The 72,089-nt window shown below is 38.2% G+C and overlaps 2 protein-coding genes and 1 long non-coding RNA gene across 4 annotated transcripts; 1 reads left to right on the forward strand and 2 right to left on the reverse strand.

Moving 5' to 3' along the window:
• Window positions 1-6,309: 6,309 nt before the first annotated feature.
• Window positions 6,310-19,622, forward strand: fbxl4 (F-box and leucine-rich repeat protein 4). 2 transcript variants are annotated; one of them, XM_084088407.1, is made up of 8 exons: window positions 6,310-9,214; window positions 10,643-11,259; window positions 11,779-12,115; window positions 12,722-12,966; window positions 13,065-13,278; window positions 16,379-16,450; window positions 17,024-17,336; window positions 18,297-19,622. In XM_084088407.1, the coding sequence occupies exons 2-8, from the start codon at window positions 10,754-10,756 to the stop codon at window positions 18,458-18,460; spliced, it is 1,851 nt and encodes a 616-aa protein (XP_083944533.1). In that variant the 5' UTR covers window positions 6,310-9,214; window positions 10,643-10,753; the 3' UTR covers window positions 18,461-19,622. The 2 variants fall into 2 exon arrangements, with proteins under 2 accessions (XP_083944533.1, XP_083944532.1); XM_084088406.1 differs by having other exon boundaries at window positions 6,311-9,205.
• Window positions 19,623-22,098: 2,476 nt separating this feature from the next.
• pou3f2b (POU class 3 homeobox 2b) lies at window positions 22,099-29,116 on the reverse strand. The gene has a single exon (XM_084088408.1). The coding sequence runs from the start codon at window positions 25,174-25,176 to the stop codon at window positions 23,899-23,901; it is 1,278 nt and encodes a 425-aa protein (XP_083944534.1). The 5' UTR covers window positions 25,177-29,116; the 3' UTR covers window positions 22,099-23,898.
• Window positions 29,117-29,409: 293 nt separating this feature from the next.
• On the reverse strand, window positions 29,410-46,002 carry LOC311066932. The gene is made up of 5 exons (XR_014603150.1): window positions 45,645-46,002; window positions 44,334-44,410; window positions 39,375-39,471; window positions 36,663-36,787; window positions 29,410-32,018 (listed from the first exon to the last, which is right to left on the reverse strand). It is a non-coding gene; the product is annotated as an uncharacterized lncRNA (long non-coding RNA).
• Between the last annotated feature and the right edge of the window lie 26,087 nt (window positions 46,003-72,089).

Below are 72,089 nucleotides of genomic sequence, written 5' to 3' on the forward strand. Positions count from 1 at the left end.
GTTTAATGAAATGAAATTGTAATACTTTACAATAAGACCCTTATTTATTAACATTATCTAACTTTGAGCAGTATATTTTTTACAGCATTTATTATTAACCTTTGTTAGTACAATTGTATATATTAATGTAGTAAACTACTGTTAAAAAATGAAACCTTATTATGAAGTGTTACCAAAAATATATAACGGGTAAGATGATTCTTACCCAGGGGACAGCTTACCCCTCTTTTAATATTTGACATTTTTTGCTATAACAACAAATTAGCAGATGTTTCTATTTATTTTCTATAATCACACACTGACAGATGCATCATCATCATCATCATTATCATGCAGATGCTAAAAATATAGAGTTTAAAAGTAAATCCACATTCTTCTTCCCCCATCTTATCCTATGTTGTTTAATTGATCATTAGTTATCAACTCTCTTTTGACAAATTTTCTGTCTTTCCCTGTGAAAGATATGTACATTGCTGCCATATAATCTGGCCAAAACAAACCATCTTAGGAGGCATGCACCCTTCATGTCTATGATGACTCAAAGTGCTGTCTACATAGGCAGCTTACTAGGTTTTGGAACAGAGCAGTTATGATGTTTGCGCCTAAGAAACTAACACAGAGATTCATGCCTTTTCATAGCAGTAAACTGCATCCTCCTTTGATTGATGACAGCTTTCAGACTCGATGGGCTTGTTTTTTTATCACGCTGGCGCAAAATGACCGGGGACAGACACAGGCAGGAGTACCGCTTCAGTGGCTAATGAGAGGCATTATTCAAACTCCTGCTCTGGTGTCAACATCGCATGTCCTGCGTCTCTCACTGCCTCTGCGTTAGTACAGACAAGCAGCCCAGTGACTGTGACAATTAAAGGTATTCCTCCATGCTTCATTTTTACTAGTGAAAAACACATCTAAATAACATGGCTAAATTAGGCACAAAACGGTGCCAACTGTCATATAGACATGTCATTGTGGCATCCGTTCGTCTTCTTGATCAGTTTCCTTTACTGATAGTAATTGGACACTTAGTAAGACAGGCAACACTACTGTGGAAACCGCTGTCGAACTTTACATCATTTAGCTTTGTGTTCAGGCCACCTCCGTCACAAGCCATTGGCACTGGCTGTGTAAGTGTTCTCGGACCATCAGACCAGAACGGCTCGAGGTAACAGCAACATGTTCTTGTCTCAACTTTTTGATGGAGTCTCCCTTTTGTGTGTTTATCACTGAGGGAGGATGCACCTGGGGCAGCTGTGGAAAGAGACAGGCCACCACACATGACAGGCGAGAGAGAGAGAGAGAGAGAATCAGAGAAGGAATGAACGGAGGAGAGCACACTGAGGAGGAGAGAGGTGCCCGTGGTTTTGGAGGAGCTCATCAGACAGAGCCCTTCTCCATCTGTCACAAATCATTTCTGCTCTGGAAGTAAGGAAAGGCAAAATGTCAAAATATTTGAATACATTCCATGGGAGTGTGTCACACTCGCAGAGGGAGATGCTTGGCAGCTGTGGGGTGGAAAGGAAAAGGGTCGTCTACTGGATGAAATGGGATTTTATAGCGTTGTATAAACTTCAATTAAAAATATGTGTATATGCACACTAAATATGAATGGCTAGATAGATCATGAATAGATAACAACAATAATGACTAAAATTACTTTTAAATTACCTTGAGTGTCTGGGATGCAACGCTGCAAGGGTTCGATAGCAGTTCTTTTTTGGACTCCTGTGTTCATTTTAATACAGTTTTCACAGAAGTAACAATTTATTGAAACGTTAATTAACTATCAACTTGTATATTCACTCCAGAGTGTGTTGATTTTTACTCTCAGAATTACAATAAGTTGATCAAAAATTTTATATTTCAAATAAATGCTGTTCTTTTGAACTTTATTCATCAAATTATCCCGAAAATTATTATGGTTTCTAGAAAAATATTAAGCACTATTTTCAACATTAATAATAAGAAATGTCAAATGAGAATGATTTCTGAAGGATCACATGACATTGGAGACTGGAGTAATGGCATTTTAAAATATATGAAAAATAGTTATTTTGAATTGTAAAAAATATTTAGCAATATTACTGTTTTTACTGTATTTTTTATCAAATAAATGCAGCCTTGGTGAGCATAAAAGACTTCTTTCAAAATATGAAAGAAATCCCAATTTTTTTTACGGTAGTGTATTAATGTCAGTGATTTTGACAATGCTTTTACAGCATTGTAATGAAATGGAAGCATTTAATACTGTAGATTAAAAGGACAAGGACTAACGCTATTAATACAGCATTAAAGTTGATTTCTTCTAAATCATATATACAACAACAAAACCCTTTGGATTTCATTAGCTCTCTTTAGCTTTCATTTTTAAGCTTCACAGGCATTACAAAAATATCATTTATTGCCATTTTTATTTCCATTGTCTTCTATTGATTTTTCTTTCTTCTTTTTTTGTTAAAGATTGTTTTTCTCAGAGAAAGTGGGAAAACGGGTATGTGAGTTTCGCAAGTGTCCATTATTTCTATACTTTCTCCTGGACTGCTCTTTTTGAAAATTGTAACTTTTAAAGCTTTTCTCAAGAGTGAGTTCTACTTCGTATTGACTAGAAAAGAAAAGAGAGGCAGGTGTGAAGGACGCAGGGATTTGATCTCTGTACCTTTGAGGAATAGTGAGATAAGTGCTCTCAGAAAAGGTTTTACGTGCCAAGACTGCAGAATGAAATAGCTATTCAGTGTGTAACCTGTCCACTGTTTATTCACTTACTCTGCAGCTTATTGAAAAACAAATTCTGTATCCTTGTTTGTTTTTTGGATCTATAAAATACAAATTAAAATACTGTACATAACCCCATAACCCCTTTAAAAATAGTCCTAGGTTGTGATGTGTTAGTGGTGGTTGTAAAAATTTACTTTATTGTAATTACTACTTAAAATGCTACGATGAAATCTGTAATTGGTTAACAGTAACTCTTTAACAGATCTAACCGGACATGTAATTTTACAGTAAAATTCTGTTAAATGTACAGATTTGTCCCAAGTGATAATCTTATAATTTACAATAAAAAAACATAAATTTGCTAGCTCAGGGGGAAACTTCTGATGAACTTTGATTCATCTCTTTACCACCTGTGCTTTTATGGTGGTTGTCAGGATATTATAAAGGTACAAAACTGATTTTTATTTGGGTTGAATGAAAGTAACACTGCTGAATGATATGAAATTTAGGGTACGTTCGCACAACAACAACATTGTATTAAAAATGGAAACGTTTTTCCTTGTGTTTTTGAAAAGTTTCACGTATCCCTGTTCACACGGATCCGCAAAAACGACTAAAAACGCTGTATTATCTGCCAGACCAGTAGTTGGCGATGTCACTTTGTAAAGAAACACTACGCATCTATAGACTGAAAATGTAATATGACACAAATCTACAATGGTATCATTTTCAAAAAGTTTGCGTTTTCAGGCCCCCAAAATGCTATTGTTAGTAAATGAACGGCCAAAACGCATAAAAGGTTTTCCGTTTTTAGTTGAATTGGTGTCGTGTAAATGCCCCCTCAATCTCTATAGCCTGAAACAGTGCCACTTACAGCCATAAAACTTATTTAATTCCTATTATATGTATACAAGCCACTATGTAGCCATTTCTGATCATTATAGATGGAGGAGCTAGAGTAGATCAACACATTTGTGCATGTCAGTCTCTGCCACTAGATCAGTGCACCTCTTGTCTCTGGGCCACTAAAACACTGTGATTAATTATTTCTCTTTAATCAGAATCACAAAGGAATAAAATAATGTTTGTCTGTTTACAATTCTCCCAGGCTGAGCCTGAAATTTGCATGTATTTGATGGCGAAAAAAGAGAAATCTCTTATCCGGGGGAAGATCAAGGTTATGACTTCCTCAAAGCAGAGTTCCTGAAACCAATTAAACTCTGTGTAGTGAAGTTCAGCTGGAGGACACAGTGCCATAACAATAGGAGAACGTGATGACAGCCAACACCACTATCTCCTTGCATTTCCACCAGTGCTAATTATATTTGCAGATTCTGTCATTTAGACAAAAGGCGAATAACTTTGGTAATCATCATGAACCATTTAAATCACTCCCTGGCCTGTGCAAATAGTCGACCTTTCCAAATGAAGTCAATTGCAAGATATGTGTAATCAAATATCATTTCGATAAGCGGAATATGGATATGAAATGTGAATAATTATAAGCAGTGTTTACAGTTACAATTAGCAGCAGGTATGATCTTCATGAAAAGCAATGAGCAACATTTTTTACAAATACACCTTTTGAATGGCACTAGGGATTAAAAAAACAAAACAGGTGCGTATCATTTTGGACAAGAGGGATCAAAAAACAGAAAGTGTTAAAAATGAATAATTCATATGTGCTCTTATGTTCTGAAGTTAAAATGTTCATGTTCACACATGTGTGAGCGCTACATGTTAGTTTAACTCAAAGGAAAGCCATTGCGCTACGTTGAGTCATACCCAGTTTTGAGGCACTGGATTTACAAAAGCTCTTTATTTCAAGTGTTTCGCCGTCCATTGTTAGTGATCAAAGCCATTCTAATTCAGATAATGTTGTTATAGCCACAGGTTCCTCCCCCTACTCTTGCTCCTGTTCAAAAGACTATCATGCCAAAGAGAGCTGGAGTAACTGCTTTTGATTTGAATGTGAAGTGTCATTCAGTTGCGCGACTGCCGAGCGATTTGCCATGGTGATAGGCTTGCGTTTGAGAACACCTGGCAAGGTGGCAAATTTATTCAAATCTATGTGAATTGTAATGCTCTCACCTGGAGCCAATGGGCCGTGATGTGTGTGTGTGTGTGTGTGTGTGTCTGCAAACACAAGTGTGTATGGAAATAATCAAGCCTCATTACTAAAAACAAGGGGGGTTAAATCAGAGCGAGATGCATAGAGAAGGTGCAATGGTGAAATTAAGCTAATAATATAAGGTCAGGTTTTGACCTTGAAAAGCAAGTTTCAAATAATGATAATGGATCACACTGACTTTAGTAGCCCTTTAGTAATCCAACCAGTTCAGTTATACAGCCACGCATGTTTAAAGACTTGTCGTGCATCAAATGTTTGAATTTTACATTATTAGGAAGGCTTGAGTGGGAACCGGAACATTTTAGCGGGTTTCAATTTTGATTGCTTCGATCCTGAAAATGGTTGCTGTTAAGTGAATGGGTCTCTAAAGGGAATGAGAGGATGAGATAAGAAAATTCACAGCATGGTCTGAAAATGGTTGCATTAAATGGCTGGTCCTCCTAGCATGGAAATGCTGAGAGCGATTTATGTTTTAACCTTGTACATGCAGCCATGTCAATGGCATTCAGCAACCATAAAGGTCTGTTATAGAAAATATCTAGAGTTATTATGTGGATGTCTGGATGGAATACATAGTTCTGATTGTTCAGTAATGGCAGTCAGATATTTCAGAATAATGCTGTCTGGAAATAGTGTTGCAGCAAGTAAGCTTATAAAAATCTGTTTCATGTGCATTTTATTTGTTAAGTATATGGCCATGTAATTAGCAGGAATGTTTATTTATTTATTTAGTTTAGTGTTATTCACCATCTCACTATACACTATCCCTTACTTAGATTACTTCAAATATGGATGTCTGGCTCTTTGTAAAAAAAAATCTTTTTTAAATTGAGGTTAACTACTGTTTAAAAAAAGACAGTTACTGAGTCATTATTAAAGTCATTATTTCCAACAATATTTTTATTGATTTTCCACAAAATACAAATCACAAATAAAATTTAAAAAGCTCAGAAAATATAAAGTTCAATTTTATCATGCTGTCATAATAGTTGGTGTAGAGCAGTTCTTATCACTTAAATCCTCAAACAACTTAAAGGGATACTCCACTTTAAAATGAAAATTCTGTCATCATTTACTCACCCTCATGTTGTTTCAAACCTGTATGAATTTCTTTCTTCTGCTGAACAGAAAGGAAGATATTTAGAAGAATGTCAGTAACCAGACAGTTTCTGGTCTCATTGACTTCCATAGTATATTTTTTTCCTACTATGGAAGTCAATGAGACCAGAAACTGTCTGGTTACTGACATTCTTCTAAATATCTTCCTTTCTGTTCAGCAGAAGAAATAAATTCATACAGGTTTGAAACAACACGAGGGTGAGTATATGATGACAGAATTTTCATTTTAAAGTGGAGTATCCCTTTAATGTTTGCAACCACAGGGTGCAGATAATTTACAAGTGGTTCCCATTGTAAAAAAAAAAGAAAGAGTGAATTATATAAGTAAGATATTCCAGTGGAATTAGCTCCATTAACACTTTTCCAGCCCTTCACAGAAGGGTTTTTATCAGTGGTCCACTTTAAAAGAATGTTTTTGGTGCTGCAGAGGTCATAATATTAAAGAGCCTTCTATCATTATTCATTTAAAATGACAGTACATTAACGTAGAAATTGGGCGCCTAATGCTTGATCAACATTGTGTCTCTGAGGGGTCTATAAAAGGAGCTTGGTTTGTTTTCCTCCTCCTCCTTCCCTGTGTGTGTATGGTCTTTGATCGACAGAGAGAGGATAATGTCATAGCAAGTCTTATTTATGACAGCTGATGGAAAGATAGCCGAATTTTTGTTGATGCTGTTGTCTTGTTCCTCTGTGGCTGTGAAGAGAGGGATTAAATGGACTGAGGTTTGTTTTTGGTTTTCCCTCGAGGATCCTCAAACTCTTCTCTTTCTCTCTCTCTCTCCCCGCTTCCCCTCCCCTCTGCCTTTCCTTCAAGGAATATGGCCAGATTCATTATTTAGCTGTGCTCTTTTTGACAGCTGGGTCGGAGGGAGAATAGGGCTTTGGCGTGCGAGTGTGTGTGTGTGTTTGCAGTGTGTATGGAACAGCAGGCTGGAACTGAGGCCTGACAGAAGACAGGAGGCCTGTCGGTGATGCCTGCAGGAGCTGACAGCTGATCACACTGTCAGTCAAGGGAGCCGTCCACGCTGGAGGCTAACAGACTCAACACCGTCAACCTTCTCTTTGTCGTTCAGGCCGTTCTTCCTGTCAATCCTTCCACAACCCCCTTTTTTTCTTTATAAATTATCCACTGCTTCTCTGTATCCTCTGAATCATCCAAGCTAAATGCATCCAACTTCTCCTCTCATCAAACCATCAGCCTCCTCCTCTAACTCGTTTTCTCATTGGCCATCAGATTTGGTCTTGTGTATTTGGGCCTGAATGAACTAGATCATTTTTTCACCATTTTTTAATTGTCATCAGTCCATTTGCAAATAAAAACTGGCACATTTTTTACTGTTTTTTTTTTTTTTATATACATTTTTTTCAATTCATGAAAATCAAGCTTATAAAAATCTCTATTTTATGTCTATGTGTATTTTAAGTAGCCATGTAATAAGAAGGATAATGTACAGTCAGATGCTGATTTTTATTCTTTTCTAATTTATTTCTTTATTTAAACTGACAGATTTTTGACAGTTTTCATTAGTCTAAAACTTTCAGGCAGACCTCAAAAATTGATAAGGCAATTATGAAAATCAGACATTCATAATGCACAAAAAGCGTCTTTTTCAGAGTAAAATAAAGCGGCAATTGGAGAGAAACCTGTTATTCAAAATCAATTGTCTTTTCTTATCTGCCATACAGCTCCAGTCCAAATGAGAGTTTGGCCTGTGATTGCCTGTGACGCTTCCAGAGACTCAGTGCTCTTTGTGGTGACAATGGGGCTTCAATTCACCCATGAGACAAACTGACTGGACAAGTCATTCATCGATGCAAATGCCAGCCAAGACGTGGTCGTATGCATCTGTTTCCCTCTGTGAGCCCACCGCTTGCATGATGGACAGCCAGCGGCACGTATTCTTTGGAGCCAAGCCTGCGCGGCGCCTTCTATCCACCAGAGAGGCCAGCAGGACAGGTCACGAGGGAATGTGGCCATTTACGATGAAATAAATGTCACAATCGCCACATTCTCAGTCAATTCTAACAGACAAATGTATTATTCAGAACATCAAAACAATGTCTTTCTTCTCAATGGCTTGTTACATGAGAGAGGGAGTGAGCAACAGAGTGATTGGCCAAAAATGATTTTAGACAATATAAAAGACACAAATATCTCCAGTATACTTCTCTGTTGTAAAGTAAAGTTTGAAGTTAAAGACACATCCGTGGCCTTTTCTGATCATTTTTTATAAACCCTATGGGGACAAAATGAAATGCGTCCTTTTTTTGGTCCCATGAGGAAAACAACTGAGTTTGTATAAAAATCATTATCTCTATGGAAAGTCCCCATAAAACATGAAAACACAACTTGTGTGTGCGTGATTCACGTCATCACTGTTTTTAGTAATATTTTAAGTTAATTATGACAAGCCAGACTAATCAAACCAACATTCTTTAGATTGATGGCAATTCCAGCTCAACTCATTAGGGTTCCCATAACTTTTTACAGTCATCATTATTCAAATGCCACATTAAATGATTTTGTTTCACACCATAGTATAATAATGAGAGAACTGAATGAGACCATTTATTACCAAATTACAATAACTTTCAATAATAAACAGAAATAAAAAAAAGCATTTAACAAAGATTAATAATAAATAGCCTGACAACCCAAATATACTGCATATACAGTTTTAACTAGATGTTTTTCCATTTACTGTCTAATTCTTTCTCAGAGAATGCTGTTAATTATTTCCCTTCCTGGTTTCATCTGCACCTTATGTGTTTATAATATGTCTCTTTCTGAGATTGAAATATACATTAGGCTACTATAAAATAGCTATAAAAAGGTATACCACACATTTGTTTAAAAAAAAAAAATCTGACAAACATGTTTTGTTGCAATACCAGTGTAATATTTTCTATTTGTATAGTCTATTTAATAAAGTAGCCTATATTTGTCTCTACGCGTTAAAATCGTGCCTCATGCCTGATCTATCAACTTCTCAGTCATAACTGTGGTTCTTCAAAATATAAAGTAGCGTAGTTATTCAAATCAGCCGAGCTGCAGAAAGGATTTCGTTAATTCAATAATGATGTGTGGTAGAACTCCACTTCCCACAATGCATTGTGCGGAGGTGAAGCGGATGTTTATATTCCGCGTGAACAGTGAAGAATGTGCGAGCAATGACAGCTGAAGTGAGAGATGGATCGAGAACGCAGAACACACTCAGCGCAACACTCCAACACACCATTGCATCGTCTGTAAGTTGCCATTGTTTTAAGTCTGTCAGTGCGGTGTGGCATGACAGCCTGCGTTATTGTTTAGCCGCTTCATAACCTACTGAACTAATAGCTCAGCTCGCTAACAGTTCCTCTTTTCGGATTACATTTTAAACAGTTCGATCATATAAAAAGCTACATATGGATAGAATTTAAAGTAACGACAGAGCTAGTAGCAATCAGTAAAAGCTTTCAGGCTAACATTAAAGGAATAGTTCACGGTTCGCCCCCAAAATGGAACATTTGTCATCCTCTCCTTTTGTGTTCAACAGAAGAAAGTCATAGGCTACAGGTTTAAAACAACGTGAAGGTGATTTAAGTAATGATTTTTTTTTTTGTTGTTTTTGTTTTGGTGTGTGAAAAATAAATACAGGTTTTTAGGTGAACTATCCCTTTAACTTGCTATATTTAGTGGTTTGTCATATTGTCTGGTTTTGAACATTTGAATACATGGTGTATATCGTTTGAATATTTTGCTGCAGACTATTTTCACTGTTTTGGCATTAAACAGCATGATGATAGTTTGCTGTTTTAGCTTAAACCTCCAGAATATATTGTGCATGTCACATTGTGATGGCTGTCAGAAGTCATTCTTTCATGTGAATCTCTCATCAGGAAGAACTTTGACAGGAACTTTCCTCTTTCCTCTTTTCCCCTTCAGGAAGTTATGCAATACAGTTTGAGATATATTTTATACATTATGACATGCTTTTTCTGATTAAATAAGTATTCTGAGCCACATGCAAAAACATTCAGAAAATAATTTTTACTAACTCGTTTTGTAGAAACAAGCCAAACAACATTTACAGAAACACACTTACAAACAGATGTACAAATGTAATTATAGTATTATTATGCTATTATAGTTTTTATTATTAATATGAGTTAGCTTTTTATTTTATTTTCAGTTTTCACTTGAATTTTAGTTCAGTTGTTTGTAAGGTTATGTTTTTATTTTTTTTTATATAGTACTATTTAGGTTACTTTTTTTTTTTTTTTCAGTTTTAGTTAAAACATTTTCATGCTTTCTTAAAATAATTAATTAATTAATTATTATTTTTTATTTTATTTTTTGAGGTATAAAATCATTTTTGGAAACTTCTATACATCCCAGAACATTTATTTTAGCATTAAAAAAAACATAGAAGATACTTAAGCCTCATTCATAGAACATGAGCAGAAATAATCTCTGTGTATATTGTTCATAAATCCATTCTTATGTAAATTCTCATTGCATGCAAAATTATTATTTTATTTTTTTACAAATAATACACAATTTGATTTAATGTGTGCGTCATGAATGAGGCCCTTGGAATTACAGATATCCTTTGACATTTCAAGGTTCTCACAATCTTGTGTGATTTTTGTTGTTTGTTTGTGTGTGTTTGTGTTTGTCTCTCTAACCCACAGGTCATGCATGCATCTTGGCCTATAGCCTGTGCTGTGTAAAGCCTATCACGCTACAGCGCAGGGAAGGGACGAGGGCTGTGCTTCCTGACTCAAACCCAGACCTGCTGCTCCATGTTTCCTATGCTAACCCTTCTGAGCATGTTTTACTATATCTGTCTGCGGCGGCGCTCCAGGAGCGGGACGAGGAGCGAGGCGTTGGGTAGCCGGCGGGCGGTGGAGCTGGGTCAGCGTTCGGCGCTGCCCGTCACCGTGGAGGTCGAGCAGTACGGCAAGGAGGTCCTGGACTTCAGCTCTCATTACGGTAGCGAGAACAGCATGTCCTATACCATGTGGAACCTGGCGGGAGTGCCTAACGTCTACCCCAGCTCAGGAGACTTCACCCAGACGGCCGTGTTCCGCACTTACGGAGGCTGGTGGGCGCAGTGCGTTAGCTCCGCTCTCCCGTTCCGGCGTACGCCGCCCAATTTTCATGGCCAGGACTTCCTGGAACTGGCCTTCGAGGAGCCTGTCTATCCCACAGCTGTGGAGGTGCTGGAGACCTACCACCCCGGGGCCATTGTCAAGATCCTAGCGTGCTCACTTAACCCTTTCTCCCAGAACCCGCCGGCTGACGTCAGGTAAAATGTTAGGTGTGAGCTAAAGTTCTGGACTTGTAATCAAAAGGTTGTAGGTTCTAATCCCACAAGGTGTGACCATAATAGCATTAACATACTGTAAGATGCTGTGGATAAAATGTCTACTAAATAATTACCTTCTAGGTAATAGCCTCAGAACCCTGCCTTAGCCTAAGAATTCATCTTTTATATATCATTCATCTTTTATTCATCATATATATATATAATATATAACATGTTACATGTAATACAAGCAACTAACACTAACCCTATTGTAAGAACTTGTTCAAATAAAGTATGACCAAAAGTGATAATATTTCTAAAATATAATATATAAAATGTTTCTAAAATAATGCCTTATTAATTGTATATTTACAAAAAAATAATGATTTGGTCAACCAAACATTCAAATGGTGACTAAATGTCAGATTTCAGTCATGCATCGATCACATCTTTCGTTATTGAACAACAATATCACAGATTGTTTTACAGAGCTGGATGCGGTTTGTGTTTTTTTTGCAGGTGGGAGGTTCTGTGGGCCGGCAAGCCCAACAAAGCTGTGACCCCTCAAGCTCGCCAGTTCTCCCCCAGCATCAGACAGATCAGTTTTGCCACCAATCTGCTGCGTCTGGAGGTGAACTGCTCTCTGTTGGAATACTACACAGAGCTGGACGCGGTGATACTGCGAGGCGTTCGAGAGAGACCCATTCTGGCCCTCTATAAGATCCCTGTCATCGACATCAATGATCTGAGCGACAGCGAAGAAGAGATCAGTGATGCAGGAGGCCTCTGCTGCAGGTCGGGTGGAGAGAACAGGCAAAACCTGGGAAACGGCTTCTTCGATAGGCTCCCTTATGAGGTTAGCATTGGAAAATTTCACATGATGCCTGTGAGATTTAGAAAGTTTAGGAATATGCAGTTTCATGCCATCAGCATGTTTAGTAAATAGTAGGCTAGTTAACAAAGACGGTTTTCAAGGACTGTGGATAACAACACAAGTTGGACCACAGAGTGTTGAAATCTTTTACGTACCAGACAGATATTGAAGAAAAATAGTTGGGATTCGGTCAAGTCCCGACTTGTGTGGTTGCAGTAGGTCTTCTGCAGTCATTTTCAGATAATTAGAGACCGTTTATTGTAATTTAAAAATACCTTTCCAATTCGTAAGCCCTCATTAACTGCACACAGCTCAGATCTCCTGTCCAAACCACTGTCACCCTCACAGTCTCGTCAAGGCAAACACGAATGTGCTTCAGAAACATAATCTGGCTATTATCTGCTAACTGATATCCATCTTCACACTCATACTATTGTTCAGTCTTCCCACCAGTGCACGTACCAAAAACATAATCAGAGCCTCCATAAGTGTCTTGAGAGTAATCTTAGTAGCTCTGTCTTTACAAGTGACACAACAAGAATATTTAGCATGCTGTGTTCTGGTCACTGTTTGTTTTTGTCACCGCAGTTAATCCAGCTGATCGTGAGTCACCTGCCGGTTCCGGACCTGTGCCGATTGGCTCAGACCTGCAAGCTCTTTCACAAGCACTGCTGTGACCCGCTGCAGTACATCCAGCTCAGCCTGCAGCCGTACTGGGCCCGGCTCACTGACGCCTCTCTGTGCCACCTGCAGAGCCGCTGCACCCTCCTGCAGAGACTAAACATGTCCTGGACGGGCAACCGCGGAGCCGTGACGGCTACTGGCTTCTGCAGGTAACGGCGAGAGTCTCTGATCCAGATATTTCAAATAGTTTGATCTACTAAATGTGCGTAATAGTCACTCCATCTCTGTTGTGTGTTTTTTTCTCAAGCTTTATGAAGGCCTGTGGGGTGAGTCTGGTGTGTTTGGAGCTGTCGTGCTGTCATTTCCTGACTGAAGCGTGTTTAGAGGTGATCGCCCAGACGTGTCCGTGCCTCCAGGAGCTCAATTTGGCTTCCTGTGACCGTCTGCAACCTCAGGCTTTCAATCACATCACCAAACTCGCTAATCTACGCAGGCTGGTGCTGTACCGCACTAAAGTTGAGGTGAGAGCAAGACTGAGAAAATTATAATGACTGATTTTCTCGCGAAAACCATCTGATATACACTGAATTGTAGCTTGAACAAAAGGAAATTATGAATTTAATGTATTTTTAATTTGTAATTTGATTAGAATTTTCAAAAATTTACATTCAATATTTAAAATTCAAAACACTCACCAAACTTTCGGTCAGTTCACTTTTGCATCCATTCCTTTTTCAACATAGCATTTAAATTATTTTTTTTTTTAAATCTCCATGAAATCAAAATGGATTAATCTTGAGTGCATGAGTGCGGGACAACCTGTCACTCACATGAGATCACAGCAAAAGCAAATGACAATGATCAAATTCCCGATGGACATAAGTCCCGTCCTACTATTTTTTTTGTTTGCAAAGCTGTTTCACTCAGATATCAGGGTTTTTCCTACATTGAAATTTTTTTGGCGGCCGCCAAAACGATTTTTTGTCCCGCCAAAGCCTTATTTGATCTGTAATTGGGTTTTGTGAGTGAAGCAGGCTACTGACGGAGTGACGGAGAGAACGATCACAGCACCGCGCGGATTCTTATATGCATCGCGATGCGGACGTGGACGATTCTGAATCGATTCACAAATATAAAAAAAAAAATCAAATCTCTAAAAAAACATAATATTGACGGAACGCAAAAGGCGGAACTCTAGCGGACGTGCAGTGCGCGTGCAGTCTGTGGCGCGCACATAACAGACTCGCGCACTTAACAGACGCATGATGCCTGAGCGCCAAATTCGAACGGCACCCTCTTCGTTAAAAGCTAGCGTATGGAAAATTGGCAATTTCATTGTTACCTATTTAGTATTTTTTGTATGAAAGCTGCTTTCAGTAGCCTATTTAGTTTTCACATCAATATACTGTAAACCGATCTGTTATACGAACGTTGTACTGCCCTGCAATATGTGCAATGCCAGTCACAAAAAGTTACATTTTGACTGCTCTCTGCAGATGTTCATTCACTTTTTTTGTATAAGCTGTTTTTGATTGTGGTATACAGCAAACATTTCAATTCATACCTCTTTATTATTTAGTTGTGAATAAGAGAGGCTTTGTATGTTACTAATTATTCAGAATATGCATAAGTCCACCAGCATTATATGAGAGCTGCTGGTACATCATTCTATATTTTTGAACGAAAACTGTTTGTGAATTTGCTACAGCAAAATGTTTTTTGTCTGAAGGATTATATTGCTCATTGGAAATAACCTGGTTGTTGGTTAGAAGTCTATTATTAAATGCTAGAGATTCAGAATATGCTGAAGTTTGTATTAATTTACTACAAGTACGCTGCTAGCACAGGCACACATTTATTTTCATGTTGGTTCTTTGCAATGTTCAAATCACTTCCATTTGTTTTATTAATAAAATTAATATAGGAAGATGGAAGTAAGTTCGTTATGGGTCATCATAAATACTTTGCTTTAAAAGTACCAAGTAAAAAAAAAAAAAAAAACACGTTAATAATCGATAATTGTTACCCTCTGAATCGTAATCGAATCGAATCGTGAGGTGCCTAGAGATTCCCACCCCTAATCTGAAATGAGAAAGTAAGTGTGCTTACCTAATTTAGCAAGAGTGTTTAGTAAAATTTAGCCTTAATAATCCACAGTATGTATAGGCCTATGACAATGTGTAGTAAATTACCTAAAAAAAAAAAAAAAATCACAAACTGTTTCTTTGTATTTATTTTAAATTTAACATTTATTTTCAATATTGGGCTTGCGGATCATGTGGGTACTAGGGTACTCTTTGCTGTGTGTGGATGACCATGTCGGTCAGCCACCACCGAAGACCAATTTTGACCCAGGAAAAACCCTGGATATATGTCACAATAGGGAAGACTATTGCAACTTCTGTTTCATGCCGACAAGATTCACTATCAGCAATCCAAAAACAATCTTGTTTGCAATTTTTACCTGCTAAAAACAAGTGAGCCAAGTCGATTTGAGAGTTATAATTTGTAGGAGAGGCCATTGTGAGGAGCAGCCAATCACAACAGTTTGTTTTCTTGCTGCAGTACAGCTCACATAAATACACAGAAAACAGAAAGCGTCCTCAGTTCCAGACAGATTTAGAACATTGTTTTTGTACCTCATTGTGTACTCTGTAATTTTTTTGTTGGCAAAATCTTGATTCTGTGATGTTTGCTGTATTTCCTGAATCACACGTTTGACTGTATTCATGATTAAAGCAATAGTTTTGGGTGGTAATAATGAAGGTTTTTAACATCAAAGCTGAAATTGTTAATTACTGACCCATGAAATTTTGTGTTCCCCCAAAAGTTGTCTGCTTTATCATGCACCACCTTTGTTTATTGTTTATACTGCATCATTAAAAAGGCAAGTTATCTTGGGAATTGAATAAGAAAACATGATTATGCCAGCCTGTTTTAAGCTGCTATAGTTACCTGTCCTTATGATTATACTGCATTATCACCTTTAGATCAGTGCTACATGCTGGTGCAGGCCCAAGCATGCTAGGGTCACCCCGTCCCTCCGTGTGGTTAACTGTGAATCAGCATTTGTAGGTTTATGCGTGCCTCTGCCAACAGGTATAATGTTTCTGTAGCTTTTTTGTAGTGATGGCGACTGCATGTAAACATACACAGGAACACACACTGTGCCTGTAGCAAACGCGCCTCTCTGTCATCATCGATGGAAATATACACAGAACATTTATCTACTAACTCACACAATACAGTCAATCTTCAGCTGTTTTGAGTTTAAATTAATGTGATTTTTTTTTTAAACCAAAAACAATAATGAAAACAATGGCTGTATTATCTTAGTGATGCTCGCATGACACTTCAGAATTTTTTTTTCTGTGAAACATCTTATCATTATATATTAGATGTGAGTGTCAGCCATGTGCACCAGACCGTGAGATCATTATTTTGACACATCTATTTGGAAGAATATTGAATTGCGGAGTTAAATTTGTTGTCATCTTTGATTTGTGATATCAAATATGCATTCTTTTGTCTCCTTTTTACTCCACTGCCATCTGAATATGAGGATATGTTATTCTCTCATTAGTGCTGTGTGTTAATTATCACTGTTTTCTCCACATGCAGCAATCAGCCTTGTTGAGCATCCTCACATTCTGCCCAGAGCTCAGGCACCTTAACCTGGGAAGCTGTGTAATGGTGAGTCTACTGGACAGATCAAATATCCAGATGGTGTACGTGACTGAATGATGTTCTGGTGCAACAGAGAGGCTTTTAAAAATAGTCATAGCATTATGAGAAGCATGTTTAACTGACATACTAGCCATACTATACAGTATACAAGATTAGGTTTAGTGTATCACAAATAATAATTACAATGAAAGTGGTGCATCAAAGGGACCTGTATGGTGCGCTATTTTTATTTTTAAGGAGGCATCCCTGCATGTTTATCTGAATATTATTGCCCACAACCCCTGCTACACAAGATTAGTTGCATCAGAGTGCAGTTTTATGATGTTATAGTATATCTCAGTACTGGCTGACTTCATATTTATTTCATTGACAGCCATCTCACGGTCACAAAGTGGCCGATCCTGCTTTTCATATTTGTTATGAAGTATGCAAATCGGTATTCACCCTCTGTTCCACTTCAGCCACAGGAACATTGGTTTGTCTGGTTGTGTGTTTTCACGCGCAGCTCATAGTATAGCTTAGAGACGCTCAGTTAATCAATGAGTGCTTCACTGTGGCTACATGGTGATTTCATCACAGATTGAGGACTATGATGTGGTGGCGAGCATGCTGAGCGCACGCTGCCGTTCTCTGCGCTCCCTCGACCTGTGGCGCTGCAGGAACCTGAGCGAGCGTGGACTGGCAGAGCTGGTTTCAGGCTGCAGGCTCCTGGAGGAGCTGGACCTGGGTTGGTGCTCCACGATTCAGAGCAGCACCGGCTGCTTCAAGCACTTGGCCCGCAGCTTGCCCCGCCTACGCAAGCTCTTCCTCACCGCCAACCGCACCGTGTGTGACTCCGACCTGGAGGAGCTGGCCGCTAACTGCAGCGCTCTGGAGCACCTTGATATTCTGGGTGAGATGAGTGTATTTTTGTTTAAAATGTTCTGTTTTGAAGAATATATTTTTAAAAATATTTCAGTGTTCTTGTGGTCGTAAGATGAAGTATTTTAAAATGTAATAATCCTAGTCGGAAATTGGACATGAACGTCCTCTCCAGTCGTATTTACAAAACTATCGTCTTGATCATTTTGATTCCCGATTTGGGCGGGCCATAAACTTTTAACGTGGCAGAGAGGAGAAGGATTGCAGCTGTGACTGGTATTCTTTATTAGTTTATTTCAACTATTTGTTTAAGACACTTGTCTTGTCATTAGAGAAGTGCATATTTACATATATGCTTAACCATTTGAAACATATTGAATGTTTTATACACTGTGAAAATAGCATGTATTTAATTGAAATTTCAGAATTGTCAGCAAGCTGACTATATAGATAGGGCAGTTATATGGTTGCTAACTAAATTTTCTTCCAAATTAAATATCTTCAATACATTTAGGCTTTGATAAGATTTCCCCAAGAAACAGGCAAGAATAAACCTGGTGTCCTCCTTGATCCCTATTCTTTCCGACAACAAAGCACTTGAACGTGACGCGCTTGTAATCACGACTCCAGAAGTGGGAATTAGGAAATTTCCGATAACGCATGAAGGCAGCATTATTCCTGTGATGGCAAAGCTGAATTTTAAGCGGCTATTACTCCAGTCACATTATCTTTCAGAAATCATTCTAACATTTCCTATTATTATCAGTGTTGATAACAGTTGTGCTGCTTAATCTCATTGTGAAAATGTGATACATTTTTTTCAGGATTCATTGAATAGAAAAAGAGCATTTGTTTGAAATAAAACTCTTTTGAAACATTGCAAATGTCTTTACTGTCACTTTTGATCAATTGAATGTATCCTTTCTGAATTGCTTTCTAATAAATGACGACACAGCAATCAGGTGATCTATCCCTTTAACTGTTTTCTCAGGCACACGGATGGTGAGCCCTGCTTCTCTGCGGAAATTACTGCAGGGTTGTCCTCGGCTAAAGCTGTTGGACGTGTCCTTCTGCTCGCAGATCGACTCTCGCTTCGCCCAGGAGCTCAGTGGCCTTTTCCCGAACGTGTCCATCAAGAAGAGTTTCACTCAGTGAAACTCGATGGGCCCTCCTGAGCAGAAGCAGCTTCATGGGACGGACTTTAAGACCCTTGGGAGAAGGGTGGTGCATTCTGGTGCTGTGGACTTTCTGCCTTGAACTGCACAGAGCTGTGAACTGCCGCTCGGAAGATGTTATGGATGTTTCACACTCTCTCGGCTTGAATGGTCTCACTATGTATTGAATCTCACACACTTCAGCAGACCTCAGTTTTTGATCTTAATCTCAGGGTTTTATTTTTGTCTTCAGAGAGAGACGTTTGTAGAATGCTGTACTACAGTCGAAGGGTTTTGTTTTAAACATACTTATTCAAGTGTATCAGTACCAATGTTTTATTTGCATTGTTAAATGTTGTCAAATCGCTGTTGAATATTGTGAAATAGTAACATGGTGTACTATGATTATTTATTAATTGATTGATTGATTATAAATTCAGGGCCACATTGACTTGAATCGTGGGCACAGAAATCCTTTTGTGGCAATACCTAGTTTGTGTGACACTTTGCCCATATTTTGAGTCAATCCTGTTATGCACTTGTATGCACACTATAGGGCAAATACCAAAACATAAGCTTTTCTCTATTGCAAAACTTGACGTTTTCTTTTACACAGGCGCATGCTAAACGTTAGATGACATATCCTTGTGCCTTAGGTTTAAAGAGAGAAGTGCTTTGTATATTTGCTGGTCGTCTGTATTGTGCTATGCTAAATTGCGATTTGCCAAAAACACCCTAAACCAAAGGGTTTTTCTTTTCTTTTTTAAATACACTTTCATTTTGAAAAACACAGATGGCAATGTGCTGTGTTTTCTTTAGAGGTGTACAATTATTCAAGTCAAAACAAGGATAAGGAGAAATTGTTTAGTGCTTTTGGTAAAAGTTTAAGTGCCATATATATTTTTTTTAATTGTTCTTTCAATTTGACTTACCTGTTCTTCACTAGCACCCTGTAAGCAAACTCTAAAGTTAATTTGAAGCAACTGAACATTATATAGATTGTATTTGTGTTAAATTATACAGTAGCTGCAGTGAATTAATGTTGTCATTTAGGATATTGTATTAAATTTGTGCTGTTTGGAAGAAGCAGGCTTTTAGCATTATTTCAGAGTGACTGAGAGTGACACTCATGAGGTCTTGGTTCAATAAAGTGAGGCTTAATATTTTGTGTTCTTTTTTTCCGTTTGAAAATACTATGCGCCGTCTTTTCTATGATTATAAAATCATTGATCTTATTAATAGTGCTAAATCTTCTCACAGATTATGTTTGGCATGCGGTTGGTCTATACTATTTCCACCAGTTAGATTCAATAGTTTGGTCAAACTGAAAGTCAGAAACGTCCTTAGTTAATCCCTCTGAGTTTAAGGGCGTATTAATATTGCATCTGGCAGTGACAGTCTCATTGGACTAACAGTGATGTAATGAATTGTTTATGTCTGCTTTAATGATGGACTGAGGAGCTCTAATGTGCCCTGAGGACCTGGAGGGATGCAGTTAATTAGATGAAACGATTTCTTGATTTCTATACAACTATTGCTAGTCAGTACACGCAGAAAACTGTCATTACACCCCTGTAAATAGATCAACAGTACAACGCATAACAACACTGTCAGCCTCTGCCTTTGGACCCTGTAATTTAGAAGCGGCAATGCACTCCTGTTACAATGGTTTTAGCATCAATATGCATTTGAAATGTTCTCTGTTTCATCATTTAGTAACAAAAACCAGTTTGAGGAATCTTATTAACACCTCACTTGTGCATGCTTGATTCCTGACATTGTTTTAGTAAACAATTTTGAATAAACGAAACCTTGAAAATGTTGTGCATGCTTTTGCAGTTTTAACCTTATTATTTTTAGAACATGAACATAAAATAATTAATTTGCTAATATAAAACCCATATAATACCCATCATAGGTTTGGTTTACATTTTATAAAGCACTTTTCAAAGTCTAATCAAGTTTTAAAGAGGTTTTGTTAAAAATGCAACATTTATAGGCCTTCAAGTTTTTTAATAGGCCTATGTGAACGCTAATCTGGTGGACAATTTCAAGTGTTGCCTAACACCTCAGCAAAACTAGTTTCGAAAATTATTCAAATATTTTGGTATTTTTCAACCAAAGTTTGTTGGGGGGGAAAAACAGGAACAGCTATGATTCATTATAAGCCATGGTGTGTGTGTGTGTGTGTGTAACGTAAATATGCAAATGAACATGACTGCCTACTGAAGTCAGAGAGCATCGAAGAAAACCCCGGAGTGTTGAGCTACAATCGCCATGTGCTGCTGTTGTTACGTTTAATCAATGTTGCTTTAGGTGTCCTAGAAAAAATCTCACTAGGTGGCACTAGAGGATAAGGATAAGATCTTACACAATAACGAGTTTAATACACTCAATTCTAGACTTAAAATGTTTTCTCAAATATGGGGAAAAATGTATCACTTTTAAACTTTTTTAAAAAACTAGTCTAGCTGTAAATTGTCTATATTATGGAAGAATGTCTCGACTTTGTTGAATATTCTCTGAATTGTAAAGAGATTGAAATTTGCACGGTTCACTTCCAGGCAAAGCACCACGGAAGACTCATAAGAGCAGCCCAATTCACTATCATTGGTCATTACAAAGACGGCGTAATGTCTCACATTGGATCCGTAAAATAACGTATTTTTATGCCCTATTATTACCAAAATTATTCTAAAAGTAACTGCATTCTTTGCAACAAGAATAGCAAAAATACGCAAAATAGCCTACATGAGAAACAAGGCCTAATGCCATATGGGAATGATACATCGAGGTCCACGGTTTGTGCCACAGAATTAGTGACACTTTCAAAATAGTAGGCTACCTAGGCTACTTCATCCATAACTGTTCTAGTTACAAAATATACCAAATTGAAGGGTTCAGTTTTTCTAAACAATGGTCGAACATTTTTATAGGCTAGCTACTGCCTTTACCACAAAAATCAGCGTGTTTTATTAAACACAAGAATACAGACCTTAGCAGTGTCAGTCCTCAATATCTCAGAATGTAGCTATATCGGCCTATTTTTTCCCCCTTTCAGGAAAATAAACAAAACTTCTCGGTTTGCATTTGTTGTGGCTTACACATTTCACGCTTTCAATTTCACTTGAGATTGACTTGACATTTCAACCCATTTGAAAACGCAAGACTGTTTTGTTAGGCTATTTCTGTTTTACATTTTAAAATTTCGTTAAAAAAAACATGACCGAGACGTCAATAAATACATTTTTACATCCCCCGCATAATTTTTACATCCGACAACACAATGTCAGTTTTGATTCTGCGATTTATAAAAACATAATTTAGCCAACTACAAAAACAAATTTCTATCACAACCTCTGCGCATTTTATTTTACCCACAAATTCATCCAGTTCAAGGTTTGATGGTGTCTTTCTGACAGAGGAAATAAAACGACAAATAAATAGCTCCCACAGTTTTTGTAGAATTACATGACAGTTTGATCAATTAATCTATGTAAATGTTTCTTTTGAAAAAACAAAAAAGTAGAACGATAATAACAGATGTCCCTGGAATTTCTGTGGAATAGATTTACACAAAAATATGAATTCAAATATAAGCAAAATAATACAATAAGAAAATAATAATAATAATGATAATAATAATAATATTTTCTGATTGTTGTATTGTATTTACACATAGTGACGTATAGCAAGCCCCTTGGACAAATCTTTCCATTTTTCAAATCTTCCAGTGTTTACATTTTCAGTAAATCATCACTGCATCGTGTCCCAATAAAAGCGAACGCGGGACTAACACAACGAAGAACTATAATGCAGACAAAAACAAAAAAACACAAAAAAAAAACAGTTAAATCCAAAATCCAAGTAGGATTATCCTTTTACTATATGCTATAGCTCTGATGTTGGGTAAACGTGGAGAATATTTAATAATAATAATAATAGCCTAATAATAATGATAATAATAGTGCTGCTATGTTTCAAATTGATGCTTGATAAATTATGGAAATATAAAATACACAAAACCGCTTTGTCATATGAAACAATGAAGAGTCGTTTGACTTTAAATGAAAATATTGCAGGTCACATCACTTGATTTTCCCATTCTCCACGATAGGCTACTGTGTAAATAATCTCTATTTCAAAATAATTAAAAAAGACATTCAAATGATTCAGATATATAATAGTATTGAATTCGTTGGGTAGAAAATAGTGCTAACATTGTTGAAGACTGAACATTGTTTACTATACATATAGTAAAGTCAGCTCATAATTTATAAAAAAAGCAGCTGAATGTGGGTTAAAAAGCAACTGACTCACGCAAGAGATAGCAAGCAAAATTCGGCTAAATTACTATAAATATAAAGGCAAAATATACCAGCTCTAAAGTTAAAACAAATGAGACCAAAATAAAATAAACAAACGCCTCTAAAATCTTTTCCAAATTCAAAATAACACGAAAAAGTGCTCAAGTGAGAGAATAACGTAACATGTACTTTAAAAATTATACAATATTTACAGCACTGTGTGGAGTCCTGTGAAACAATTGTATTTTATGGTAATATGACTAAATCGAGGGAAATGCCAGGTTTCTATCACTAGCCCTTCGGTGACCTGTCTGCAGCTTGACGCTAGAAGTTTGATGCTGTATCTTTTTATTTTTCCAATTTAGACCCATCCGTATTGATAAGATGGAGACGGAGACCAGAATCAAGTGTGAGACTAATTTCTTGGCGCCAAGACTACAACATCTGTTTAGTGTGACCTTGCACCTCACTGTATGAGTAAGCGAACTGGTACATAACCATGCTGTATCTAAAATAATAATAATAATAATAATAATAATAATAATAATAATGTTTAAAGGCCTTTGATCCCAAGAAATGTGTTGACTACTGTGGGTGGATAAATGTCACACTGATGTTGCTGGGTTTTTTTGTTTTTGTTTTTTCCAATCGAATCGATGTTCACCCTCAGTCGCCCACAACAAAAGTAAAAATGGCGTGTATTTGTCAAATGCTGCAGCATTAGTCACTTTTCAGGCTAATCATGCCAAAGAAAATGCAGTGAATGTGAATGTAAACAACTGTCTATGGGACACCCATGCTCGCGTTTGAGGGACATTTCGCTCGTCTCAAAGTGTTTGATAAATACTAGGGTTACACCTTAAAACTGCGTCTTTTCACAGTGCTGGGTATTCACAGAACAACCGTTCTCTTTGCTCGCGCGGGGAACGCACGGTCCCCTCTGTTGCAGCGGTACGAATTTTGAGTAACATTGAAGACGGATATAATCTGCTCTCCCGCCTCAGTAGTCTAAACCGCAGCTGCTTTCACTTTGGATAGCTCCAATGTGAACATAATCATAAATGAAGACTGAGGCAGTCAATATGATAGATATGTCCTTGTTTTTGAATTGTTTTTGTGTTTTTTTTCTCTCTCACTGAACTGGCGTCTGAACCCCGTGATGCGGCGGCGTGTCTCCGTATACGTCCTCGGTACCCGGTAGAGGTCCGCCGGGAGGAGTCATCCGTTTCTCTTTCTGTCTCCTGTTACAAAACCAAACCCTCACTACCTCTTTTTCCAACTGCAGACTGTCCGCCAGTGAAGTAATTTCCGACGCGGCTGGCTTTGGGCACTTAAGGAAATGGCTCTCCAAAGCCCCTTTGACGCTTACCTCGATGGAAGTCCTCTTTTTCCGTTTCCTCCCCTGCGCAGCTATCTTGTCCAAGCTCGTGGGGCTGCCAGATGTGGAGTCTGCCTCCTCCAACCACTTGTTCAACAAAGGCTTGAGCTTGCACATGTTTTTGAAGCTGAGTTGCAGGGCCTCAAACCTGCATATCGTGGTCTGCGAAAACACATTTCCATACAGCGTTCCCAAAGCTAGTCCGACGTCCGCCTGCGTGAAGCCCAGCTTGATCCTCCTCTGCTTGAACTGTTTCGCAAACTGCTCCAAGTCGTCCGAGGTCGGCGTGTCCTCGTCCGAGTGGTCGTGGTGACTCTGGTGCGGCTGGTGCTGGTGCTGGGACGGTGGATGGCCGTGGTCGCTGAGATGCGGGCTGTGGTGGTCCTCGTGCGCATCGCGCATGCTGTGGTGGTGGATGCTCTGGCCGCTACCCGGGATGAGACCGTTCACGCTGAAGCCGGGCTGCGAGTAAATAAGGCTCTGTCCGTTCGAAGTGGCCATACTGGGGATGTGAGCTGCCGTCGTTGTTCTCCATGCCCTTGAATCGTGATGGTTCCCGTGCGTCTGATGTACCAGGTGGGGTGGCCGCGACTGATGCTGTAAATTGCTGGAATTGTGCATGTCGTCCCGGGGGCTCTGCACCGCTGGCTTGATGTCCTGCTCGCCGAGGGGACTGGACGACCACGGTCCTCCTTCTCCGTGTGACAAGGCTGTTATCCACTGGTGCGCGTGGCTGAGCGGGTGACTGTTGCTCTGCAGTGAGTAGTCACTCTGCAACAGGGTTTGCGCGTCCCTGTAAGCCGTAGCTTGCTGCATGCTCCCAGGCTCCGAGTGTACAATAGATGAGCTGGAGGTGAGGATATTGTAATGATTGGATGCTGTAGTCGCCATGACTCTCGGAGCCGGACTGATCGCTCCTATTAAAGGAACCTTGCATTTGACAGTTACTCTTTTGCCACAGGCGTCTCCCAGGCTCTTTGCCAAGTGGACGCAGCGGCGCGCACCTGAGCTCCGCCCCTCGACGGCGCTCATTGGGTGGAAAGGAACGATGGACGCGCTTTTTTGGAGGCAGCCTTCAGTTCATTGGATGCTCGAGAGTCTAAACAAACACTGCCTCTTTCCTTCAAAAGAACTCCGTGTCCTGCAGAACCTCTGAAATGTGAGGGACCGAGCTACGGGCCACCAAGACCGGAGCGAAGAACATCAAAGGTTATGATTTTTATAACTTGGAGAGAAATTCATTTCAAACTTGTCTGTTATGGAATTTGCAATTGTGTGAGTATGTAGGCTATGTGTCTTATTTAATAGAATTTATGCAATGCAAAAAAATAAAAATAAAAAAATCTATTTTATATGATGTCATTTTATACATTTATTGATTACAGGTTCTGGGGATTCATTTGTCAAAGAAGGGAAACTATTTAATCTTTCTAGCGCGATGTTTGCTGGCCTAACTATAAGCAAGGTATTTGGACAGAGTCAACTTTACAGCAAATGTTCAGAGTCCTAAGGGAAAAAAACAATTTGCTGCTTTAGATGAGGGAAAAGGTGTTAACTAGTTTTTAATGTCGTTTGCCTCAATCAGGTGTTTGATTTTTGCCACAAACAAGGTAACGAATAACGAATACCAGTTTTTTTCCCACATCTTAATGAAATGATGCTGTATCTGGAGAAGATTATTAAAGTGAAAATTTTGTAGCTTTGTAAAATTGGTATTTATTTTGAGGAACATATTTAATTTAACATTCGTTTCTATTACATATTTATATAGATATATAAATATATAGGCTATAGGCCTATATATAAATGTTGCTACTGTACAACAGTTTTAAAGTATAAATAATAATGAGAACGAGAAACATTATATTATGTTGTTATGTTTTCTCATGTTTGTTGTTCGTAGCAGTAGGCTATAAGTTTTACTTCATCTCTGCAAGGCATAAACAACTGATATAAGTGTTTGTAAGGACGCGTTCTGTATACAAAGTGAATGAAAGACAGCTGCACTCAGGCTACTAGGTAAAAAAATAAAAATAAAAAAATAAAAACAAGGGATGAAAACCCCCCAAAATATGAAACGTATTTACGTATAGATTGCGCTCACCTCAAAGTGATCCCAGATCAAACAAAGATGTCGATTTGGTTCAAACATGATACAATTGACAGACAGAAGCACATGTGCTGCAGAGCATGGTTCTCTTAAACATGCCATTTATTCGGAGTAGCAAGTGACCAGTAGTTATATTTGACTTTTTATGTCTAATTTAATTAAATATATAATTATATAAATATAATTACTCCAAACATCTAATGGCCATTTTCAATATCTAATTACAAATCTCTTTTAGCCAACAACTGCCTCTATAAAATTTTTTAAAAATCCTTTTTTTCTCTCTCTCTCTCTCTGGGTTTGCATGGTGTAGCTTCACACGTCAAAGGAATATTTCCGAGGGAAAAGAGTGGGCCGTTTGGGACCGCAGGTGTCTAAAGCTGACCAGCTGGCTCCTCTGTGAGCCTCTGTAAAGAAAAGCACACGACATTGTCCGAGGAGGGGGACATTTTTTAAGCAGCGCTGCTGGTTGCTATAGAGAGCAGTAAATTAAACAACGCCTCATACGTCACCGGTATCGCCTCCTCTGGAAGGCTCTACGTAAATCAGAATGGGTAATGGACAAAAGACAAAAAGAAACAAAAAAGAAAGAGAGAGAGAGAGAGAGAGATCAACTGATTTTAAGGAACTGTTCAAAGGCAGTAAATAAAGTGTAATTTGCACAACTAATGAACTTTAAAGCAGGGCGTACAGCACCGTCCAATTACGCATCACTGAACAACAGCCAACATGATAAACAAGCTAGAAAACCCAATAAAGCCATTGACAGGTCTGCAAAAACATTCAACACATTTAGGCTAACTTAAGCATTATAATCTTCAGTCTTTTATAGCCTAAATGAAACATATTAATTAAAATAAAGTTTGCTACTTATAGAAGAGAGTATTAATATTTGGTGTTTATAGCTTAAATGTAAAAGTGTTTATGGGCACACACACACATTTTGTTTGAAATGTTTCAATTATTTGTTTCCAAAAAAGAGGGTCTAAACCTTCTAAAGTTCTTGTTGTAAAGAGGTCTACATGACTAGTTTTATGATTTTCCTATATCAAAATAAGATTTCTAAAATTGGACGAATACACAAACACGAAAAAAACAAGAGGCACATATCAGTCAACCAGGGAAAACCGGCAAAAGACGCAAAAACAATCTCCACAGTCAGACTAATTGTGTTCAAGCGCGTGGGGGTTAAAGGGTGTTCCAAAAAAAACGAAAAAAAGAGAAAACTTTAAAGACACGTTCCGGAAATTCATCCGCGTAATAATGAACATCATTGTAGCGTAACAGTGAAATCACCCAAATCAAAAGAACATTTATGGCAATTAAGGTTGTAATTCAGAGAATTACCACAACGCCACAGAAGCTTAAATAGTCGTGTTGGGAGAAAACCAAAGCACATTACTTTAATGGTATAATATGCAAACTATGGATCGTTCAATTACATGGCTTAACAACGCATAAATGATGCGAGTCTTGTTATTTGGACTGTGGGGTCTATGGTAATTCATTTGGAAGGGCCAGCGCGCTCTCAAATACAGTGAAATCTATTTCTGAGCTCCGGGAGCCGCTGCCAAACTACATTTAAGGGAATAAAAATTAATGACAGAGAATCTGAGCGTTAAATTAACAGTAATTATATGACCCGCATGCTGCAAAGATTCCATTTTTTATGGTCTAATTAGGTAACTGTCTCCACATACATCAACATATTTCCCTCTGTGGATTTCACACAAGATCCCGGTCATGTTCAAATACTGATTGAAAATAATTAATTACATTTTATAAAGACATGCTTTAAATCACACAATAATCAAACTCTTCTCATAGTCAGGCTAATCATTGGTCACCTGAAACGTAGCAAAAGCTAAGATTAACAAAATATCTTGCAATTAATGCAGATAGAAAATTGGGGGTGGGGGGTCAGAAGTAGGCTACATATTGTTTCATACAGGTAGCCTAAATAGAGGTTTAAACAAGGTTTTCAAACGTACAATATGTTTTAGTTAGATTACAAATTAGTCTGAGCATGTAGGCTACTTTAAAACTGTTGCCAAATCCGCAAATAAACAGGTAACCATAGCAACAGCAGGCCAGTCACGCGTTTTCCTTTGCGCTTTGCGGTCAGTGTCTGGCGGAAGTCAATAATGCACCACAAATCATTAGCCTATTTATATTACAAACATGCAATAAAAACTTGTGTTTTGTTCAAAAAGTATTTTCTTTAGATAAACAAAGTATTTTCGTTGCAAAAAAAAAATAACCTCAACAGATTGCGCTATTTACATTAGGCGTACGTTTAAAAATCAATTTAAAAACCAAATAGCTGGTCCCTGAAAGTCAATGTATAATTCGCATACTGAACGCTGGGTTAAATAGCATTCTAGAAAAAATGTGAATTAGTTGTTAATTCTAAAAAGGGAATTAGCCCTTGCGCGTGCGTGTGATTGTTTGGGAATGGGGAGAACCATCTCTGTCAGTGGGGGAGTAGAGCTCTTGTTGAACAGGTCTTGCACCGAGAATCTAGTAATTCCATGCAATTAATCCACACAAAGACATCGTTAAATCTGTCCCTCACTACAATTGGCTTCCGATTGTCTGCATCCATTGTGGGGGCGCAAGAGACCACCCCTGTGAGGCAAAGTGGAGACCTGTTATGCGATCCATCCACGCACCAAAAGTGACTTCAGCATATTCAGATCTGTGTGTCATTCCATTTGAACAGGATCAGTAGAAGAACTGTGGCATTTTTTCCCTTCACACAAGAGCCATGATCAAATGGCACATCCTATGAGATGGAGAGATTCGAGAGAAATCATCTATACTGTGCTTTATTTACTTTTATTTATTCCTGAATAAATAACACTGCCAAATAACAGACTGACTCCCTGAATTAATTTGAATCGAGCAACTAAACCTTTAATCGCTTCAATATGGTTTCCAAAGAACAACAGGTTGTGGACAAACCCAAATTTTAAGGATTCCAAATACTCATTTAATTGCAATATTTCATTACATTACATTTAACTTTCTAAAACTCTGATTTAAAACACTGATCTGGTTTTAAATTGAGCAAACCACTTCTACTGTTAAAGAAGCACTCAATACTTTTGCTAATTAATTTTTTTTATAATTTATATTTTAATTTATTTGGAGAAATGAACAGCACTTGATGTACACTCATGTGAGACATTTAAGCATGTCAGTCCAAAGAAAGCTGTTTTATTCTACATGGAGCTGGTTTCCCCCCATCATGGGTGCCACTATGTTGAAATTCATGAAGTTACTAATAATAATAATAACATCAGTAGCACATAAACAAACCTCATGCAATCAGTCCCATATGAGTCAGTATAAAGGTCAAAACCACTGACTATTGGGACGAATAACAGACTAAATGGGTAAAAATAAATAAAAACTTATGGAGTGCACTTTTAAGGCTGCCTATAGTGACATTAGCAGAGTCAGTTAAGACTTAGAATCCTATAAAAAAAAACATCTCAAGTGGCAACAAGTTACTTCAGAAACTTCAGTACTGACATGTCTTTTCCACAAATAGGGTTAGCAGGGCAAACTCCCGGACAGCTGTCATGTGCCCAAGCACATTAACTGGAGGGATTGTAGGCAGGTTGCCTACCTGAGATACCGGTCCTAAACTCCTCTCAATCTGTATAGAGACATGAGCGAGCTTCTGGTCCCATCGCTCATGTGCAGCTCGATTAGCCCCACGTGTCTCGTTCTTCATATGTGGAAGTGCAGCAGATGGTCGGAGATGCACCGTGTTACGAGGCTGTGGCGGTATGTAACGCTGTTCTAATTGAAACATCAATATTGCAGCAGAATCCCACAGTGGAACAACACTGCAAGTTTGGACAAAGATTACAGATGAAAGGCTACTACTGGATATTACATCTGGGAACAGTTTTCGTGTAAATTGCTTTATGATCCGTAATGTAGTGTGGATTGCATATGTTAGCATTAAGTGATGGGTTACCAGCAAGCGTAAGACAATAAAATAGTTATCCTGGCCTGCAAGGCTTTTAATAGTAACACTTTGTATGCACCTGCTTGTCACTCTTATTGTAATCATCATATAAATGCACAACAACTTCCTAAGATGGTGTTACTTTTTGATGTTCATGTAAAAAAAGACCTCATTTCTGCAAGTCTTAATAAAGGGAAAATTAAAGGAAAAATTCTGCCATCATTTACTTACACTTGTGACTTTGGTTAATCTTCAAAACAGTTAAGACATTTTAATGAGACCTGAGAGGATTTTGTCAGTCCACTGAAAGTCCAGTGTCCGTTTGCATAAACTGCTTAGACTATAGTCTTACAAGTTAGCAAGGCGGTCATATTTTTTAGTCAGCAGTCAGTTTCATAAAAAGGTAGATTGGTCTAATTTGAGTCTGAAATGTAAGACTGATCAAAATTTGATCAACACTAATTGCTAGTTGGTCAGACTAGTTCAGACTAGTTTTTAAATTGGCATGTTTATGAAACTGGAAGCAGGTCACCAAAACGTATGAATTGATATGAATAGAGCAGTCTTGTGAAGAGATGTAATTGCTTGATATCATAAACAGATTTATTTTGTTAATTCACAAGTTTTTACATCAATAAATGATACATTTGAAGGTTCAGACCATCATTAGGAACTTGCTCTGCATCTCATGCACTCACCCACAAGCAGACAAATCCACACATGCACATAGTCGCTCTCTAAAGTTTGACCTTTAGGACAAGTTTGCTCTGTAGCGGAGACCTGAGATTTGTACTTGCACCAGTTGATCTTGACTCTGTTTACTGTAGTGGTTTGAGTGTCACTGTCAGCCCTATACATGGGGTTCAAGTCATGATTGAAATACATTTCTTCTGATCCATGAGGACGATATTCGTAAGCTATTTGAACACAGACAACAAGATTCAAGAATTTGTACCAAACCAAAAGCCGTACAGTGAAATTATGCCCTATCTGACATTGCTGTTTGAAACTCCAGACACCCTTCCCCCAAGCATGGACCAATGTCCACCCCAAAATGGTAAAGGTTCTCCCAACGTTAATGGATAAAACAAAGGACATCATTTGTAGGTCAAGTCTTGTCTGAGCCCTCTCCTCAGCCTCTGTCAACCAATCCAATACAGCCCTAAGGAAAATAACCAAAGCTCTGCATTTGGACTGAGGTTGGAAGGTCTATTTGCCTCTCCGTCAAGCATCGATTTATCCTACTCTCCAATTTATTTCTCCTCCTCGTTCCTCCGATCCATAAGGCTCCTGCCTCTGGGGGAAGAACCAGAGGAGAGACGGCGAACAGCCCCCCCCCACAACACATTCAAAACCTGATATACAGCCTTCCACAACATACACCGATATGTGCCTAAACTTTACAGAGAAAACATCCTTGAAAGCATCTGATATAGGGTATGTCTAATGTTACATAGCATCATAAATTACAAGACGGTACACATGGTTTTTTACTGATTTATATATATTGATAAAATGTTGCCAATATTACAGAACCATCAAGGGATTTCCTTGATCCTCATAATGCAATGCCAATCAACATAAATCTTGCATGCCAGTTATGCTGAAGAAAACAATCAATAAAAATTCAGAGACACGGCTTGGAATGTAGTCCACATGCTCCAATATGTTGTGTGGTCTTGCATATTTGCAAGATGATCAGAGTTTGAATCCACCAGGGGTTATTTCCCCATTCAATTTCCCCTTTTTCTCCTTATGGTTTTCTGTCACATCTCATCAGTCCTGTCAATAGAAGTGACAGAAATTAATAAAATAAAATAAAGAAATGGGTTCACTACTATTCAAAAGTTCGGGATTTGTAAGATCTCGTTGAGCAGAAGACATTTTATGCTAAGGCTGCATTTATTTTGATCAAAAACAGTAATATTGTGAAATATTACAATTTAGTAGCCATTACTTCAGTCTTCAGAATCACAAAATCCTTCATAAATCATTCTAATTTGGTGCTCAAGAAACATTTATTATTATATCAGGTCATACTTAGGAGGGAGAGGTTATTATGTGAGTATAGGAGACCATAAGTCAGAGTGGACACCCATGACATGCGGAGTCCCTCAAGGCTCAATTCTTGCGGCACTCCTGTTCAACCTGTATACGCTCCCAATGAGCCAAATAATGAGAAAGAACCAAATAGCTTACCACAGCTATGCAGATGACACACAGCTCTACTTAGCCCTATCGCCTAACGATTACAGCCCCATTGACTCCCTGTGCCAATGCATTGATGAAATAAACAGTTGGATGTGCCAAAACTTTCTTCAGTTAAACAAAGACAAAACTGAAGTCATTGCGTTTGGAAACAAAGATGAAGTTCTCAAGGTGAATGCATACCTTCACTCTAGGGGTCAAGTCAGGAATCTTGGTGTGTCTCTAGACTCAGACCTTAGTTTCAGTAGTCATGTCAAAGCAATAACTAAATCAGCATTCTATCATCTGAAAAATATTGCAAGAATTAGATGCTTTGTTTCCAGTCAAGACTTAGAGAAACTTGTGCATGCTTTCATCACCAGCAGGGTGGATTATTGTAATGGACTCCTCACTGGCCTTCCCAAAAAGACCATAAGACAGTTGCAGCTCATACAGAACGCTGCTGCCAAAATTCTGAGCGGAACCAGAAAATATGTACATATCACACCAGTCCTCAGGTCTTTGCACTGGCTCCCAGTTACATATAGGATTGATTTTAAAGTATTATTACTGGTATATAAATCTTTCAATGGCCTAGGACCTCAATACATTGCAGATATGCTCACTGAATATAAACCCAACAGATCACTCAGATCATTAGAATCACATCAGCTAGAAATACCAAGGGTTCACTCTAAGCATGGCGAGTCCGCTTTTAGCTATTATGCCAGCCGCAGCTGGAACCAGCTTCCAGAAGAGATCAGATGTGCTCCTACAGTAGTCACATTCAAATCCAGACTCAAAACACATCTGTTTAGCTGTGCATTAACTGAATGAGCACTGTGCCACTGTTCGTCCGACTGTTTGTAATGTATTTTATTTTTTATTCTAAACTGTTTTAATTGTTCTTATTTCTTTTGATTATTTTAATTTATTCTATGTAAAGCACTTTGAATTACCATTGTATATGAAATGTGCTATATAAATAAACTTGCCTTGCCTTAGTATCAATGTTGAAAACCGTTGTGCTGCTTAATATTTTTTGGAAAACGATACATTTTCCAGAATTCTTTGATGAATAGAAAAAGAAAAAAAAAGTAAAGTCAAGTGAAGTCACCTTTATTTATATAGCGCTTTATACAATACAGATTGTTTCAAAGCAGCTTTACAGTGATAACAGGAAAATTATGCATTTCAGCTGTTGCTCAGCTGAAGTCAAGTCAATTAGTTAATTTCATCTATGAAGCAGTTCTGCAAAAAATTCTGCCATTGTTCATCTCAGTTCAGTTCTCAAACAACAGCGTCAGTACAGTCAGATCAATAATATTGTTGAATATTAAGTGTCCCTAACTAAGCAAGCCAGAGGGGACAGTGTCAAGGAACTCAAACTCTATCAGGTGACAGATGAGAAAAAAAATTGGGAGAAATCAGGCTCAGTTCTCCTCTGGCCGATGAACGAACACGGTGTGATTATGATTCAGGCTGCATCATAAGTCAGAATTCAGATATGGATCAGTAGCATTCAAATATTCATCCAGTTCTTTCTGCTTGAAGATCGGATTCATCACGCAGGCATGGAGCCGAAGCTGGACATAGGGTCTGTGTGGAGGACCTGTCTGGCTCTTGTGTTCTTTTCTGAGGATCTGTGCCAATGGGTGTCATGTCGATGAGGCCTTCAAAGGGGATTCTCTAGTAGACTCTCTTCTCTGCTGACATTCAGGGCTGTGTTTTGGTCGTGTCAAGGTGCAGGTAATTTATACCTAATTTATGCAGCCTAACAATCATTTAACTGATATGAATAATAGAAATTTATAAGGTGTTATGTGTATGCCAGGTTAAAGAGTGTATTTAGTCTAGATTTAAACTGACAGAGTGTGTCTGCTACCCAAACAAGGCTAGGAAGACTATTCCAGAGTTTGGGTGCTAAATAGGAAAAGGATCTACTGCCTGCAGTTGATTTTGATATTCTAGTTATCAAAATACATGAAGGACTATAATGCGTGGAGAGCAAAGTTTAATAGGGAGCCAATACAGTGTTGACAGAACTGGGCTAATATGGCCATACTTCCTGGTTCTAGTAGCTGTTGCATTTCGGACCAGCTGGAGTTTGTTTATTAAGCGTGCAGGGCAACCACCCAGTAGAGCATTACAATAATCTAGCTTTGAGGTCATGAACGTATGCAGAGAACTAACTTTTCTGCATTTGTCATTGAGAAATATATTTTTAAGATGGAAAAATGTGGTTTTACAGATGCTAGAAATGTGGCTTTCAAATGAAAGATTGGTATCAAAGAGCACACCCAGGTTCCTAACTGATGACGAAGACTTGACAGAGCAGCCATCAAGTGTTAGACAGTATTCTAGGGTATTACGTGAGGAGGTTTTTGGTCCAATAATTAGAATCTTTGTTTTTTTCAGAATTAACTTGTAGGAAATTACTAGTCATCCAATTTTTTATATCAACTATGCATTTCTTTAATTTGGTAAATTGGTATGTTTTGCCAGGGAGCAAAGAAATATAAAGCTGAGTATCATCAGCGTAACAGTGAAAACTAATGCCATGCTTCCTAATGATATATCCCAATGGTAGCATTTACAGCAACGGTCCTAGTACTGAGCCTTGCAGTATTCTATACTGAACTTGTGATCTTTATGACACCTCTTCATTTATTGCTACAAATTGGTAAGTATAAGTATGATTTGAACCATGCCAATGCAGTTCCACTAATGCCAACACAATTTTTGAGTCTATAAAAAAGAATGTTGTGGTCAATAATATCAAATGTAGCACTAAGATCCAGTAACACTAATAGAGATACAACCACGATCGGATGATAAGAGCAAATCATTTGTAACTCTAATGAGATACCATAGTCGCAGATACCATTTCTTTCTAAAAAGGAACACAGTTGTGCATTTTCTAGTATTTTTGACAGAAAGGTAGATTAGAGATTGGTCTGTAATTAACTAATTCTTTAGGATCAAGTTGTGTTTTTTTAATAACCTGTTTAATAACAGTCAGCTTAAAAGTTTTTGGTACATATCCTAATGACAATGGTGAATTAATATTAATAACAGGATCTATAACTTCTGGAAGCATCGCTTTCAGTAGCTTAGTAGGTGTGATGTCTAACATACATGTTCATTTTGATGATTTAAGAAGTTTAGACAATTCTTCCTCTCCTATAGCAAAGAATGAATGTAATTGTTCCCCAGGGGGTCTATAGCATGACGTCTGATGCGATACTGTAGTAGACGGTTAAATGGTTATAATTTTCTCATAATAGTAATAGTAATAATAGTATCAATCCTGCAAGTAAAGAAATGCATAATGTAAAAAAAGTCATAAATAATTCATTACTGCTGTGCTGTTTGGAAATATCTGAAGTTGAAGTTTTATTTTTTCATTTTTTATAAAATATATATTTATATAAAATGATTATATTTATTTATAATATTCATTTATTATGTCAGCCTTGGCTAAATGGAGTATACACAAGACCAGATAATGATCTGAGATGTCATCGCTCTGCTGCAGAATTTCAATGCCATCAACATCGATTCCATGAGACAATATTAGATCTAAAGTATGATAACGACAATGAGTGGGGTTCTGACACGTGTTGTCTTACTCCAATAGAGTTTAGAATGTATGTAAATGCCAATCCCAATGCGTCTTTTTCATTATCTGCATGTATATTAAATTAACTTTTGATCAATTTAGTTTGCATCCTTGCTGAATAAATGTTTTTATTTACTGACCCCAAATTTTTGAACTGTAGTGTATATTAGCAAATCTAAAAATGCATCTAACTATGACTAATACAAACTAAGCCATTACTCTAAATTACAATAAAAGAGGAGTGGCATGGAGTATTTTAGTTGTTTATTGCTATCAATATGAGAAGCATTTTGATCATACATGATTTTAGCTACTGCTATAGGCCAAAAGATTCCAATGTGTGCTGTATTCATTACCCAACAAGAAATCAGATTTATTCTGGCCAATCTATTTTTGCAAAGAACAGTCCTAATGTTCAGATCTAAAAACAAGCAGCTCTCATTCCTGCAACAATCCTTCACAAAAGAGTCCTGAGAGAGGCCTGACATGTTCCTATACCTGAGATCGATCAATGCCGATCTGTGCAGGGGAAATTGAAATCTATAGGAAATTAGATGGTTTCAATGATTTATTGGAATACTAAATCACTCAGTGCAGTCCAGGCTATCGTAGTGTACCTTCAATGCTACTTTGAGGCTGCTGGGATGTCGTCAGCGCAAACCTTCTAATATCATGGGCCAGTCAGATGTATGCCGAGAAACTGTTTCTCATGACCTTGAGAGTTAAAGTCACCAACCCCCCTCTGAAAGAGTGACACAAAGTGAAAATACAGAGAAATTTAAAGTGCAACCCCCCCTCCCTCCCTCCAAAAGGAGACTAAGACAAGAAAAGGAAAGGAGAGATTGCAAAATGAGGCCTAAAAACTTAGCTTCTCGATTCGTTGGAGAAAAGGAGGGCACAATTCCATCCTCACTTGCTTTGTCCACATTTAATTGCTTTTTTTTATAAGACGTGAAGGGAAAAATAACAAGACAACAAACCCCCCCTCCAAACATAGCAGCGACAGCAGCTAATGGAGGGGGTGTAATTGTGAATGGAGGCATTCATCTGGAGATGCGGCTGGTAAATTGCTGCAGACAATGCATAGTGCAAGGATGCTCAGATCGCCGGCGTTTAGAGACGCTGGGGTAATTGCCCCTCCGCAGAGATGGAGGGAAATGAGCGGGAGAGAAAGGAGGAGATGGCGAGAGAGGGAAGGTGAAGAAAAGTGGATATCAAGAGATGGGGCTGGCGAGGACGAGTCTAGAGACTGAAAAGGAGAGCATGGAAGGAGAGGAAGAGGAAAGCGAGTGTGTGTTTACATGGAGAGAAGATGATGTGGGGGAGGGTGAAGACTGCGGTGAAATAGGTTCTCAGTACTGCACTTTGCAAAAGAAATAGCCTTCAACTCAAAGAAAATGGTATGAAGGCAACACTGTGTACTCAAGTGCAAAATGTCCTCAGATGCACACTACTGAGAACTATATCAGAAGTCTAGACATTAACATTTAAAGAAAACATCCAAGGTCACAAACTCAGGAAGAAAGCATGTAGTCACGCGCAAACAGACGCACACAGCAAGAGATGAAAAGAAGAAAACAATAACAAGCATTCACAGACAAAACACATCTGTCAACAGAACAGCATCCTCACTAGAGAGAAACATCAGGGAGTAACAATTCAATTAAACACATCATCCTGGTTAAATTATGGCTACATAATCACTGCAATTCACCATTGCCTAGAATTATAAATTCACAACACAATGGGCTGAAACGCAGCAAGATAGACAGGACCATTGATAGCTTTGGCAGAAACGAGATGGTGTGTTTTGATACACCGAGCCGCTTGCAGCTATTAAAGTCTGAGTTTTGAACTTCTAAAGTTATATTTTCATCATAAACTGGCACTAAATGCCTCTATCTGCATTTAATTAGCCAATATATAGAGCTGTTCTGTTTGTAGTCCTAAAATGTGGAATGGAATTAGCATTTTCAAGCCATGGCTTCCCTTGGGAAATCCCTTTTAAGATTTTAGGTTTTAAGAATGGTGGTTTTGGATTTATGAGTAAATGAAGGTCTGTGGTTATCATTATTGGAAGAGATATTCTAAATTTTGTCCTACAACATAAACACATAAGTTGCTGAACAAGGATGTAGTCTACTGTTGAAAAGTTTGGGGACTGTAAGATTTTTTTCAATAAATCAAATAAACAAAGCCTTTTTGAGCATTAGAGATTTTTTTTAAAAACATTAATAAATCCTACTCACCCCAAACTGAATGACTTTGAATGACAGTGTACTTTGTAAAAGCAGGAAAGTTTCTTCAAATGATGTTTAACTATTCATAAATCCAAATCAGCAATATATATACCTCAGAGCCACAGACATTGCACTTCGCACATTATGCTTTTACACATCAAGCAGCAAGTCTGACGTGTGATTTTTCCTGACCCCTGTCCCCCATTATTTCCTGTCCACACTATGCTACTCCACTCAACTATAAAATATAATGAAAGGTGTGATAGGAAATGAATGTTGAAGATGAAAGACTATTTAAAAACTGTTAAAAGCAAAATATGGCTTTTAGTTTTACCTTTTTGTGTAGAACTGACAGAAAGTTTTTAGAACTACAACATTTGTTAGATTTTTGTGTCATGTTAATGCTTTACAACCACTGTTTATAATGGTACATTTCAATTTGAATGATTTTACTATAGTGTTGTTGGGTTTGATGTGTATGTGCTGTATACTGGCTATTTTTTAACAATTTAAAAAATAGTTAATCCAGTCAGATTTCTCTTAATTAAACTGAACCTATCAGAAGAAAATAAGAGGGTAATAAACCTAATTATTTATTTCAAAAGGTCTTGTGTGTGTATGTGTGTGCTTAGAACAGTTGGCAGATGGACAAGCGGTGTGAACTGTGCTAATGCTCTGCTGAGTGTCCGTGTCTCACTCCTAAATACCGTCCCCTCCTCGGCATTGTGGTTAACAAGAAGGTAGTTGGCGCGGCACGGCCGACACACACCGCTGACACGAGACGGCCGGGGTCAGCAGGGGTCACGCAGTAATTACACATATAACTCCCTCTGTGAGCAGCAGGCCGGCTGAGCTTACAGCCACTGGTTACTGTGTTACACACACTCTCACGCAGAGCGCCATATAGTGCTGAAACACGCTGGGAGTGGCCGGTGCTCACACGGTGAGAAAGTGATTACAAGGCAGGAGGAGACAACAAAGCGAGCGGAGACGAAGAGGTGCTGAAAAGCGTGATTATTAGCAGTACACACCGGCAGGGTGGAGGTCTGTGTGACTCTGCCGGTCCCAAACAAGCTCTCGAAAACAAACCTGAAGCCTCTTTAACCTGAAGATTTCTTCTTGTTTGTGATGCCTCCTCTGTGTGGTCTTGCTCACAGGCCGTTATTGTCACCTTGTTATCTGCAACCTGTAAAAAAAACACACCAAAAAATGCCATGTTTGTAATTTCCTGGCCACACGTTTATTAGTTCATGCATTCCTCAGGATTCGAACCCATGACCTTAGTGTTGGTAGTGCCATGCTCTACTGTTAGAGTTGAAAATTTTCAGTTTCAAAATACTAGTGGATTGATAGTTTTACATGCAATATTGCTGAAGCAACAATACACATACGTACAGACACAAAACATTTAAAAATTGGAAAGATTTAATAACAATAATAAAAATACATCTATTTTTACACTTGAAATGTTTACAACCATAATAATACAATATGCACTATAAGGTAACATGCAATAAAAATCAACTCAGCAAAATATGAATAGGCATACTACTCTTTTCTACAGACAGTGATGAACTACTGAGCACTAGCGACGCCACTGGCTATGTCATGGGTTTGAGTCCCCGGTAATGTATTGATTGATCAAATGTACGGTATACCTTGAATGAAATGCAATTCGCATTAGATAGAAGCTTCTGCCAATTGCCAAATGCATAAAAGTAAATGTAAGTAGGATATGTTCCTGGATCAACACGCTTGATTAATATTCCTCTGACTTTATTGGTAGTTAATGATTAGGTGTGAGTTAAGGTTAGGACTGTGCTCCAGGACCAACAGAACATGTTGATTCAGGAACTTGTATTTCTTGGCAAAATCACTGTACCAGATGGGTTAAACTGTGGGAGGTGTAGTGGTTAATGACAAGCCCTGGTAACCAAAAAGTAGCAGGTCTGATTCCCGCAAAGAGCAGACAATGTGCTATCACCATTGTGCCACTGAGCACAGCACTTAACCCCGGGTTGCCCCAGCAGGACTATTCCGGACATGAACGCAGCTACTGTAAGTCGCCTTGGATATTAGCATCTTCTAAATGAACAGAAGAGTTGTATTTTATAATATTTTAACGTAACAAGGCAATAGGATGCTTCATATTTCTGCAGAGCAGAACACTTGAAGATGCTTGTAATACAAGAGTATCACCGAATGTTTTAAGAAGGATCAGGTCAGAAGATCCCACAGCTGAGCACAGTATTGATTTGTTGTGGGTAAATAAACCACTGGACACCACTGGTGGATCAATAACCTTTCTAACCTAACCAAGAGAGAAGCGTTACATACAGCAATGCTGTTCACTTCCTTTAGCATTTAGTGTTTGTTAAAGATTTCAGCATGCATTTTAAAAACTGGGACTTCCATCCCAAATCTGTATGAACCCAGATGATGTAAATAAAATAATAATTTAAATGTACATAAAATTAAAATGTATTATTTTAGTTATATTTTAATCATTTTAAAAGCATTTTTAAATGTTTTAGATTTTTTTTTTGAAGTTTCTTATGCTAGCCATGGCGACACTTTTTTGAAACAGTAAAAACAGTAATATTTTGAAATTTTATTACAATTTAAAATAACTGTTTACTATTTGAATATATTTAAAAATGTAATTTATTACTGTGATGGCAGAGCCATTACTCCAGTCTTCAGTGTCATGATCCTTCCAAAATCATAAGCTGATTTTGTGCTCAAACATTTATTATTATTATGAATGTTGAAAAGAGCTACTTTTTTGTGGAAACCATGATACTTTTTTCAGGGTTCTGTGATGAATAGAAATAAAACATCTTTTAAAACAATTTTAAGTCTACTGTCACTTTTGATCAAATTAATGCAACCTTGCTAAATAAAAGTATTAATTTATTTTACAGAAAATCTTTCTGAGCCCAAACTTCTGAAAGGTAATGCATACAAACTTGCACCACAAAACCAAAGGCACAGTCCATGAAAAGGGCCCGTTGTAGAATGTAGATATGCAACGACTCTTTGAATTGCTTCTAGGAATGTTTCTCATTCTCAAACATGAAATGTGACATGGAATATGAATTTATCACTCAACATGAGTAATACAATATTACGTCATGGTGGAGCGCTACATCTAAAGGCACTCAGTGAACGACGGAAAACAGTAGCCACAGGGTCTGAAACAGATGAAAGCAAGGGTGTTTATAAATGAGAACGCAGGCATGTTCATGGAGCGAGCGAGAGATTGCGGGAGATGGATGGTGCTACAGCGGGAACGAGCGAGATTAGGAACGGGAGAGATTGGAGGAGATAGATGAGGAGAGCTGTGTGGAGTTCAGGCAGAAATGAAAGAGATATCATGAGAGTGGATGAGATGGCAAGGTAGAGGCGGAGAGAAAGAGGATGTATAAGGTGTGATGGTCATACGGTGAGCGGCAGACGAGAAAGGAGGCGGTAGTGGTGGGCCAGCAAGGCTCTTGCTGGGTGTACATATGTAGAGCAGCAGGGGAGCAGTAGTGTTGACGACTATAGCTCTGGCTATACCCCAGCTTTCCCTTTCTCCCTCAATCTCATCAGTCACTCTCCGCAGGACCGCGTTCTTTGCTCGTCTTTATCTCTAGAATGACATATAACAGGCTTTTGCACCCCGACTCCATCACACTTACAATTCATATAAAAAAGAATATATAAAAAAAAAACACAACATCCCTAAATTCATTAGCTATGCAAATACATGCAAATACATGCACCTCTACAAATCCACTTTGGGCCAGTGTGTGCTTTCCCGGAAGTCATGTATGTGAGTGAGGGGGAATTCTCTTTTCGCTATACCGGAGATCATGTGGGTTCCCTCCCTCCGCATGGGAGATGCTGCTCATGTGACGGTGACAGTGTTTGTGTGTAAATACGGGTGCTGTCAGTCACAGACGTACCCGTGTGGGCCTTGCGCTTTAGGCTTCACATTATTAAGTCTCACAGACCGGGAACCCTTGGAGTCTACCCAGGATTCTGTGTAAACACAGCGGGATGCTGGAACACTGGCTCAGAGCCCTGTCTTACAGGCAGTTTTGCAGCGGGAGCGGGCCGTTATGGTGAGGGGCTGATGGGGAAGAAAAAGGAGGTTGAAAGTGCATTAAAGATGTATTGTTTCTGACTGGAATTTGGTAAAAATTGTCTAAAAGGGATAGTTTACCCAAATATATATATATATATATATATATATATATATATATATATATTCTGTCATCATTCACTCACCCACATGTTGTTTAAAATGTGCAGTATCATTTTATTATAATTTACCTATATACTATTACAGTACCTATTCATATTTTGAATTAGATTTTATTTGATATTTTCAGTTCTCATTGTAATTATAGTAGTTTAGTTCTGTGATTGTCATTTTTATTAGTTTGTTTTTTAAATATTTACATTTAGATTTAATATTTTTTAGTACTTATTTTATTTCAGTTAGTTGTGAAGGCAACATTTAAATTATCATTAAACAATTTTTAAGTTTAAGTTTTCCATGCACCATTTAATTTCAGAATTATTCCAATGGACAAAAACGATTTTAATAAAGTTTTAGTTGACAGTAACAACACTGTTTATATGACTTTTTACTGTGGAGCACAAAAAGAGAAATTTAAAAATAATGTGCAGGTCACTCTTTTTCATACAGTTGCAATAAATAAGCTTTCAAACTTATAAAAAGATACAAAGTCAACATAAAAATCCCATGTCTTTAAGGCCAATTGTTTTGTGTGAGGAACAGGACACATTTTATTGAAAAGAGTGACCAAAACGTTCTTCAAGAATTTACCCTTTGTGTTCCACAGAAGAAAGTCAGCTATATTTGTTTAGAACATAAAGTTTATATATTTACCATATTATTTTGCATAAGTTATGTAAACATTTCACATCATTTGAAGGTAATGTTTTAAAGAATGTAAACTTGTGCCATTTATACGTTTTGATCCAATATAAATGGCAGCTGATGACATTACAACTCGGACCCTCTGTAAGTCATTCAAAACACGCATTTTGGGCTTTGTCTTTGTATTTATGTGAGGGGAGCTGAGTCTCAATCACAAAGGCGACAGTAAATCTTTGGGAAGGGGGTCGGCATGTGCGTGTGTCCATCTCTTTCATCTTCAGACCTCTATTTTCTGTGAACCACTGACCGTTTACTCTCATTTCTCTCCAAATATATATACACGTAAACATTAACATGTACACAAACAGACACACACACATACACAAACACACAAAATCTCTCTCTATGCAACAGTGACTTTATGTATCATGTGATCCTTATGTTGCCTCCATCTATTGGGTAATAAACAGAAAAACTGAATTTCCATTTGACATTTCACAGCACAGGAGAGAGGAAAGAAAGGACAGCGAGTGTGAAAGCGAGAGAGAGATATATTGAAAGAGATACCGTTTTAGACCGTGAGAGAGGGGATCAGGACATAGTGAGAGACAAAGTGCCACATATGTGTTCTGGCCGAAAATCTCACATTACTCCCGCTCCTCACAACAGATTTTGTGGCTGCTTGCAGAAAGCAGAATAATAAAATAAGACAAGAAATAAAAAATAACTGCTTATTCAGACAAGCTTTACAGAGCATCAAGTAAAAAAAAAAAGTGAATAATTTTATTTGGGCTGAAATGAAGTGTGGCATTACAAAACATTGTTATCTGCGGCTTTCCTTGAAAGAAATCTCTCAATTCTAATAATATGGCAGAAAGCAACAGTTACTAATGTAGCATTGGTCAGTAAAGTTTTTAAGGTGGAGCTTAGTGAAGTGTGTGGTGTGTGTGTTTCTGTGAGTGTTTAACCTACAAACGAGTGAGTTAGAGGCTGTAAAGACACACCACCACAATTTACAAGTGGTCTCCATAGAGACACATCCATCACTCAAAGTCTGATAAAATAACTAATGAATTGGACACAAAAACAGTCCAACACAGACCTCCAGAAGAGAAAGGGCACACACACATTCACACACACACACACACACTGACCTCCACATGGTCCTCGGTGTTTCACTGTCAACTATAAGCCTCCTTGCCGATAGTGAAACCCATTCCACCACCTGAAACTTCATTATACAAAGAAGACTGGGGTTAGTTGTCACAATTTCTACTCCAGCGATATTGTAAAATATATATATTTATTTTGTGTGTGAAAATTTTTATGTATTTTAAAATGTAATTTATTCATGTGATGGTAAAGTCAGAATTTTCAGCAGCAATTACTCCAGTTTTCAGTGTAACATGATCCTTCGGAAATCATTTTGATATGCTGATTTGGTGTTCAAGAAACATTTCGATTTTTTTTGTAACATTATGAACGTCACCTACCATTCTGTCAACTTTCATCATTTCACTGCATCTTTGCAAAATAAAATAGCAATTAATGAAAAAAAAATGTAAACCCTGCAGGTTGTTGTATGGGGTGAGTTGTCACTATGGAACCTGCAATTAAACAGCCTTTTATTGGATTTTAAGCTAAATAACAAACTGAAACAATTATGAAACACTTATGAAGTCACAAAATATTGTTTAGACCAACACATTATGTAGTCAACAAATTTCAGATATTTTGAGATATAACCCTTCTTGCAGCAGTCTTTCCTATAACCCATTGAAGACCACATTACAAACTATGCGACTATCTTCTATTGCCAATGGACATTTTTGCTGTGCACCAACCAGCAACTTCAGATCCTATTGAAGCACCAGGCCTGCAAATAACACTCCAAAACTACACCTATAAAATGTAGGGCTAGGAAAACAGAGAGAGACAGCAAAGCTAAACTGTATCAATAATTCAATTGTGTGTTTGTGTTTGTAATTGGACTTGACTGTAGCTTTTCCGATGTGTGTATACAGTCTGATAAGCATCTATTCCGATGTGTCTACAAATAAATCAACATCTTAGCATGTCTGCACTCTCTAAGGTGTGAATATGTACATGAGAACGAGTGTGCTGAAAGGCCTCCAGACTGATATTCTGCCACGTCTAATGGCCCTATATGAAGAGGCAACAAGTCATTTGCAGAGATGATGTTGTCCTTTGACACAATCACTTCCTATTCTGTCCGGCAGAGAGGGGAGGCGTTTGCGGTGGGTAATTGCATTGAGAATTGATTTTAAGCAATGTGCCGTCTCATGGGCTGTAATCAAGCACCATTATTCACTGTTAACTAAAGCGCTCCACGCAGGCCAACACAAAGACATGACTCCTGTTAAACAGCCCAGCTCCCTTTGCACTCTCATTAACACACACAGAGCTCTCACACAACACAGGGAGGTAACGTTTGAACAACATACCCACAAATGTACGCCAAGAATATGAAGTGATTAAGCTGAAATCAGGTCTCTCGTGAGCTCTTATCGGCTGGAAATGAATTGGCTCATTTGCTGCATAGCGTGAAAGGAGAATGTTTGTTGTGGCTGTGAGTGGGAGCTTCCTGAACGGATTCCAGATCTGAGTCAACTTTCATCAACAGAACTACAGTATTACAGTGAGCTACACTTCTCACCGATCGGAGCTTGAGATCGGCCTGGAGAAGCTTGTTAGCAACCGATCTGTGGTATCTGTCAGGAGTTATTAAGTAGAGAAACACAAGAGACAGGAGTAGCGAACTTCATCCATCTTGTTTACTCTTTCACTTCCGTTCTCACACACATTACGTCAGAACACAACACTTCAAAAGTTCTGACTTCCTTTTCAAAATAGGAGTCCACAATACAATTCACTTCCGAACACAACACAATCATATCACAACAGTAAGGTGAAAGGCCTGGGTTCATTCATCAGCCTAAGAGATAAAGTTGGCACAAAGTTGGCACATTTGACCTCTTTTGTAAAAATGTTTTACCTGGTGTGCAAGAGAACTTATTGATAAAAGGGTGACAGTCAGATAGGATGCTGTGCAATCAGTGAGTAAAAATATTTCCTTACATTTCACACCAATCTTCTAAACCACCAGCATGGGCTATTAAAAGTTCAGGGTTTCCATCTAGCGAATCTCTCCACGCCAGTAAATGCGCCTGGGCATATGATTGAGGGAGAGGAAAGGATTGACAGCAGAAGGAAAAATGGCAGTTAGGAAAAGAAAAGTTTTTTTTTTTTTTTTTACTAATGATGGTGTATGTAAAATCTCTGGAGACCAAGCTGTTCAGATAAAATGAGTGACCTGCAAAAGCATTGGTGTGGAGCTGAGAGTATATTCATCAGAATTTCTATTTCTTTTTTTAAAGTGTAAATTTCTAATAGACTTCTGACACTTTTGACAATTTCTGGTATTACTATCTTTGTAGGGACATTTGGTCCCCATAACGTATGGTTTACCAGAACCACACACACACACAAATATTTTTATTTTTTATAAAAAATAATTTTTATATTTTATTTTTTATTTATATTTATATTTATTTATATAACATATATTGATATTAAGTTTTACCCTATATATATGATTTCACTTTTTGGACTAATCCAAAATATAAATATTGCTCATTGAGGTAAGTCTACTTGTAAGGGGAAGTGGAATCAATGTACAGGGAGAGAGAGAGAGACAGAGAGCGAGAGAGAATGAGAGACAGTGAAGCCAAGTGAGTTGGTGACTGACAGCAGTAGTGCTGTGTGTACCCAGCATGCAGCTTGTAAAGCTTCGACCCCCTGCCTTCCTACGTATCGCATCTGCAGCCCGACGCTCTCTGCCTCCTCTTTTAGCCTCTCACTGACCAGTGCTTTGAAAAACTTCTCTCTTTTCTCTCCCCTTTTCTTCTCTCTCTCTCCTCCCCTGGCTCCTCCCTCACGCTCCGCAGGCCTTTTCTTCCCCCAACTGTCTGGGGACCCTTTCACTTTTTGTCCCTCCCTGACCTCCCCTGGACCACATTCTGTGTTGTTATACACACCATCTGCTTTGGGAGGGGGGATCGGCGAGCCTTTCCGAGCCACGTAAAACGGTCAGTGTGTCTGCCCTCCTCCCACCTCGTCCATAGTGTCACTTTGGATTTCAATGCAAACGACGAGCTCGGCCCTCAGAACGGCTTAGAGAGGGCGATTAAAGATGGACTCATCTCAAACTCACACCCCTCGGGCTGCAGTGGTATGTCCCGTTAATTCCCTGATAGAAGTCTCTTTTAAGAGGCACTCAAGCCGCACTAAGCAGCTGCCTGCAAGTTAGGTCATTTTCCCAGGAGCGGGACAGTGGGCTTTGGCAGGACCTCAAAAAAAAAACAAAAAAAAAAACACCATCTGTTATTGGACTGAAAAGGTTGGTGACACCTTCTGTGGTACCAACAACCCCTAATTAAGCGAAGGGGAATGCAGGCGCAAGCTGCGAGCCGACTGGCCGGCCAGCCTAACACATTGCCCTGGTGACAAGCCAAGACCATTCCTCATCCGTCCCCCTCTCCCCAAACACATCTGTCCACCGGGGCGCACCGAACGGCCGTGACGGAGACCCTCCGTGAACCTTCTCTAGTGCTGACGCTAACTGTGCTTTTCACCTATAGGACGACAAACACAGCAACAAAGTCACAGAGATTTAAAAGAACAGTTTTTTTTTTTTTTTGCTGACACCCCAAAAAGACAATTATGAAAGAGAAACATGAAATGGAGAGAGGAGTCAAATTGCCTTTTCTGAGGCAACAGACACGATTACAGCTCTTGTAAACATAAAGCCTCCTTAATGTTAAGACATGCGCTGATTGGTCTCTTTGCATTTTTACCATACTTGAATTTTGATCTGCGGACTCTAATATTAGTCTATTAAGTAGTTTACTAGTCTTATCATGGGATAGATATACAGTCAATCAACAAAAAACATCAAAAATCATAAACAATTTGATAGATTCCTACTATCAATTAGACTGAGTTTATGATTTTCAAGAACATTATTTTTCAACATCTTCTTGTCATTATCAACACATTTTAATCATTATTTTCTTAAATCATTCAATATTTTTCAAGAAAAAATGTATATAACTTAAAACAAATTATTAATTTATAAATATAAATAAATATTGGGAACTATACTGAACTATAAAATATACTGACAATTTGCTAATGATTTCCAAGACAATGATTTCCAACATAATTTTGTCATTACAGTATTGACACATCTTAATCACTATTTTCAAAAAAAAGGTTTAAAAAATCTAAAAATAATTTTTACAAATTTAAAAATATCATTACGTTAATATATGACCTGACACTTTACAACTTTAACCGACTGCCTCGTTATAAAAAATGTAAAAATATCCAACATTTTTCAAGAGATTTAAGACTTCAAGATACTTAAATAATAGCAGATTAAGTATTATATTAATCTTTTTAAGAACCAGATATATGTTCAAAATATCTATTAAAACAAGACTTGATTTCCAAGAACATGTAAACAACACCATCTTATCATTACAGTCTTATTGTAACTGTACAGATACAGCTCTGTTTCACCTTTGTGACTAATTAGTGTGATTAAGTAATTAAGACAAAAGGTCTTAATTAAACACATGCACATTGGGACCTTGAAGGCGTTGGCACTACAGAGACTGAATTTTGGCGTTCTCTCTTGCTGGTTTAATGCTTTAATGGCAGCCTTTAAACAAAGAAAACACATTCACTCAAAACATTCACCTTGTAAGCTGCATCCAACCATCTGTGGCGGTTTAGATATTTGATAACGCATTGCAACATTAACAATGCTGAAGCTAAATCACACTGTTAAGCATTGGGACTTTTTGCTGGGCTGAAGAACAAATCAGTCCATTTGACAAATGACCAATGGCTTTCAAACAGCGCAGAGGAAACAGAGGTGGTGCTAAAAACATCCCGCCGAAATGTCAAAGCAAATGATATTGCGTGAAGTAAAAGGCCTTAATGAAAAAGCTGGCGGGGGGAGATGACAGTTTTGGCATGGCTGGTGATATAGTGAGCGCTCTATTGCCTCACACCTGCACTCAGATCAGTGGATTGAGCTGAAAGTGACTCCATTAGAGGGACCGTCACCGTATCGCTGCTCACTCTCAGTCAACTCTTGACTGCACAGTTGAAGTCGGTTCAGAATCGCCTGTCCGACCACTTAACGAAAAGCAAGAACCCTTGTAATAAATTTGTTTCGGGAATCACATTATGAAAAACAAATACATCTTGGTGCTTTTAAAAAAATATGTCACATAAAATGCAGTTGAAGTCATCATTTTGTGTTCAGTGCCATAAAGAGACAATCTACACTCTAAAAAATACTGGGTGGTTTCAACCCATGTTTGGGTCAAATATGGATAAATCCAACCATTGGTTTAAAATTTATAATGACATTTTTAAGCCAAACAGTTGGGTTTGTTCATATTTGACCTAAAAATGGGTTGAAACAAGCCAGCATTTTTTAGAGTGGTGTAAATTAGCAAAATATTTAAAACGTATATATTTTTAATATACAACATCAACTTATTAATTCAAATATTGAAAAAGTTTGTCACATGCTGTTGCAGTCATCATTTTGTGTTCAGTGCTATGAATAGTTGTTATAATAAATTCAACAGAAATACATGGCAATAGTGTAAATATATTTAGCCATACATATATTTTTAATGTATAGTATATAGTTATCCATACTGTACATATGTGCCATATATATATATATATTGTCATTATTCTGCCAACTAGTCCTTGTCATTCTTTAATTCTTGAGGCAGGATCATGACAGACCCATGTTTTGTGTGCAAGCACATGGCCTTTTGTTTGGGCCATGTGCTTGTGTTGTCTCGTTCCTCGCCCCGCCCCCTTGTTATCCTCGTTTAGCCATCATTGCTTTACCCTTGTCACCTGTTTCCCTCATTAGTTTATCCCTATTTTATCCCCTTGTGTTTGCTGTCCTGTGCCGGTTCATTGTGTGAAACTATCCTTGAGTAACCTGTTGAAAGTCTTGTCTAGAAAGAAGAGTTTGATCCTGTCTTAGCTGTTAGTTTTTTGTCTGAGTCTTAGTCTAGTCTTGTCAGTCCAAATTAGTCTATCCTGTCTTGTTTTGCCTCCTCGTGGGTTTTGTTTTCCTGTTTATTCTGTCTAGTTGTATCAATAAACCGTGTATATTGCATACTGTCTGCATTTGGGTTCATCTCCTCCGCATCACCATAACATATATATATATATATAATGTATGTGTGTGTGTGTGTATATATGTGTGTGTATATATGTGTGTGTGTGTGTATATGTGTGTGTATTTTTATATTTAAATATAGTTTTATATAAATATTACAAATAAATGTAAATAAAAATGTACACACTTTTGTGTAGAGTATATTGCTACAAATACTGAAACACCTTGATTCTTTTTCAAAACAATGCCATTGATGTGATCATGTTGTGTTCAACGCCATAGACACAGTCCACAAGCTTCCAAGTATTTAGGAAAAACAGTGCAGTTTATCTGCTCTATTAGAAACTGAAGATCCTTACAGGGATAATAAGAAGATGTGATTGGATCAGAGGACTTTTGGCTGTCCCATAAGGCACCGAGGTCCATTACATGAGACAAGTGACACCAGACAAGCCTCTCCTGTTGGGGAAGCCTGACCAATCTTATTGGGTCATTTTTCAGCACGTCTCTCTCGGTAGTACAGGCGCAACTGTAGGGGAGCCATATATCCAAGGCTCTGTGTCAGCTAATTGTGTGATAACATAAATTAACTAGAGATGAGAAAAAAGGAAACTTTATTTATGAATTTCTTGGATTTCTTTATCCCTCCAGCAAAACATCAAAATTGCTACTTAGCATGAATTATACATTAGTGGAGGTTGAGAATAGGGGCCCTCTCTCCCCCGCGGGGGTGGGGGTGGCGAGGCTGCTGCCCGCGCGTGTGCCAGCTCAAAAACCCCCGCAGAGAGGACCCCGCCCCTCCGCAGGAAGTGCAGCGCTCCACTTCCCCCGTCCCTCTGGGCAAAGTGGCGTGTCATTGAGACACAGACACATGCATCCCAGTTTATCTGCCCGCCTGTCAATCAAGAGTGTGCAGAGACTGATGCACACACACACCAGACGCAAACACACTAAAGAACGTGCACAACAACAAATGCATATGAATATGCACACATGCAATAGACATTCACTAAGCACTCTCACACACAATGACCAGAACACTAAAAGACTATAGCTGTGCATAAAAATGGAAAGAAAAATCACAAATGAGATCTTTCTTATACTTCAATCGTTTCTCCAAAACAAATTGAATGTAGAGCAAATGGAGAATTTGCTAGAATTGCCTGCTTCTCAGAACATTCTCCTGAGAAAATGTTATCTCAGGAGTTTCATAATAGATTTCACAAAACCACGACTCAAATCCGCTAAGATGCAAAAGTCTGCAGTAGAAAGTTAAATATGAACTCAAATATTTCTCACCAAATTCTCCCAAGACCAAATTATCTGCAGGACTATGCTATGTGGGTATTTGTACAGTACATGATGTTAACGGTTGGATATGCTGAAACAAACAATATGAATATATCTAACAGCACCTATAATATTATGTCATTATATTTTACTATTATATATATATATATATACAGTGAGGAAAATAAGAATTTTTGAACACCCTGCTATTTTGCAAGTTCTCCCACTTAGAAATCATGGAGGGGTCTGAAATTGTCATCGTAGGTGCATGTCCACTGTGAGAGACATAATCTAAAAAAAAAATCCAGAAATCACAATGTATGATTTTTTAACTATTTATTTGTATGATACAGCTGCAAATAAGTATTTCAACAACTGAGAAAATCAATGTTAATATTTGGTACAGTAGCCTTTGTTTGCAATTACAGAGGTCAAACGTTTCCTGTAGTTTTTCACCAGGTTTGCACACACTGCAGGAGGGATTTTGGCCCACTCCTCCACACAGATCTTCTCTAGATCAGTCTGCTTTCTGGGCTGTCGCTGAGAAACACGGAGTTTGAGCTCCCTCCAAAGATTCTCTATTGGGTTTAGGTCTGGAGACTGGCTAGGCCACGCCAGAACCTTGATATGCTTCTTACAGAGCCACTCCTTGGTTATCCTGGCTGCGTGCTTCGGGTCATTGTCATGTTGGAAGACCCAGCCTCGACCCATCTTCAATGCTCTAACTGAGGGAAGGAGGTTGTTCCCCAAAATCTCGCAATACATGACCCCGGTCATCCTCTCCTTAATACAGTGGAGTCGCCCTGTCCCATGTGCAGAAAAACACCCCCAAAGCATGATGTAGGGATGGTGTTCTTGGGATGGTACTCATCATTCTTCTTCCTCCAAACACGTTTAGTGGAATTATGACCAAAAAGTTCTATTTTGGTCTCATCTGACCACATGACTTTCTCCCATGACTCCTCTGGATCATCCAAATGGTCATTGACAAACTTAAGACGGGCCTTGACATGTGCTGGTTTAAGCAGGGGAACCTTCTGTGCCATGCATGATTTCAAACCATGACGTCTTAGTGTATTACCAACAGTAACCTTGGAAACGGTGGTCCCAGCTCTTTTCAGGTCATTGACCAGCTCCTCCCGTGTAGTTCTGGGCTGATTTCTCACCTTTCTTAGGATCATTGAGACCCCACGAGGTGAGATCTTGCATGGAGCCCCAGTCCGAGGGAGATTGACAGTCATGTTTAGCTTCTTCCATTTTCTAATGATTGCTCCAACAGTGGACCTTTTTTCACCAAGCTGCTTGGCAATTTCCCCGTAGCCCTTTCCAGCCTTGTGGAGGTGTACAATTTTGTCTCTAGTGTCTTTGGACAGCTCTTTGGTCTTGGCCATGTTAGTAGTTGGATTCACAGGTGTCTTTATGCAGCTAACGACCTCAAACAGGTGCATCTAATTTAGGATAATAAATGGAGTGGAGGTGGACATTTTAAAGGCAGACTAACAGGTCTTTGAGGGTCAGAATTCTAGCTGATAGACAGGTGTTCAAATACTTATTTGCAGCTGTATCATACAAATAAATAGTTAAAAAATCATATATTGTGATTTATGGATTTTTTTTTTTAGATTATGTCTCTCACAGTGGACATGCACCTACGATGACAATTTCAGACCCCTCCATGATTTCCAAGTGGGAGAACTTGCAAAATAGCAGGGTGTTCAAATACTTATTTTCCTCACTGTATATATATTTATTTATTTATATATTTTGAGCCCCCATTGCTGCCCTAAACATAACTACTTAAAGCTACAATCTGTAATTTTTCACCGCCAGAGGTCGCATTTTTAAAACAATAACAAAGACGAAGCTTGATGACACTGTGAAGGAGAGTGGAACGATGGGAGATGTCGTTTTCACCATCCAGAGATGTATGGAATTCACAAACCATATAAATTATATATCAGCTAATAAATTTGTTTTTTTATTACCTGTACGTTTGATCACAATATTTTATGTCATCGCAATGAATTAGTTGCAAGGAACGTGAAATGTAATGCTATATTAGCCTGTTACTGATATGTGACTATTTGTCAAACGATTTCGTGGGTTAATGCTGTGCAGTTTTACACGTTTAAAACAATCATACTAAAAGTAAATTTGAACAAACCACAGTATTTGCAAGTAATGGCTAAATATTTAGGTGCAACACATACTCTATTTAATTTCACTGCCATAGACTTGGTCATCAGACTTGATAAAAAGCGATACTGAAGTAAAACAAAGTGCAATATAACTGTATGTGTACAATAAATAATATATTTGCTTACCTGTCTATTAAAACATGCGCAAGCAGAATCTCTGTCAAGACCAAGTTTGTTATGAAACTCATTCTCTCCATCTCGAAAACGCCACGCCGATTTTGATCCTTGTTTTATTTCTCTGTTTTTCCCAAAGCCTGCTTGCCTCAGTTGATCTACGTTACGTTTTTCAGGATTTTCTGTACTCACCAATTAATAATCGTGATCCATGATGACTGAACAACCCAACAGCGGCGTGCGAGATATATATATATATATATATATATATATATATATATATATATATATATATATATATATATATATACACATAGATCTCTTTGGCGGCTTACGTATAGAGGCCCATTGAAACGGCTGCTAATGAGGCATCCATGTATTATATCTATTGTTTCTACAAGTGGAAACCGAGGATAGCGCGGATATTACATCACTGATATGCGACAATGACAAGGGACGAGCCATTATTTAAAACTGGAATTTTCAGGATTTACAAATCCTTGGGAACTTTTGGGATAATGTAAGTACACAACTGCTTGAAATATATCATACTGTGAAAGTGGTTTTTGAATATTTTATTACAAAAATCGTACATATTGTTCCTTTAAATATATTTTATTGTGAAAGAAAAGTTGTGTTATTGCTTCAGTAGCGAGGTTTCTCTGAATATTGCATATATACATATATGTACAACTGGCTAATCAGAGGTCTGTAATCTGGGTCTGTATAAAATGTGTTTGAACTGGTTTTGAGAATAGCACACTTGGCATTGCTCGAGGATCTGGCTAAAAAGCGCGTCTGCAGAAAGCGACAAGAGCGGGTTGAGTTGCATTTGGTGCCGTGACCCAGATGGGAGTGAGGTTTATGGGGGTGAGTGTAACGGACTTAAAGGTATTGTAGGTAGGATTTTTATAAAAAACTTATTTTCCAAATTTGTTTAAACTTTATTTATATATCAATACATAATTAAAATGTAAGTACTCTGAAAAAGAAAGTATAAAAATCGAGTGTCTGTAGACCTCTCACGACTGTTTTAAAGACAGCTCATTATTTCCATTCACTCCACCCCCTCCCTTCTGGGCTCCTTCCAAAGTCACGCCCCCAAAACACATGAACGCGCAACGCCGACCGCTGAGCTGAAGACGCATTATTTACCTGAGACGAGCGGAGAGGAAGGAGCACAGTGCATGTAGTGACATCATGTCAGAATCACATGTAATAAAAAAAATCTAACTTTATCATTATGAATATAAACAAATAAGATGTATTTTAGTACTCACTATCAAGCTAGCATATTGATATTGGTAAAGTTTAAAATATATATTTTTTGATTCGCTAACGAGCTAGTTATATCTATAAGGCAAAGCTAAAAACAGGTTGCATTGCATACACGTTTTTCCATTACCATCAGTTACACTGTGATGAAGATGAATTTCGTGTAAGATTCATAACATATACGGTGTTCTGCATGTAAGAGTTTCCATGATGAAAGCATTGTTGACTCTGATGAGGACTACACTCCAGAGACAAGTACCGCATCGTCAGCTCGAGGACAGGTCCGGGGTCGAGGGCGAAGCAGAGGAGGTCGTGCAAGAGGCCGTGCAACTAGGGTCCGAGGATATTGACACGCGTTTTATTCAAAGACTTTTTGTTCATTACCTTTTCTAGTACTGTCTTCCTTTTTTGCCTTCGCTAACTGCATATGCCGGTAATGTGAATTTTTGATTGCTCTTTCTCTGCCATTGTTTTGCTATTCCTAGGTTCCGTGCCTCTTGAATTCCTCAAATCAAACGGGTGCGCGCGCATATGGGCAGATCCTGTGTGGCAAAAGGGTGGTTGCCATGGTTGCGAGAGAGTGACAGTCGCCTAAGCCAATCCTTTGTTTCGTCCCGAATGGAAATAATGAGCTGTGTTTAATGCAGATTAAACGGTCTAGAGTCACTCGATTTTTATACTCTTTTTTTTCAGAGTACTTACATTTTAATTATGTATTGATATATATAGAAAGTTTAAACAAATTTGGAAAAAAGTTTTTTATAAAATTCCTACCTACCCTACCTTTAAGCCAGTAAGAGCAGTGTGTGTAAACCTCACTCACCTGGCCTCAAGAGGCGCACTAGCAACTGATGCTAGCGATTGCGGTCTTTCGCGTCCTTGTTAGCGTGCCTGCCTCCTACGCCTACGCTTATTTATGCATAGTGGCCCATAAAAACAGCCGCTAATGAGGCATCTATGTACATATACTGTGCCTGGTGAATTAGGCGGATTACATTTTTTTTGTGAGAAGTTCTCCTGTGCGTACAAATACGAAATAATCCACGCAATTATTAGTGAATGAAACACAATAATTTTAGTGACAAAATACTATTATATCCACCTTGGTTTTAACCATTCAACCATTATTAACTTGAATATGCAGTCGGTTCCAGTTATTTTAGCCGTACAAAAACACTCCATTATGCTGCTTGATAATGCAAACTTGTATTTGTTATCATACTATTTTAATTTATTATCAGAATCATAAACAAAATTTATGATCAAATGATTGCTTTGATACGTTAAAGGGATACTCCACCGTCTTTTCATATTAAACTATGTTATTCCCTTAACTAAGACGAGTTGATACATACCTCTCTCGTCTCAGTGCGTGCACTCAATCGCTCTGGCGCGCGGCGAAACTTTGTTCACTCAGTTCATTCAATACGGGCCAAGCAGAGAAGCTACCAAACACCTCCACGTTTTCCCTATTTAAACACAGTTACTCGCGTAGTGTAACTCGACCTAGGACGGTGACACAAAACAAAACGTTGCGCTTTTCTAAGCGTGTAAAATGGATAACTATATTGTATGGCGGAATACCATAGCAAGTGCTTATGAGCACTTCGACTTGGCGGAGTAATATCTTCACTCGTGAAAAATCCTCTCACCGGCCCCCGCTCCCTCTGGTGAAGATATTACTCCGCCAAGACGAAGTGCTTACAAGCGCTTGCTATGGTATTCCGCCATATAATATAGTTATCCATTTTACACGCTTAGAAAAGCGCAACGTTTTGTTTTGTGTCACCGTCCTAGGTCGAGTTACACTACGCGAGTAACTGTGTTTAAATAGGGAACACGTGGAGGTGTTTGGTAGCTTCTCTGCTTGGCCCGTATTGAATGAATTGAGTGAACAAAGTTTCGCCGCGCGCCAGAGCGATTGAGTGCACGCACTGAGACGAGAGAGGTATGTATCAACTCGTCTTAGTTAAGGGAATAACATAGTTTAATATGAAAAGACGGTGGAGTATCCCTTTAACAATTTGTATACTTATTCTGTATTGATCCTAAAGAACTGTACAAGAAACATCTAAGGCTCCATTCCGTCTTTTGAGCAACAAAAGAGCAACCAGTGACCAACAATTTGTCTTTATGTAAATCTGTGCAGCTTATTCAGCACCACCTAATTACAGAGAGAGAAAGCCAAAGAATCTTCAGGTTCAAAGTTCAGAGTCAATCTGCCACAATCACATTTAACCTCTCAATATGCCCCATAACACAATATTAGGGCCAAAAGCAATGGGTGTCCTTACATATGGATAATTACCATAAACTGTCACAACAACACTCTCATATCCAAGACAAACTCCCACACTGCACTAAAGAAACATTCAGTCTGACATATACGAAAACAAGTTTCTCTCTCGCTCACATTCTCAGTCTAGCACCCTCCTACACCACTCTTTAAAAGTGAGCATTTATGATTTAACCATTAATGGTGGAGGCGCATTTGTGTTTGTTTTCAATCATTATCTCTCTCCAGAGCCACAGGATCAGGTTAGAGAGGCAGAAGTGCTCTCTCTGTCCCACGCCATATCTTTAATTAGCTCGACACTCTCTAGTAAAACACACACAATCGGCCGGCTCAAAGTAATTGGCTCAGAAAGAGAAAGTGAGGAAAAAAAACGGATTTCTTTAATTAATTTATCTGCCCGCGAGAGCAACCCAGAGAGCAGCCGCAGGCCAGTTTACAAGCCCGTCAGGGTGCTCTCGCTCACACATACACAACACCACTACCTGAGAATATATGGCCTTGTGAGAGAGCAGAGGAAATCTGAGAATGCATTAAAAGGAAGGCACTTAACCTCTCTCTCTCTCTCTCTCTCTCTCACTCACACACACACACAAAGCATTCACAGTATATAGCAGCTTTGATTGGACGTTCATTTGCAGTGTTCGGTTTCAAAACAGTGCACGCACCTATTGACTGACAGCTTGTTTGAATTTGCTATTCATTCCGGCAGAAATATTTATATGGGGATATTTTAAAGAGATACATTTTGTGTTTCTCCCAGTCTAAAACTAATATTATTCATTGTTTTGAGCACACAGCGAACACATACATGCACACGCACAGTAACCTAAGCCGTAAGATGCACTGTAAACACTTTAAGAATAAGAATAATACCATAATTATCAGATAATGTGTGAAAGGAGTCATGTATCACTTTGAAATCACAGATTTTCACCCAAGGGCCAAAATATATGAACCCTAAAAAGACATATCAAATGTACAAACTGGCAAACAAACCTCATTAATGTCTCCAGTGCCAGGCAGACAGACAAAACACGCGCACGCACACACACACACACACAGCAGAGTTGCCAATGTGTGATGCCACCGCTCTGACACAGTAGATCTCCTAACACCCTCTCATTATCCAATCAGAGCTCTGAGCAGTTCGGTGACAGACAGTGTGTGAAACTGCCACTCTCCAGAAGCCAGAGGATGATGTCTGCCATCTCTCCTGCTGCAGGGACGCTGTGATTGGGCCATTGCTGTGATTGGCAGAATTTATTATCTAACAGGCTTGTGACTGCAAATGAAGGCGGAATGTCTTGGACAGTGATTGATGGGCCAAAGGATGGATGTAGACTGGGGTTTAAATATGTCTTCTGTTATAATTCTTTTTTTTTTTAATGTCTAATTGGTGAAAATGGACACTGACTGTGCTGGCATGCCTTTTTTGCCCACAAGTCTCTAGTTATCATGCTAGGACAGTCATTAATGTTATTCAGATGCAGTGGCAAAAAATGCAATCATGGATAATAATTATTGATTGCATTTATATACACAACTGGTCAAAAGTTTGGGGTCAGTAAAATATTTTTTGAAAGAAATTAATACTTTTAATCAGACACATCAAATGAATCTAAAGTGAAGGTAAAGACTTTTATATTTACAAAATATTTCTATTTTAAAGAAGTGTTCTTCATTTGATGTATTTTTCAAAAAATCCTGAAAAACATTTAGCATGGTTTCCACAAAAAATAATAATAAAAAAATTAAGAGGCACTTACAAACGGTTTTCAACATTGATAAAAAAAGTAAAAGTAAAAAAAAAATAATAATAATACAAAAATTATATATATATATATTATTTTTTTATTATTATTATTATTTATATATATATATATATATATATATATAAACAAACTGGAAAAGTAAATGAATTCTGAAATTAAAAAAAGGAATATACATGCAAAAACGAATTCATATTAATTTTATATTGATATTATAATAATTAAAATATTATTATTGTTATATAATTATATTATATATAATATTCTTATGTAATTATAATATTAGCAATCATTAAAAGTTCAATATCACCTGCAGTTTCTGTTAGTTTTTAAACAGAAACTCTATAGTGTCAATGTTTCATTTCCTTATATTTCATACAAATTTGTACAAGTTTGATTAAAAAAATATATAATAATGAAGCTCATTATGCACATTCACTTACTCACATGCAACTAATTCAGTCACAGACACACACACACACACACAAACTCATGCACACAAGGGTGTTTCTTCGGTCTCCATGTTGGCTAAGGTTCATGTTGGCTGTGGTTCAGCCTCCATTGTGGCTCTGTTCCAGAGCCCTCTGTGTCTCAGTTTCAGGGTGCTGGGTTGCTGGCAAAGGCCCACGTGGACACTCTGCTCACAGTGGAGCCCTTTGTGTGAGGTGCCATTCCTGTTTTGTTTTCCCATTCCGGTCGTAATTAAACCACCTACAGTGCCTCACCGGCTACAAATTGGGCAGCGAACGAGGGAGCACGCAAAGATAAATGGCTCCAGGCATCTAAAACTCTGACAGGACTGATGGCATCCGACTGGGCCTGACCTCGGAAAGGTTAAAGACATGTTCGCTTAGAGAGCAATCAATTACCATGCAGGCATAGCCACTCTCACAGAGCAAAACGTGGCCAATCTTCAGAAATGCCACTAATTTGTGGACAAATGATTGAAACGACAAAGCTACCAAACTCCTACAGCTTCATAGTGGAGAGCTTAGTGAAATCCAGTTCATTCCTCTCCCTATTTGCTCTTTCTTTTCTTCCATTCCCCTCTACCTCTCTTAATTCTTTTTCCTGTGTTTGTCCTTGTTGGCTTGGTAGAGCCTCTCAGCTGTTCTGCTGTGTTAGTAATTACCATTTCATTAAGGACGACAGTTTTGAGGGTAGAGGCACCGTTTCAACTGGGTCTAGTGGGAGAAGTGCATGCCAAATTCATTGCATGAAAGGCAATTATCCCTCTACGACAGCAATTCACCATTTTGTACTTGGCGAGTTGACGACATTGATCAGAATTAGTGGAAATTGTGCTGAGTACATATCCTGGTATCAATAGTCATTCCCTGGATGGTTTAGCAGCTACATGGTAAAAATATTAGCAAGCGCAAAGCAGACTCGCAGCGAACTCGAGCACAACAGTTACACTTTCTGCTACAACTAACATCCTGGCATACAGCACTGGTGTAACTAGATTTGAGCCTTTCCCAGGTGGTAGGGGGTTCTTGTGCAATATTTTACTAAATTTCTTTTTCTTTTTTGTTAACCCAGGACTACTGAAGAATTTCATAATTCAATATATTTATATACACTACTGGTCAAAAGTTGGAAACATTAAGGTCAATTTTTTTCATCAAGTCAATCTTGGTGAGTATCTTAATCTCACCAAGGCTGCATTTATTTGATCAAAAATTAAGATACTACCTTCAAAAACATTACAAAACCTTAATGTTTCCAAACTTTTGACCGGTACTGTATATATACACTATAGTCTATAGCACAAGCGCTGTAAAACAAGTTGAAAAGCATGTTTTAGAAAAAAAAACTCTACCTTTAAGTATGAGCAACAGTAATAGTGATGCTCAACTTAAAAAGCAACACTTAGCAAGCACGACTACTAGTTCAACAGTTTTATGCTAGTAAACAAGTCAGAAAATGACTTATTTTAATTTCACTAAATATGCAAGTGTTTGTGTGTATGTGCGTGTTTTATGGAGAAAGAAGGAAAGGGAGGGGGAAGGGCTGAGTTATAGTGACAAGACTCTGTGCTTGTCTGTTGGAAACTGCTGCAGCTCATCTAATTGCATGTCTAGTCTGAATGATGGGGCACTTAATTCTTACACATTCCACACAATTGCTTTCCACTAACACAGGCCTTGGGAGAGAGACAGAGAGAGAGAGTGCGAGCGAACGTGAGCATATGGTGAGATATGCAGGTATAAATAGGTTTTCCCAGCTATGGTCAAGGAGATTAAGCAGCAGCTTTAATGGACAGTGTTTCCGTCCTGAGAAATGCAAAACCGTTACACAGGTGAGGCGTTCCTTGCGCCTCAACCTAAAGAACGGTTCAAGGGCCCTCAGTGGGACGACCCCGGGAACATCATCTCCAGCTTCAGCTGGGAGGAGTGTAACGAGTCCAAGCTAATATATTCACCAGCCAAGATTAATTCAACCAAAGCACTTAATTACTCTAATTGATCTTTATTAGCACCAATTAGAGTAGGACACTGGGGGGAAAACAAGGTCCTGATTCCTGTAGGCAGGAGAGGTGAGAAACAAGTTAAAAGGACAGACTTGATAGCTGGGTTTAACCTGGTCCACAAATGGGGACTCATTTATAAAGACGTGCATTGAATGATCCTAAATGTGAACGTGCAACAATATCCAAAATGTTGCAACGAATGATTTATAAATGGCCATTTGCACCAAAAAAATCCTAAATGCATCCCACTTTTATAAATAGCAGTTTATCTTAAATTCAAATGCACTGTGAACTAGCGTATCAACTCCACAGATATAAGTGCAAAAAATGTGTACGCATGCTCTTCAGTTGGCAAATTGGCACACACATAATTTTCCCTTCAGTCAACATTGTTTTTTCTTTTATAAATCCTGATTTCTTCCTCACTTCCGAATGAAATCCATGGAATTTAGGATCAAATCCGATTGACACACGTTTATACAGTGAGGAAAATAAGTATTTGAACACCCTGCTATTTTGCAAGTTCTCCCACTTAGAAATCATGGAGGGGTCTGAAATTGTCATCGTAGGTGCATGTCCACTGTGAGAGACATAATCTAAAAAAAAAAAATCCAGAAATCACAATGTATGATTTTTTAACTATTTATTTGTATGATACAGCTGCAAATAAGTATTTGAACACCTGAGAAAATCAATGTTAATATTTGGTACAGTAGCCTTTGTTTGCAATTACAGAGGTCAAACGTTTCCTGTAGTTTTTCACCAGGTTTGCACACACTGCAGGAGGGATTTTGGCCCACTCCTCCACACAGATCTTCTCTAGATCAGTCAGGTTTCTGGGCTGTCGCTGAGAAACACGGAGTTTGAGCTCCCTCCAAAGATTCTCTATTGGGTTTAGGTCTGGAGACTGGCTAGGCCACGCCAGAACCTTGATATGCTTCTTACAGAGCCACTCCTTGGTTATCCTGGCTGTGTGCTTCGGGTCATTGTCATGTTGGAAGACCCAGCCTCGACCCATCTTCAATGCTCTAACTGAGGGAAGGAGGTTGTTCCCCAAAATCTCGCAATACATGGCCCCGGTCATCCTCTCCTTAATACAGTGCAGTCGCCCTGTCCCATGTGCAGAAAAACACTCCCAAAGCATGATGCTACCACCCCCATGCTTCACAGTAGGGATGGTGTTCTTGGGATGGTACTCACCATTCTTCTTCCTCCAAACATGTTTAGTGGAATTATGACCAAAAAGTTCTATTTTGGTCTCATCTGACCACATGACTTTCTCCCATGACTCCTCTGGATCATCCAAATGGTCATTGGCAAACTTAAGACGGGCCTTGACATGTGCTGGTTTAAGCAGGGGAACCTTCCGTGCCATGCATGATTTCAAACCATGACGTCTTAGTGTATTACCAACAGTAACCTTGGAAACGGTGGTCCCAGCTCTTTTCAGGTCATTGACCAGCTCCTCCCGTGTAGTTCTGGGCTGATTTCTCACCTTTCTTAGGATCATTGAGACCCCACGAGGTGAGATCTTGCATGGAGCCCCAGTCCGAGGGAGATTGACAGTCATGTTTAGCTTCTTCCATTTTCTAATGATTGCTCCAACAGTGGACCTTTTTTCACCAAGCTGCTTGGCAATTTCCCCGTAGCCCTTTCCAGCCTTGTGGAGGTGTACAATTTTGTCTCTAGTGTCTTTGGACAGCTCTTTGGTCTTGGCCATGTTAGTAGTTGGATTCTTACTGATTGTATGGGGTGGACAGGTGTCTTTATGCAGCTAACAACCTCAAACAGGTGCATCTAATTTAGGATAATAAATGGAGTGGAGGTGGACATTTTAAAGGCAGACTAACAGGTCTTTGAGGGTCAGAATTCTAGCTGATAGACAGGTGTTCAAATACTTATTTGCAGCTGTATCATACAAATAAATAGTTAAAAAATCATATATTGTGATTTCTGGATTTTTTTTTTTAGATTATGTCTCTCACAGTGGACATGCACCTACGATGACAATTTCAGACCCCTCCATGATTTCCAAGTGGGAGAGCTTGCAAAATAGCAGGGTGTTCAAATACTTATTTTCCTCACTGTAAATGTGGTGCCTTGTCTATTGTGGACTAACTTAAATCTCCCAGGACAACAGAAACAGGACTCAGACAACACAATACTGGTCTGCCTTCAACCTGAATGTTATCTGGTCCACTAGCATATTTTAGCGTTTTTTTATTATTATTAACTAACCTGGAGGCATCTGGGTGGGTTTTAAATGACTTTACGGGCAACCAACATCCCTTTCTCCCTGAATAAGCATATTATTATCCCTCACACGGTCTCTCTCTCTTTTTGTCTGCATAAAAAAAAAGGCTTATGGAAAATAATAAATTATCCATGGCTGCATTAACAGGGATGTAAATCGTTCGGCAATTATGTTTTAATAGCCTTTTAAGAGAATGAGTAATTGGGGGTGACATTACTGGGGTTGATTACACTAACCCATCTCATTCACTCTCTGTCAGGCCGCTGGTCAGCGTGTGTGTGCATGACGCTGTGCTGTTGTTGTGTGTAACCTCTTATTCACAGTCAGTCTCAGCCATGTGGGAGCCGGTTTGGAAGTGTTTGAGAGCAGGAGCTGGTCTCTGATCAGTGAGAATGCATTTATACTCGGCCACCGTGATTTTACCAAGTAAGACATGTTCCTGGATCAACATATTTTGTTGATCCTGGAACAACATTCCTGTCCGAAAATCTAGTCCTAACCCTACCCATAAACCTAACCTTACCCATAACTTATCCCTAAAATCAGAGGGAAATGATGGTAAATAACGCTGATGTAAAAGCACCTAACCTCGGTTGTAAGCCTAAACTTGACAACCTGTAAACTTGGCCCTCAAATCTGATGGTTGATTGTAATGTTGTTCAAGGATCAACAAGGATGTTGATCCAGGAACATGTTGTACTTGGTGAAATCACATTCTCCATTTAGACTCTCACACCCTTGCAAATCTCCACTGGAGCCCTGACTGATGAGAAGAAACATGCTCGCTGCAGGGGAGAGAGAACAAGAGAGAGAACGCAATGATGAAAGGAGGTTAGAGGAGTATGAAGGGTAGTTCATTTACTTTACATTACTCTTTCACTTTTTAGTTTGTGCTTAAAGTGAATGTGCTGGAGTCATGGGTAACACTTTACAATAAGGTTCATTAGTTAACATTAGTTAACTACCTTAGTTAACATGAACTAAGAATGAACAATACTTCTAAAGCATTTATTAATCTTAGTTAAAATTAGTTTCAACATTTACTAATACATTTTTAAAAATCAAAGGTTGTATTTGTTAACATTAGTTAACCCACTGTGAACTAACATGAACAATGAACAGCTGTATTTTTATTAACTAACATTAACAAAGATTAATAAATACTTTAACAGATGTATTGCTCCTTGTTAGTTCATGTTAGTAAATACATTTACTAACGTAACTAATGTTAACTAATGAACCTTATTGTAAAGTGTTACCGAGTCATGGAATAGTGTTTGCACATGTGCTCTGAACACACTAAGGTTCAAATCTCGTATGTGGCTTCTCTCCTCATTTCTTATTCTGTCTCTGAAAAAAAATGGCAAAAAGGCTAAAATAAACATATTACACTGAAACCACGAATTGGACACCATTGTGAACCACTGGGCAAAGCTCCACCCACGTGCAGTGACATTATGAATGAAAGTTTGTAGCTGATAGTGACGCTGATGGAAACAAAATGCAATCGAACAAATGTGATTCCAATGTAAACATTTATGCCACTTACAGTAATCAAGTCTGTTTTGTGAAAAATAGTCTGCTTCGGATGTAGCTTTCTTGTAGATGGATCTTTATAGGCAAATTTCATTGGTGCTGTCCATACATATATACATAGTCCACAAATAAAATGACAATTGCAATTGTTATCACAATTGCAGGTACTTTATAGAAGTGTTTTTTTCTTAAGTTAAAACCAGGTTAGGGTGGTAATCTAATCCTGAATATGCTGAACTAATGTTCTTTAAAGGGTTAGTTCACCCAAAAATGAAAATTCTGTCATTAATTACTCACCCTCCTGTCGTTCCAAACCCTTAAGCACTTTGTTCATCTTCAGAACACAAATTAAGATATTTTTGATGAAATCCGAGAGCTTTCTGACACCCCTATAGACAGCAACGTCATAACCACTTTCAAGGCCCAGAAAGGAAGTAAATAGTCCTGAATAGTCCATGTGACTACAGTGGGTAAACCTTAATGTTATGAAGCGACGAGAATACTTTTTGTGCGCAAAAACCCCCCCGACATTATTCAACAATTTCTTATCTTCCGTGTGAGTCTCTGGAGCTGTTCATGTGAGCACCCCGACGCATGTGTGTGACGCAGGATCCGGCCAATACTGAGCCAGCATTCACGGAAGAGAAGTGATTGTTTAATAAAGTTGTTATTTTAGGTTTGTTTGTTTTTTCTCACAAAAAGTATTCTTGTCGCTTCATAACATTAAGGTTGAACCACTGTAGTCACATGGACTATTTTAACAAAGTCTTTACTACATTTCTGGGCCTTCAAAGTGGTTATGATGTTGCTGTCTATAGGGGTGTCAGAAAGCCAAAAAGGGGGGGCAAAACTATTTTAATTTGTGTTCTGAAGATGAACTAAGGTCTTGTGTGTTTGGAACAACGTGAGGGTGAGTAATTAATGACAGGAATTTCATTTTTGGGTGAACTAACCCTTTAAGGGTCGACAAATCATAATTTGAGCTGTATGACTTGAGCAATATTCATTATCATTCAGTCACACTGGCTCATTGTGTTGCCTGTTCTTTCATTTACATAGTACTTTTCTGAAAAAGCCTTTATTTGTTGTTTTAGTAGTTTTAAGTGACTGATCCTACTTCAAAATTAAGGCAAAACACTGTAACTTCACATTTTGCCATAACTGAAGATGACCAGGGGTTTTCAGACTTTTGAATCCCAAAAGACTCCTAAATAATGATGTTTCCCTGAGGGACCCTCTTGCTAGAATTTAAAGACAGCTATATATTTTCATGTATAAAGACCCATTTATACTGTGTGAAAAATATTGATACTATAAACATGTTCATCTGCAAAATAAAATAATTGGCTTTAAACTGTTGCTGTACTGAAGACACAACTAATTATTCAAATATTATCTGGAAAATATTGACTTTGTATTAACTGTATCTCTTTTCTACCCACACTATGTGCAGCATGTTCCTGGATCAATATCTTATCTTTGTTGATCTTGGAACAATATTCTAATCAATCAATCAATCAATCAATCAATCAATCAGATTTGAGGTACAAATGTACAGTTTATGTCAAGTTTAGGCTCACAACCAGGGTTTGGTGCTTCTACATCAGTGTTATTCACCATCATTTCTGTCTGATTTTAGGCATAACTTATGGGTAGGGTTAGGTTTAGGTTTAGGGGTAGGAATATGGTTAGGACTAAATTTTTGGACAGGAATTTTGTTCTGGGATCAACAAAATATGTTGACGCAGGAACGCGTCCAACTCTGAAATATTAGATGTAGACCACAAACCTGAAGAGAAACAGTTGGGATTCAGAATTACTTCAAATCGCTGATTTTACAGTTAACTTTGACAGCCCTAAAAATAAATATTTTAAAATATTTTTTATTTCAAATTATCGACAGACCCCCTAGAACCCTCTTGCAGACCCCAGTTTGAAAAATCATTTTATGATTCATCCTGTGACAAACAAATTTGGCTAAATTGTGCTCAGATTAAGAGAAATTGTTAAAACTGATATTAAACTGAATCAAAACCAGCTATTTTTATCTGTGTTGACGCGTTACTGCGTTTTTCAAAGGAAATTAATCCTAGACTGAAGTGAAAGATCCCTTTCTGGGTATTGTTTTTATTTACTAGATGATCCTTATTATGCCATCATTTTATGTCCAATTATTTACATTAAACAGAAGCAGCCACTAATGGCATTTAATTAATGTATAATCAGCATTTGTCTAATGTAATGTGATATATTTAAGCACCTGCCCATAATGTTCTTTGAACATGGAAAGCGAGTCAGCTGATTGTCCTTCACTGCCGTAACACAGGGTTACCCTCTCTTGCTCTTTCTATGTTGTATTGGTTTAGCTCTTTGCTTCTCCTAGAGCTGCTGTGCTCCAAGAATGCGGCGTTTTACTGGATCAAAAATTTACGAGCAATTAAAAGGCAGGCGACGTGGGGCATCCATCAGCAGTGCGTGCCGCTGCCAGGCAAGGTGAAGGGGTGACAGTAAAGCACACGCTATATACTTTTATATCTGTTTTCTCTCTAAAGAGGGAAGGTTATGGCAAAAAATGATACTTTATGGGCCGCAGTTTGGCTGTGATATAGACGTCGTTCCCAATACTGCTTCAGCAGCTGAGAGCGAGCGTGCTAAGAAAATACAACACCTGTTTGAAGTGTTGCGTATTGACTTGTTTGTATTATAACGGGAAGCACCTATAGATCAAGCGAACATCAGGGTGAATGTCTGAAATACTTCACATGAAATATCTGATGCAATAGCAGGGTAGAGAAATGGTGCAAAATACAAAGTGGTATAATTAATACAGCCCGGACCCAGATGATCCATAACAACACTAAACCAATGCCTCAAAACAATAACACACACATCTAATAAGATAATGCATTGCAACTATTTAACTCAAACACATTTAAAATGTACATTATCTATCTCTCTCGCTCTCAAGCTCTCGTTCTTTCTGAATGCTTTAGGGAAGCTTGGACTCATTTGCTTTCTTAATTACGTTGTAATGTACGTTTAATTTGCAAACGGTGGCAATTAATTTTTTTGATACAGAACAAAATGCTGTAAATATAAACATTTTAATAGTCCTTCATAAATCGTGCATCATTTTTCAAAAGAGTCATTGGCATTTAACTTCACTTTTTATCTGCCTTTTTTTTCTTAGTCTAAATATTCCACCTCACTGCTCTCACATCTTCCTTGATATTCATTTTTTTCTTTTAAAGAAAGAACAGGCTGCTTTGATCTTTTCTTTTCTCCAATTTCTGCACACTTCTGACACAATAATTGCCGTGGTTTCACCTATTCTATCAAAAGAGATTAAATGAAATTAAGCTTGTTTGTACGTGCTGTTCTTTTCACCGCTGTACATTCTTTGTAACTGGGCTTTGTGTGCACTTCTTTGTTTTTCATCAGCTGAAGAAGTGACTGCACCGTATTTTGGTATCTTTCTCCAGCCAGTCTGAATGTGCAATACATCAGGGTTATTTTGTCTGAGGAGTTATGGGAGGCAATGTCTGCTAAAAAAAAAAAAAAAAAAATGACAAAACAAATATTACAAAAATAAAACAGCCTGTTGTAAAACACTTATTGTTCTTAAAAATATATTCTAAATCTGAGTGATGCAATGATAATAATAAATAAATTCAGGTAAAAGGTCAAGTGAGAGGAGACAATGTCTCCACGTCACGTTTATTGGCTGATCACCATGTCAATATGAGAATTCCTATGAATCATAATAATAATTTTCATTATAAGTCTTTTCCTTTCTAAAACAGAAGTCCGATTACAGAATGAATGAATCTTATAAACTGGTTCTTTTTACTGAATCAAAAACATACAGTGCAACCAGTGTAGTCTGATTCCTAAACAAATGAATCCAATGGATTGATTCTTTTTAGTGAATCAAAATAACACAGTGCAAACAATGTACTGTAATTCGACTTCCAAATTAAGTGTAAGATTCCTGACTTATTTAAATAAGTCAGTGCTTTTCAGTGAATCAAGCACAAACAGCTTAACTAACAGAGAGGTTTAAATCAGTGTAGTTACTGATTTGTTGTTCAAATGACAACATATAGTGAAGGTAATAAAAAGTACTAAAATAATTTACAATGGAAATGTTATGTAATCGGAATCATTAGGAGGAATCATCGCCAGAGCCATTACTTTTTGTTTTATGATTCCCATCCTAAATATTAATTCTCATTAAACAAAAAAAAAAACCTTTTTCTTAGATGGTGCCAGAACTTAAAATTTCCACACATGGAAATGAGGATCTGTGGAAATGAAATGTTGTGGATGAGTGTGTGTGTGTGCGCGTGTGTGTGTGCGCGCGAGACAGATCAGAAAAGAACTATGACATTGACAAAACACTAAGCCCTTCATGAATGAAACAGATTCTCTCTCCCTCACTCGCTCTCTTTTTCTCATGTTCCTGGCAGGGACAATTCACTGACATCACAGCAGGCCTAGCAACAGCCAATAAATTATGAGTGACAAGTATTTGGACCAATAAAAAGGCTGCCATATTTCCTGGGCAGTAAATCTGGTTCCAGATTGCAGCGGCGTGTGTCGGCTGACGTGTTTATAGTCGCAGGGAGATGGGAGCTAGGGGTTCGCCCCTCCACATCAACGCCTTTAGAACACACTCTCCTCTGAGGTCACAAACACACACGTACACACAAGGGATGCTGGGATATGCGGCCATTCTTTTTTTCTTTTTTAACAAATTGTCACGCCTCACAGTTTCTGTGCCCCTCCTTGCAGCTGAGCCATCTGTCCTTCAGCCAGGCAACAGCCCAAATGTATAAACACGGCTAACCCACTAGCATATTTTTTGTCAAGCTATTTTAAGTTCCCCCTTAATCTTATCACCCAGATTGCTATCAACTGAGTGCAAAATTAGCTCTTTATCGCTTCTTGACCAATCAAAGACCACTTATCCTTAACTACTACACTAAAATCAGCCAAACAGAATCCAATATTTCACAACCTTGCGATACAGGTATTTGATAATTTGGCAGAAAATGACCCTTCACCCTTTTACAATGAAAATGACCCTTTTACACCGCTTTAATTGAGCTAGCAATTTCCGCTAGAATCCTCCATCATCCATCCCAAACGGGCCTGATAAAACATCTTATATCCTACCGCTAGACTGTGAGTATCCATGACATTATCACCTCCATATAATTAGCGCAATCTGCATGGGAAAGCAATGTGATCGAGGTATTAGCAAGCCTCCACTACATCAGACAACATCGATACATTTCAGGAAAGGCACTGTTTGTTCGGAATCATCCTAATCTGATTAATCTATTATTTCAGCCCCACACTGTGATTACCAGGGATTCTATTATATGATTCAGCATGAAGGAAAAAAAAAGAGGTTGGGAGGGAGGGAGAGAAAATCATTCACTGTGAGCTGGAGGAAAATCCATAGCGTCAAAAACCCGGCGTCTTGACAGCGTGACATTGTAAAAACACTGTAAAAGTGTTTATGTGATGCCTTGAGGAATGTGTGCTTAAAACGCCCTTCATTTTGATTTCTTTGAGAACTACGTCACGTGAGTGCTCCGGCTATTCTCTAACTATAGTAAATCAAAGTGAGCAAATGTGCTTGGATGGGCTCACATGCCCTTGTAATGTCAACTGTTACAAAAAAAGAAGGACAAAAGAAAACTATATTCAATTTTGAAATAAATACCACCTTCGTGTCAGAATATAGAGTTGGGTTCAAAAGCCAGAACATATTGGGATTTAAAATCCAATTTAAGTTTTAGGCTTTTGATGAATCTAAAACATTGCTAGGTCACTAAACAAATGTAAGAAATGTTATGACATTGGTCATGTGATTTGTTGTACAGATGGTCAGATGTTCTTCCACTTCCACTTTTGGAACATTTATGCTAAATAGAAATATTTTATCTAACGGTCTCAATCTTTAGGACTAATTTGTATCATTAATATTAACACCTAATGGGGTGCAAGATGAATAAATAAGAATCTGGTAAACCAATCTAAGTCAAGTCAAGTCAAGATTAGATTATTCCAACCATATAAAAAAAAAAGCAAATTACCAGGTTACTGGTTTTAAACCATGTACAGGATACTACGTTGTGCCCTCATGCAATGCACTAATCCAATTTTACTACAGGTCTGCAAGTCACTTTGACAACAAGGTGTCTGTTATAAAGACTAACTGTACATGTCAATGTATCTTTACCAAAGCCTGCTGAGATTTCAATACCACCTGCTGTATAGGAGTTCTAATCATTCAATATTCTGTAGAGTGTACTATAGATGCATTGTGCCATGGCGTACCTGTCATGGATGTGGTACGCTGCTCCTTTTATTGGGCCAGGGTCAGGCTCGTGCAAAATCAAACGTCTCTCCATGTCAGTCAATAGCCATGGAACAAAGAAAGAAACAGGA

This window comes from Abramis brama, assembly GCF_963993115.1.
Source record: "Abramis brama genome assembly, chromosome: 17".
In the NCBI taxonomy this organism is placed as follows: Eukaryota; Metazoa; Chordata; class Actinopteri; order Cypriniformes; family Leuciscidae; genus Abramis; species Abramis brama.

Excerpts from the sequence above, each read along its gene's own strand:
- fbxl4 (XM_084088407.1), top strand. The coding sequence starts at position 10,754 with ATGTTTCCTATGCTAACCCTTCTGAGCATGTTTTACTATATCTGTCTG. Across the intron at positions 12,116-12,721 it reads TCGATAGGCTCCCTTATGAG|TTAATCCAGCTGATCGTGAG; the intron begins GTTAGCATTGGA and ends TTGTCACCGCAG. Across the intron at positions 13,279-16,378 it reads TGTACCGCACTAAAGTTGAG|CAATCAGCCTTGTTGAGCAT; the intron begins GTGAGAGCAAGA and ends CTCCACATGCAG.
- pou3f2b (XM_084088408.1), bottom strand. The coding sequence starts at position 25,176 with ATGAGCGCCGTCGAGGGGCGGAGCTCAGGTGCGCGCCGCTGCGTCCAC.